Genomic DNA, 70,469 nt, shown 5'->3' with positions numbered 1-70,469 from the left:
AGTATATCACAATAATATAATCGAAATGGCCTTGTCTGAATTCAATATAATTGCAAATAATGATCCAGAGCAAGAATATTTTCGAGCACTTTGTACTTCCTGTGAATAATAATTTGATTATGCTTCATTTGTTAAGTTAAGAATGTGTATTTTTTCAAGTAAAAATCATTATAAAAAGGCTACAGCACAATAATTGAGTCATGATGTAGGTAAGACTCCTCTGTAAAACATTTAAAAGTCAACAAGTTTAGGATTTTCTAAGTATAAATCTGTGTCCTAGACCCACACCAAAATAAACATGATCACCTTCATTGACAATGATCCACACTCAGTGAGAAATATTAGCCATGTATTATGATGTTTGCTAAATAAATGTCCCTGGTTAGGTAGACAATTAATCTCATTTTGGGCAATCATTGAGAAAAAACAACAAACAAAACAAATTTAACATAATAATATTAATATTTGAAAATTTTGGCTATCCATTAAAAAATGTATTATTTCAATAATACAATGATATCTCATTGCAAATGACAGCAATTTCTCCGTAAAAAAATGTATATTTCCTACATATTGCTCTTACATATACATCGTCATTCCTTGTTATTTTACTTTTACCTGAAATATGTCAGGGAATAACATCTGGATGGATGGACTGTCGGACAGACAGGCAAGAGTGTGTAATTGGATTTTTGAATTAGCTTGTAAACCTTCTTTCAGTCATATCGTTACGATGTCTGCAGTATCTCAGTTTACAGTGAAGTCTAGCACTGATGCATCATGCCTGACGTCTTCCGGCCAGTCACATTTACCTGACACCAGGCCGTCTGGTCCTAATAAGAACGTCTTAATGCTGAGCGCCAAGCGAGGCAGGCGCAGGTACCATCTTTATAAGTTTTTGGTATAACTTGGTCGGGTTTCGAACCCGCGACCTCCTGCCTTCAAAGCGGACGCTCTAACCACTTAGGCCACCGGAACAGTCGACAGGCACGAGTGATATTATGTGATAGTACACTGGAAGCATTAAATATTACATACTTTGCGTCGAAGCAAACACGTTCTTGAAAAGAGGAAAATGGAAGAAAGTATATTTTCATATTATCTGCAACGTTTATTACTGAGAATAAAATCAACTCTACAGTCAAAACTAAAACTATTACTGTTGAACTATTTTACACTTGCATTTGTTTTACAAATAATTGGCTAAATTAATTTTTGAACTTAACGTTTCTTTGTTAGTTGTTGTGGGGGCTGGAGGTGTTGGTGGGGTTGATTGACTGATTGCACCTTCTTACACGGTGTCCGCTTTATTTGGTTATCGTTATCTAGAGGGTGATCGACCTCGGTGTTGTTGCCCGAATCGAGTAAATATTAATATAAAGTGTGAAACTTATAGATGGAATAAATAGAGATATGTGCAGATATGTAGAATAGAATGACACGAGCCCCCGTACATGAAATACAACAATTTAATCAAGTACATAAACAACTGTGATAATACGTTACATTAGGAAAATATACTTCTCTTTTGAAATAAATAATTCACCGAATTTCAAACACAAATATACTTATATAAATAAATAGCGGATCTGTTTTAAATGATAGAATCGGTTCATCATATAATCGAGTGAACAAACAAGTCATTCCCTTGTACAAATTCATAATCAGCTTGTTTCCGGTTCACTCCAACTTCACTGTGGCTGTTCTTCTTGGACCTTTCGCTTTTTTCCCCTCCAAATTCTCTATTGTCTCGCCTCTGTCGGCCCTCAAACTTTAAGTGGGGAGGTGGATACGTAAGTACGTAGATACGTAGATACTTGGACAAGTAGGTACGTCAATGAACCTGTTTCCGCTTTCAAAATAAACAGAGACGCAACCTAAATCTTCTATTAGATATCCTACTGGTAATAGATCATTACTCTCATCTCATTATGTCAGATATCGTCCTATTGGAATTCAAACAGATACCAAAGGCTATATGGTCAAGCCAAACATGGCAGACCATAAACAAACCTAGTTTCATAAGATTAATGTACTTCCAAACGGCTAGATCATCACAGACTCACATTAACATCACACGAGACATAGCAGTTCCGTTCTTGTCTCAATTACACAAATGAATGAATGAAATTCATTAAATGACTTAACTACGTTATTTTCAGTGAATACACACATTCAAGTCTTTAGCATACATGAAATCTCACTTCATGTCTTAACAACGTTATTTTCAGTCAATACCAACTCAATTATGTATCATATGTGAAATCAACTAAGATCCGAGAATTCACACGGATTCTCGTAATTCATATCAACTAAAGTAATGCATAAAATTCTTAGAATGCTTGATTCCTATAACCATCAAGACGACAAATTCAAACAATTCGTCAAACTTATATAAAGATCATTGTATGAATTCTGATAAATGAACTCAGACACAGTTATGCTCATATAAAAAATTGATCTTTGGATTTAAACAAATAAATTCAAACAAATATAAGCAAATAAATTCAACAAATCATTATACTGGTATCAACGAATTACATGAGTTTGACGCAAATACCTTGTGTTTTCCAGCTTTGCTCGCTTTTACCGCCAGTATTGTGTCCGTCGACTTTCCAGACATCCGGGTCCCTCAGATAAATGTTTTACGAAAGAGTATCTTCTAAATTCAACCTCAGAGTCTCCTATATTTTTCTTCTTGCAGGAAAAGGTAGACTGACTAAATTTTGCAATGGGGCATATTAAAACGAAGAAATTTCGTGTCGGAAACACGCCACTTAATTAGCGTAACCAATCAGGATTAAATATATCTACCGCCTGTTTATAATAAGGCGCTAAAATTGAGATCAGCCTGACTTCTTGATTTCCAAAGAACAGATTCTGGACAATTTCAACTCTGACTTTTTCGATACAAAGATGGAAGTTAACCTTTTTCTTCCAGTCTGTCTGATGGTTAAATACACGAAAGCTTAATTGAGAATCACTTCCTCTCACGACACCGACATTAAAAATCATTGCAGTATAGCGATTTAACACGCACCTGTCCCCATAAACCTAATTAATTGTTCTCTTGTCCAAATTAATGTGCTTTTTATAGATCGACAGAAATTTGCACCCTTACGGTTGTGTTCAGATATAATTTGAAAGGAATAGTTTATTTAAAAATTATTCTTTGGAATTACAAATGGTCATTAACATTTTGAACTAAATCACTCTGTTGAGATTACTGTGAATTCATTCAAGAACATTCTTGATTATATCATTTTGATACAACAAGACTGTTAGCATATCAGACCATTCAATGCTACTAGCACATCAGCACATTAAATACTGGAATTAGTTCTGAAAGCTCCATACTTTTGGTTATATACTTGTGATAGAACTTTTAGGATTATATGGGATTTAATGATTTAATTCACAATAATTCTTATATGCTGCTCTGTTCAATTTAGATGGTGTCTGACGGGTACAGTATTATTTTACCACATTGCATTTTGTTCTGTATGAGAAAGACAATCCATCAAAGAAATGTCTTTTCTACTTACATAATAAAAACAGTCCCAAAACACATGGATGTTAGAAAACCACATCTAATAAAGAGGAACCACTAACGTATTCTAATAAGTAAAACCACACCATTCATCAATACATCACTTAGGTGATATATACACTTTCTTTCGTATACAGGCTTTTTATAATGATATTTCCCGATATGTACTCAATGACTCTGACAACTGCCTCAAAGTTTGAAATATAAGTAAGCGTACAAATATGATTATGTAGTTAGATGTATACCAAGAAATTGTTTGTGTCACGATTCTCGAGACGAACCAATTGAGGGTTCGTGAGAACATGTTCTTTAGTCACAGTGACTTGAGAGGTGTCAGTCCATCGAAGGAATTCAATAGATTGTTGCATTTTTGTGGGGATGCGGGAGGTGTGCGGATTCGATACTATCTATAACAAAAAGAATAAAACTCACAAGGTTACAAAACAGGTTTGTTTTATTAGAATAAATAAAAATGCTAACTCTAAAATTATATACATCAAACATAAAATTAGCCTGTTAAAGTAAGTAATACAAATTTTATATTTTCTCGAATTCCTGTATTTAACATATCAGGAAAATCTTGAAATAATAAAAAAATCAATTAATAAAAATGGAAAACAATATCTAATTAATACTCAAAACATTGTCCAAGGATTGAAATAAAATATACATAATTATTTAGGTCATAAAATTGGCAATGAAATACTTTTACTTTTATAAGAATATACCGTAATTATAAAAGAATAATGACAAACTTAAAAAGAATTAGTTCCAAGTATTACTGCAATTTAAGTCATTACTAAATATACATTTTACTAATTGCTAGATATACATTTTACTAAATACTATATATGCATTTTAGTGATTACAAGATATACATTTTTACTAATGACTAGATATACATTTTACTAATGGCTAGATACACATTTTACTAAATACTATATATACATTTTACTAATTACTAGATATACATTTTGCTAAATACTAAATATACATTTTACTAATGACTAAATATACATTTTACTAATGACTAGATATACATTTTACTAATGACTAGATATACATTTCACTGATTACTAGATATGCATTTCACTGATTACTAGATATAAATTTTACTAATTACAAGATATCCATTTCACTAAATACTAGATATAAATTTTACAAAATACTAGATATACATTTTACTAAGTAGTAGATATACATTTTACTGATTACTAGATATACATTTTACTAAGTAGTAGATATACATTTTATTGTTTCAGTCTACCATGTGGCATGTGATCATTCCCCACCCCCTAGTTTGCTTGCTGTACGTTGCACCGCGCAGTCGCTTACACTTTTACGGACGGCAGCCTTGCTATTAGTTATAGTTAAGAGATAGTCACTTACACTATACAGCATCTGGTGGCCAGTCTATTGGTTGCTTTTCATAATTTAGTTGTTGCGTAAATGTCTTTTAGTTTATATTTATGTTGATTTAAACTCCTTTGGCAACGTTTCACGTAAACATAGTAAACATGATAATGATAATTTTTTATTGATTTTTTTAAACAGGCATACTGAAATACTCTCGTTGCAGCTGATTGACTAAGCAGCGAACCGACTGATTGACCGACTTGTTTATTCATAATATATGTTAGACTAATCAACAAACCGACTGATTGATTGACTTGTTTATTCATAACTTACGACTGACTAATCAACAAACCGACTGATTGACGGACTTGTTTATTCATTACTTATGGTACTTTATTGCACATGTTCTCTTGACTCGTTTTGTACCTGCCAGTCTGCATAATTGATTGGCTGGTCCATGAAATAGTCAATCGATCGATTCATAATACATGTTATATTTATATCTAGTGTATATGTAGTCCTACATGTAAGACCTTGACGCTGATATTTATGTTTTGGGCGTCAAGGTCTTACAGCCTAACTAACGGCGCTGTATAGCGTGTTTTGATGTCGACTAACATCGTTACGAAAGTCAAATTTTCAGGAATATTTCACACAACTGACAACTAAAATAACGACGCTTTTCTTCAAAGTAAAGCATGTTTTAGTCAGACTTTACTTACTCTGATGTCTTTTCTCTAATAAATTCAAATTCTCACAAAAGAAAATGACCTGTTTTCAAGTTTCGTTGGCCTACATTTCACTTGGCTGGAAAGCGATGTAAGCCGAGAATTCCGAAATCCGGGTAAGTTGAAATATTATTTTGTAACGAAACGAACACAAATATATTATACCTATTGGAATTGTAAGCAACGGTTCGTTTCGTTCAAGAAACATATCCCTAACATGTATCGTCTTAAACTTACTTCGGCATACTAAGACTACAGTCGCATTGCAACAAATTCAAATGTATGTCAACGGAACGTGAAAATGCGTCCATTTGCTAGTATCATATTTTCATTCCGCCAGGATAAAGACAGCACAGTAACTATTTTAATTACACACAAATTATTGGAAGAGTGTCGGTATAGGCTGCCAAGTATGTGATATGTTCCTGAAACTTTGATTACTCATTCCGATGTCGTTGACGTCGGAACACGCAACACAAGGCCGTTATTTGGATAGTAAGACAATAGCACTAAAACAAAAACAACATGTGCTATGCCTTACATTGTAGGACTAGTGTATATGTAAAGTTTTATTCATATCTAATGTTATGTTCATTGTTTGCTTCGTTTCTTACAGCAATTTCACGTGTTTATTTTTTTTTATATCAGAAGTATACAGTTCAATAACCTAATATAATCGTATGACGACTTCTAAATCGGTGATAGTCAGTGAACTTGCACATCTAAATTTAGTATAAAATGCTAGGTGATAGCGCATGCGCTGGCCAATACATTCATGTACCATGTGCCTTCTTTCTTCTCGTGGGATTGACGTTTCATACATATTATTTTTTAAAGCCTATCTAACTCAGCATAGATCAATTTTCATTCCAACCAGTATGGTTGCAGATCTAATGACGTTTTCAATTAAAGCCAGTGATTTAATCTGATTCGTAGCCCTAAATTTTACGGATTAAATTGCAAACTGCATGAGATTACAGTTTGACTGGGAGGTAGAAAATATATTGGTAAAAAACAGCTCGTGTGCATGATAGGAAAACATCGAGGAGCTGTTTGCTTTAAGTTATATAATTAGACAATGGATTTCGCATGCTTCATACATTTATATGCGTAGATCTTACGTAACTGTGTTGTGTCAATTTCATTACTGTTTAATGCGAAACAATTACATTTGATGTATACAGGTGTGGCAAAACTAATATGTAAAGGTTTATACTTTGAATGTAGTGTGGACAACTAAGTTAAGCCACATACACATGAATTCATACATACACATGCACGCACTGGTCAATATTCATTCTGGCAGGAAGATGGAATATCCACGCTTTATCATGGTGGAGGAGGAACTGTTCAATGTTGCGCACACATTTGGGATGAGTGTAGTGGGAAATACACGTGCTGGCGTAGACACATTGTATCACAAATAATTGAGTGTGGTGAGTTTTAAATCGACGAGTCGGGGGGGGGGGATTTTTAACGTAGTATTAACAATTTTAGTCATATAGCTACGATGTCTGCAGTGTGACAGTTTACAGTGATGTCAAGCACTGAGGCATCATGCCGAAGACATGTACCATGATGTCCCATCCAGTCACATTATCCTGACACCAGGCCGACCAGTCTTAACACTGACCTCTTAATGCTGAGGGCCAAGCGAAAGCAGCTCCTAGTACCATTTTTATAAGTCTTTGGTTTGACTCGGCCGGGGTTCAAACCCGCGTTTGAAGCGTATGCTCTAACCACTTAGGGTACCGGAGCGGTTTTTAAATTCAACGAGTAAATGGGCGTAAGGTGTTTGAGTGGTATCGTCGTACGCATAAATCAGCCAATGAGTTCATAACTGTTTGGCTAACATTTGCACCTGATATTTATCTCTGAGGCTTTTAAACAAGACCACGTGATGGGCGTTAAGACTAATGGTACGATGGGTTTTACTTCGTTGAAACAAATTTTGAGTAATGTACATGATAATGACATCACGGTTTTGCCCTTTGCCTGTAAACTAAAGTTTAATTTCTTCTTCGTCTTCTCCTAACTTGTCGTCGAAGATGACCAGATGTGTTTGACTCGTGTCATACACCATCTCGTCGTCTTCGCGAACAATGCCTTTAATATAGACGATCGATTCTCCTTGCCGTTCTTGAGGGAGGCTGTAAGCCGATTGCCACTCTTTGTAACATCGCACGATGCCGCGGGGTGGATGATCGATCAAATGTTTGATAAATTCGGTTTTGCCTGAACCACTCGGTCCAGCAATCAACATGTTAAAGGGATGGCGAAGATACAAGGCCTTCCAGCTTGAATGATCTAACCTTTCGTGTGAAGACTTTGAGCGCAGGGTAGGTAGGAGAAGAAGATGTGGCCATAGCAAAAACGTTTAGAATTTTCAGAATCACATAGACAAGGCAAGATATTTTACAGTTTCGAAAACATTTCCGCGTCCTCCTTGAATATTGCTACAGTGCGGGCAATGAAAAAAAGATAGGTTTATGGATGAACTTCTCGCAAGCTCGATGAGCCATGCAGACATTATTAATGTGAATACCGGTCTCTTTCATACATTCGTAATATAAAAACTGGATGAAGTTATCTTTCTTCTTTTCATCGTCCTGTTTAGATTTGTATTTATGAATGTAGTAACCACAATCTAAGTCCATGATTTGATGGCAAAAATGACATCGTTTCTTCCAGAAACAAACGTGCGCTCTGGGGTTATTGGTGCGTATGAGATCTCCACAAGCAGAGTGCACTCTCAATAGTTGACAAGGACTTTATTGTCAGAGTTTGTGTCATGCGATGTCCTTAATTACACGTTTGCTTGACACAAGGTTGCAGGAAAGCCGAGCAATGGATTCGTTCTTCTCCATGGGGAAGACGGGCTTTAGAGGCTAAACAGCACTGGCATCTCTCTCCGCAATGAATGTGTTGCTACGGATTGGCATACCCATAGTCGCATTTGTCACAATAGGCGAAAAATCCGATGATACTGGTAATGGCATCAAAATGTTCTTTGTGACGATAGATATGACTGTATTTTCCGTCTGGGAAATCGGGGCCTCGAGACACCAAAGGTCCACACACCACTTGAGGTGTCAAAATGTAGCGTGCAGCCAAGACTTCTTGCAGTGGATGCATTTCAGGAATGCCACGGGCAGTATCTTAAGACAGGCTGACTTGCTGAAACAGGAGTTCTGCTTCTCTTCGTTGTCTGGCTCAGTCCGATTGTCGAATGCTCTCCCGAGCTCTTTTCCATTATGCAGGTCGTTCTTATCGGCATACGTTTGACACACGAAGATGGTTCGGGCTAAACATATGTGGTTCTGTAAGTTATTAATTTGAACGATGGTGCGCTTGGTGCTGCGAATGTCGTCCACCAATAGCACTTTTATGCATTCGCTCCGTTTCGGAGGGGATACGTGGGTCATATAAAATTTAGCTTTACCATTGGTAATGTGACGGGTGACTTCAAACTGTCGTGATAAATGGAGTCTCAAACGATCGTCTTCTTTGGCTTAGCATTGTCGTTTCAGTGTCTCTAACAAGGAATCCCACAAATAGGTGATGAAACATTCTGCTTTCTGAAGCGACACTTCGGACTGGAAATCTTTAAACTTCACGGTACAAGTACAAGTGCAATCCATGGTTCCAAATTATTTCGAAGTATGTTTTTGCGTGTCTGCTATGTAGTAATAATTTTCCGGTGATGCTAGCTGACTTTCGTCTGGGATTAGCTCTCTTGGTCTTGGGGTGGCGTAGAAGGCGTTGATTCAGGTTCGCTTATTTGGTCTACGAAATCGCTGGCATGGATTTGAGCCAACTCTTCAGCTCGTGCGCAAGGCGATATCATATCGTAGCCTCTTACTTTCTAGTTCTTTCTCAATGAAATAGCGAGATCGTTTCATCTTGATTACAAAATTTCTTTGACTAGATTTAATACGCAAATGGTTCTTATATATATAGGACAAGTGTTTTTGATTCAGAAAATTCATTAAGTTCTGAAATAGTCCAGACGGAAGAGCCAACACAAAATTGAATCTCTGGTCAGAGCTTTGAGAAGCGTTACAGGAAAGTATACTTCACAGAAACCGACGAATTACTCATTCTCAAGTGATCAAAGTCAAGATACTTGTTATATCTGTCAGGACAAAGGACGCCGACTCCAGAATACATACATCGTCAAAGCAAAGGAAAGACAGGAGAAAAGAGAGACTGATGCCTAGATACCTGTAATCATTGTCAGGTGAAACGCCACTGGTTTTCAGAGTGCCCATAAAAAGAGAACAAACAAAAAAAAAAAAAAAAAAAAGAAACAAGAGGAGGAAGAGGAGAGGTGTTACGTCAATGAAGAAAAAGCCATGCTCATCAAGAAAGGCAAGAAATCTAGACCGCGAGGGAAAGCGACGACAAGAAAGAACCTGCACCAGTGAAGAAATACAAATGTTAAAAGAGAGAGCGAAATAATAAAATGAACTTGTGGTGATCTGTTGAGATATTTTCATTGTGATTTTATGCCCCAAAGAAAAAGTAAGTGACTGTCCTGATTGTAACAAGATAATTAGGTTGAGATCGGATTATAACACTTTCGGTGGTGACAAAAATACAATATTTATTTATGAATGATTTTTAAAAAAAAACTATGATTCGTGCGCAAACGAAATCCAAATATTGGATATTTAATAAAATATGCACGAGCCTGATAATTTATTGCGATTGAAAGGAAGTGTGAACTGATATGCAAGAAAAAAAACCGAAATAGTAAAAAGATACAATGAATAACGATTCAAAATGATTCAACACAAACAATGAAATATGACGAGCTTTCATTCAAATAGTGAAATATGATGAGTTTTCAATCAAATAGTGAAATATTATATGAAACAATGGGACATATATCTTGCGGAGTAGAACACAAATCCGAAAATGTCTTCTCAGCCCGAAAGCTCTGACAAAAACTTGAGGATGCACCACGAACGGTCTGGCTCTCCTGGTCTGCCTAAAACATCAATAGAATCTCTTGTTCTATGTAGACTCGTTGCTCCAGTAGCCTTGGTTCTTCACTACGTGATGACCTTTATCTTTTTCCAGGCCAACGTCAACCCGTGATAGCAGCACACTGGGTATAACACAAAACAAATTAACACCACGGCTAAACATCGCCTACAATACGGTGTATATATGAAGATACAGCATAAATATCACTCTGTTCCTCCTTCACACCTTCACTACACTCAGCATTCACCAGTCACTATTCAATCAATCACCAATCAGTCAGCTGAAAATATAATATCCAAATCCGTGTACTACAAATGACACGGTTATGTATAACATCACGTAATGACGTTATGTACTGTAAACTTGAGTTGAATATTTTATACAAATTATGTAATCTGGACTACTGTACAAGGTGATAATCAGGTTCAGAAGTGAACATGTGTCTGACAAGAATCTTATGGTACTTAACGTAACACCTTCTCTTAATTAATAAATACAACATTATTGTGAATATAATCATTATATTAAGTTACATACAGGTATATGCATTATACGACACAAGTCGGAATTACCTAAAATACAAGATAAATGTGACAGTAAAACAATTAGTCTATAATAAAAAAGGAAAATAATATTTAACTCACATACATCTACAGCTGGAGATGGCGCATCGAAAAGTGGACTGCTCACTGACAAGATTTCTCGTAATGTGATGTTTAGATCTACGATGAGGTAATTTATACACAGGCCATATAGCCATAAACTACCAGTGCGCTCAAGGTATATCGGTTTTCCCATTGTAAGCACTTTGCTCGTGCAGCATGGGATGAACAGAACTCACCATTTCGAAATAATATACGATATGCATAAACTACCCTCGGGTAACGCTGTACACAGACACGAAACCAGAGTACAGGTATTTAATCCAAATAATAAATAAATGATAGATATCTACAATTCCGTGACAGAGATTTGTTATAGGCTATGGACACACACACACACACACACACACACACACACACACAAACCTTTCAATCATGCTGGGAAAAGGTATTTTAGTTCTAACTGATTTGGCATACTTTGAGTAGTATCTGTTTTCAGGAGATTTGGGTGGCTCTGAAAAGGTCCGTTGAGTGTTTTGTGTTTTAACAAACTCATGAACTGGACAAGATGAGCTTTAACTACCTTACACCCTTGCAACGGTCAAGACCAATATTTTTATCCTGCTACTGTGGATGATTTGGTTGCAGTAGGTGACCTCTTAGTGGTAGGCAGCGCAGAGGTAGCGATAGCTGGGTAGGAATGTTTGGCACGAGAAGGTCTCTTTCTCTTGGGTGGAATTAAAAAAAGTATTATACATTTGTCTCAGATACCTTAACTCTGCCAAAATATCTAGTAGCACCGTCAACGTTTGACTTTCACTGTTATTCATCTCTCCTTCGCACTTTCTCTTCTCTTCTCGTTTCCTACTTTCCTCTTTTTTCTGTTGCTGTTGAACAGCAAGGTCGTGCTCAGTATTTTTCTGCTGTTTGAAACATTTCTCTAATTATTCTTTTTGTTTACGTCTGAAATCAGCTACCAAAGGTAACGAGGGAGAATGCCTTGAAGGTACTGGTAATGTTACAAATTCTTGAGAAGAAGGATGAAAATCTGTTAACTTCCAATTAAAATCATCCTCTTCTGGAAGTTTGACCGTGGTGTATGGTATATTCCCACCGGACGACTTAGTTGCAGTACGGAAAAATAACTGCTAACGAGGGCATGTTCCGACACTTCCCTTAAATATAATATCTAATTTTTTTAAAGTACGGAACCGAGGTGTTTTAGGTGCGTGGTTCATTCCCACCTGACAATTAACTAAGTAGTATACTTTGCGTGCATTAATGTGTTGGAGTGGCAGCACAGCTGTGCCCACCACCCAACGAAAAAATGAGTATTCAGCTTAGTTGTATTAATCGTTCGCACATGCCAGAATTGGCGAATGCGAACTGAATTTAAACGATAGACAGACGGACAAACAGTCTTGCCAGGAGTACGACAGCAGCGGTGGTGATCCCGGGGAAGAGCGTCACGTTTTGGTGGGAGGGGTAAAGACTGCCTGATAACTGCTCCAATTACGTAGTATAATTCTGAGTTCCAAACCAATCCATGAGCGGATTCAAATCGCAGATATCAGAGGCAATGATAGTCAGCGACTCCCATAGCGTTGCTGTGCTCCCTAGCATCAGGTGTCTCGCACAGAAAATATGTCGAAAAAAGTAAACAAGAGACTGAAAGTCCTAGAACATAATACATGTACGGTAGAATTTACGTCGGTACCATCGTACATTGACATCCCTGAAACTGAAAGGACAGATAAAGAAGCAAAAAAAAGAGCTTTATGAACCTGAAGCTTTCCTAATTAAATACAGCATCCATGAAATTTATAGCATAATCCGATATGAAATTAATTACAAACACGATTAATAAACCACTTTAACATGATAAAATTATGTTCAAACATTAATTAAAAGAGGCAAATCCCAGGGACCTAGGGGTTAATGTTCCGAAGAGGGGAACGGCGGCAAACTCTTTAGGTGCTAGGCGTCACAAATGCGTACTGGATTACCTTTGGTGGAGATGAATGCCCCCACGCCATATACGATGGACTAAAAGGGTACATCTCCCAACAAAGATACATATCTGAAATTTCCACAGAACAAAATAATACATCAAGGTAAAGAACACCTACTATCAGTAACACGATTAATAACCACTTTTTAAATTATCAGACATCTTTGATCCAAACTCCACTAACCAAACAACCCTAGGCTATAATAACCCACTCTTAACTCTCAACAAATCTGTCTTTCTCACATTAGTATAAGAGAAATGCCAGAATAAGCGACCCAAATAAACTATTGCCCCTGCAAAATATTTACACCATACAAGGTGGTCATAAATCCATACCATCAGGCCCAGCTACACAAGGCGACAAAATATGTTCATGATAACACCCAAACTTAGAACTAACCAAGCTGACCCTTAATACTAACGATATAAGGTGATCATAAGCTCAGACCATCGTGCCACACCGCACAAGGCGGCAATATTAGAGTAACTATAAAGGGACATTACCGTAGGATCCAATAACCTGATCCGATGATCCGATCTTCGCTAGCCAAGGTTCCGAAGTGATGTCCCTATCTACATCTTGGCGGATCGAAGAGATATATTGGTGTTTTGTCTTTGCGACATCTATTGGATATCATAAGATGGTCCCTTAATAATTAATGCAAACTGACCAATAGTGTGGTATATAGTACATCGGCCGAAAATTGTGGAGGTAATTGACACATAAGGATACTTTGTAAGTTGAACATCGAAAGTATGACTACGCACCTGATGGAAGCCATTACAGGTCTATTTGAGTGAAAGGTATTTGTGCAAACACAGACAGGCAGTGGAAATTGCTTATTTATCAGTCCACTCAATTTTTGTGTTCCCCTTGTCTCGATCATGTAAGAGCAGTGTTGAAATTTGAATATTTTAATTTGGCTTTCCGCCGCATCCAGTGAAATTCACAGACCTGAAATAGAGAAGATAACATGGCCCCAAATTAGTAACATTGCAGAGTGGTCAAAATCCCAAACCACCAGATCCAACCGTCCAAAGCGGTAAACTAGCAATTCCGATATAATTAAGCAAGTACAGCAATATTTCACATAACCAAACTTACACAAAAAATTGATGATATGAAGTGGTTATAAACCCTACAGTCAGGCCCAACCACACACGGTGGCAATGACTGGATCAAATGATATTACATTATAAAACAAACATAAAGTGTGCATATGCAAACAAAACTAATTTAGGGGCAAGACCCGATACTGTATGCCAGTACTAGCTCTTTGTCACAGTATAGTAACAGAGGTGCCAAAAGCACAGACCGTGCATATTCAAAATCCAGTGCAAGACAACATCTTTCGGACCATCGATTCCTGGATGAATAGGAATCAACCTGCGGCGAAGAGGCGCGGACCTTAATAACTATCTCTTTTCTGGCGACGTCCAGACATGCAATTGATAAATATTCAGTGCATACATTAAAGTGTCAGTGGGCGCTGAAAAGTTACCCACCGACGAGAATCAAGTAGTCCGCCATTGTATATTAAACAGTCGCGCATGGTCGAATGGCTCCACGGGACTTTACTGGAAGACAGACAGTATTGACAATATTCATTCATTCTATCATTCTTGTGACCCTAGAAAACAGAAACGGAAACGGATGTGTCGCAACTGTGGAGAAGCTGAAATTCGCCGACACTCCAATCCAACTAAACCCGCTGACTACTAAGGACCCGTGGGACTACACTCTAAGCCGGGCACGTAAGCAGTATGTGTTAAGATCACGCAGGCAGGGGCGGACAAAACACTTTTAGCTGTGACATTTAACCACCACCGACACCCGCCAGCCAACCATCTACGCCTGACTCAACATACTTCGGTAACTAAACTATAAACGTTTCAAACAAAAAAGGGTCTATGGAAACAAGAGATCTGCAAAATGATAGGGTAAGTTTGGAACAAATTAGAAATAAATCCTACGGGCATAGATTCCTGTACTTATGGCAAAATTTACATTTATTCCTTTCACCTTCACCCTAACGTACTTGAAAGGATAACACCTGATCGAATACGTAAAAACCTACCATTCTAACAAATATATACACACGTTTTATCCTTTCTGACAGGACTAAACACTACTCTGAACAGTGGGTATCATATTCCATTTTTTAAAAAAAATTTATTTATTGGAATCTAAAATAATTCTTAAAACGTTTCCTTTGTTCCCATAGTTTTGGCACCAAAAGTCCTTTGTCCTATAATTGGTAAGCGTGCCTTGTGGGATTTTCGTTCAAGCTTCTAAACATGTGCTAAGAACGATAATGGCTAATTCTAAACCGCGCATACAATTTATCTAGAGATTTTCTACAACTTTAGCACTTGTGCCTGGACAATACAGGACTTATGTCACGTGTTTAGGCTCCAATAAACAGTAACACAAGAAAGAGCGAAAACAACAAGCTTTGAAAAATACAATAATTTATTTCCCTGGAAAAATTCTGTAAAAACGAAAAGCTATGAACTTACGGTTTTAGGAATCAAATCCAAAAATAATCCAAGAATAATCCACGAATAAAATTTTTGAAGTCCTAATTAAAAAATGTCTACTGATTTCAAGTTCGAATCCCGACGAATAATCCAAGATGGAAGACGATGACGTATGCTGTAACCTGTGGTGTTGAAGTCTACAGGTCCTTGTAGAAACAAGAACATTCACTTCGGTTTTTGCTAAATAAATTTCTTATAAGAACTGTCTTTGATTACGAATCTCACACGAGCACATGTATTTTTCCATAATTTTTAGAAAATCCTTTTGAATCCAAATAATTTGAAATAACTCCAAACAGCCCAACATACAACTTCCAGTGTAACAGCCCAACTTTTACTGAGAATAATTCTGGAAGCTGATAAAAATTAGGTACTTGTTAAAATACATGTACACCCAGTGTGGTTCTGACGAAAACCAATCATTTTACTCTAAGAAATATAAAAACAATTGTTTTCATCTTAAACACGTACTCCCATCATGACCTCGACAACAACCAATCATTTTAAAATAAAAATAGAACTTATTTACGTGGTTGCTACTAATTTTGAATCAAGGTCAGGATTTATATCAACACCTGGTGTTTATAAAACAAACAGTCAAGGTCAAATTATTTTATGAAAAAAAGTATCATCTCTAGAGAATAAATTTACATTCAATAGCATGTAATAAAAATTAATTTAAAAAAATTAAAACTGATAAACAATTAAATTGAAATATATATATTAAATCAGATATAATTAAATGAAATATACATAACACAGGTATACCATGACTTAACCCCCACAATCGTTCTTATTACACTGTTAATTAAATCATTCATTCTAATGTAAACCCTACCTGCATTAGTATTACAGTTTTTCCACTTTTTAAAACAACCATTCTTCAGTTCTTTGGTGAAAACTTAATTATGTAGCAGTATTATTCATATTTGATAATGTTTTATAATGTTAAATCACATACACCGCAATAAAGAGAAAGCTACCCTCAAGCTTTTGTCGTCGTACTATGGACATGGTCAGCAGACTGATTTAATCTCTACTGACTGCTAACATCACCCGAGGGAATGGTGAGCGACGTTAAGAGATTGTCCCAGATATGCGGCAGGTTGTAACGATCCCCGTCCCTGTTGAGCGTCAGAGATGAAACAGGTCTGCTACTGAAGTCCGTACTAAGAGGACGAAAGCTTCAGGTTAGCTTTCTCTATAATGTGTATGTGATTAAACAGTAAAACATTATCAAATATGAACAGTCATTTCTCAGATTCAAATAACTACTAACAGCATAAAAAGTTATTTTAAATTTGCTCCCAATATCTAAAATGAAAATAAATGTATGCAAACAATTAGGATTCGTGGTAAAATTTTATTCACACCTACTCGCTTAAGAACAATTTCGGTAGGACCTAAAGAAAATGGTATGACTACCAACTGTCACGTTGCCAGCCCGCGATTACGTAAGTCAAGAATAAAGGAATTGGTTAAAAGCCATGTACATATGTTAGACCCCGCGGCTATAGTGGTCCTGTTCGTAATTGTTACGAGAGCCAGCTTTGCTGGGTGTAAAAAATCACATGTGGACGTTAAAAGCTTTGTTCAAGAACAAAGGACCCTTCTTAGCGTCGTAAATCTCACCACGTTAACAGACGGCCGGAGCATTGTCTGCTAAGTTGAATAGAACAGGGTAGAATCGATATCCAAACCAATCATCAACACAAGACAGGACTACATCATAGTTACATGCGCTACAACAAAACAGGCAGCTAAATTTGTAGAACTTAAAAAAATAGGCCAGTATCGAGTAACGGTTAAGCGACACAGAGCAGCAAGCACCAACGTCACCAAATAAGAAAAGTATACATGTTTCTAAGACATGGGAGGCTCAGTCCACAATTCAAGATATTTGAAAATATGGCCAAGAAGTAGAAAATGCAGTACGCTTTAAGAACAAAGTGAGGATTTAACCGTGGTCCTATTATTTGAGCAAATACCACCAACTCTAGTCCGATATGGAGCAAAATGTAAGCAACATGAAAGGAAATGTTCTTTTAGCGGGCAGAAATGTGACAACTGTAGGAATGCTCACCTCCCAAATCTAGGGAACGCCCGTATGCAGTTAGAGAGGAACAACTAATCAACTTCATGATAACAAAAAAACAGTCACATATGCAGTAGCCAATACACGTCATGCTGCACGAAGCAATTATCCAAAACACAACTTCATTCCAAACAATCAAACTAGAGACACCAAACATAACTAAACTCTCCACAGCAAGGAAGTGCCTAAAAGTTACACTTCACCACAAATAAACTTCGAGAACGCACAAAAGCCTAATGGAAGAAGTAAAACCACAACACCGACAGAGGAACATCTCAACACAAAATCACAATTAAAACCTAAAAAGGACCAACCAAACCAGCAGTCTCATAATAAACCAGTTACAAATAAAACGTGCTCGATAACATTACGACTCAAACTCAAGATTAAATAAACGGCAGTAAACAAACCAGTCCTTCCACAAGCGTATTACAAGTGCTTGAACTCAACCGGGATAAAATCAGCTATGTGCTCAAAATCAGCAATGACAAACTCACACCGGTCGACGTAGTATGCAACCTGATAGTTGCACTTGGACATAGTACACAATTAATTTTACTATATGTTCTCTACATTTATTTCTCAGTACTGACCTTTCCACTGTGTGACAATTAATGCAAATCATATGTTAATCTAAAATACCTTCAAAGATGACTTCACGGTGAAGTTCTTGTCAAAGGTTGACCTGCTCTTTTTTTAGATGATTGACTGTCAACATAACAACATGTAAACAGAACACATATTTCACTTCCGGATCATCACCAAGGCCTTATTACTCACTGTGTACTGTCGCCAAAATACATACAGACAACAACACCTTCAGCTCATATTATCAAGAATAAACAGTTACATTTAAATCCCTACCAAAAATGCATAAATAAAACTCTTATATCACCACCAAAATGAGAGAGGAAAAAATGTTCTAAACATAGACTAGAACTACATTCGTGGGTACTGAACTGGAAGTATTAATTGTGATGTAATTCCACTTGCCAAACTGCTTTCCAAAAACAGGTCATCTACAACCACAGTTTAACAAACAATGATGACCTAAATAGAATGCAACTTTTATGGATTCTAAGGACTCAGTTAAAATCTGGCAGTGGAATTGCAGGTGCGTGGAGCACAACATCCGGGAACTGGTAGAAAATACACACCAAACTAGACAAACCGGATAATGTGTATCTTCAGGAGACACGCATGAGTGAGCACACTCAAAACCAGCCTGAAAACTTCACCTGCAAATTTAGAAATTGAACACATGGGAAGCGGGAGAAGGCCCGGTATTATATCTAAGTGACGGTATCTCGAGCGGGTCGGTTGAAGGCACATTACAAACACAAAATTTCAACCAGCACCTGAATGCCAAATCACTCAAATAAATACAGGCAACAATCCCCTAACAATAGCCAAATGTATGACCCAGGAGAAGAATTTATCATTAAAGCCGAAACTTATCTAACCATTGTTGGTGAGTTAGAAGATGACATTAATTATCTGTGGCGATTTTAATGCCCGCGGTGAACAACGAGGAAGGTCCCACTTGGATATGCCAGACAAAGATATTGAGATATCGATATCCAACTTTTTAGTTTAAAATAACGATGCACGTACCAGATTTAATGACGATAACGGAGCTATGTCATCAATAGCTCCCCTAAAATGGCGGAAATAACCGACTGGGATGTAGATCAGTATAGCGCCCTGAGTAGCCACCACTACCCCATATTCGCCACCATGAATATTAAAACCCATAAAACCAGCATCGAGCCTACTCAAAGGTGGAGATTCGATAAGGCCGACTGTGTGTTGTTTCGCTCTGTATGAAAGGAATAGCGGAGAATGGCAGCGTAATAAAAATGCTCACATTTTTAATGAAAACATTGTCAGGGCACTGTCCAATGCAGACGATCGAAGGGTTCCCGAAGCCGGATGTCCAGGCAATAGGTAACATGTCCCGAGGTGGAATGAAAGATGTAGACAAGTTATAAAGGACAATAAATGACCATAAACATATATAGGCATACTAAAACTCACTGGACTGCCTTGCCTACAAAGAAAAAGAATGCACTGTGAAAAACACCATAATGACAGCGAACAAAACCCGTGGACGGAATTTTGTACCTCCATTAATTTTAAGTCGTACTCCAAACATGTGTCGGATAAGATCAAAACTACAAACCAAGAAAAAAGCCGAAGTCACGGATATGAACAGAAATTCCAATCATTCACCCAAATTCCAAACCTACTGGACCATGATAGAAAAAGATTTCCCTAAATTGTTCTTGGACATGGGAAACCTCTCATATCCCCTAAATGTGGATTTCTTTTTTTAATAGCGGTGAAAAGCATTGAGCAGGGGAAAATGTGACCTGGTGAGGATAAGCTGGGTTATGAAATCTACAAAATTCTCCCAGAAAATATCAAACTGACGATTTTAGATCCGCTGAATCTGGTCGGGGATAAGTGCCCAGTCGCTGGAAAAAAGATGATTGTCATATTGGTCCCGAAATCCGGAAAGGACCGTAAACTCGTACAGACCAATTTTCCTTACTAGCAACATTTATAAGATCATAGAAAAAAATGAAAAATAATAGACTGAACGGCCACCTGGAGAGCAAGAAGTTCATGTCACAAAACCAAGCAGATTCCGAATCCACCGATCTACCTTGGACCACATAATTAGCATGGAATCGTTCATAAGATTGTCGTTTAACGCAAAAGAAAATGTGACCGCAGTTAACTCTGGTATCCCTTATCTGGAAAAAGCCAATGACTTAATGTGGAGCAAAGGTTTAATTGTTAAATCGAGCCACTACGGAAAATTAGACCGCATGTATTAGTGGAGATCAAACTTTTTAACAGGCCGAACAATCCAAACTAGAGTGGTCAATCAATACTCAGATATATGAGAGCTAGAAAACGGAACCCTGATGGCAGTGTACTAAGTTCTCTTTAAAATCATGTTCAATGACAGAGAAATCAGCCAACCTGAGTAACGTGGACCTGTTTCAATTTGTGGACAACAGTGGAACCTGGAAAGTGGAAAAATCAATCCAGTGAAACGGTGATCTGCCGACTGCAGGTACTGACGGACGGGATTGGCTTATGGGCCGATAGGATGGCTTCAAGCTACCCCTCCCCCCTCGTGCCAAACGGTAGGGGTATTATTCTCACCTAAAACCAAATGGCGTAAGAATCATCCTGAAATATACCTTAATGAGGTAAAAATCAAATTTGGAAAAGTGGTTAAATTCTTGGGGATGCTATTCAATGAGCACTTCATTCTCGGGGATGCTATTCGATGAGCACTTCATTCTTGCTGATGCTATTTGATGAGCACTTCATTCTTGCTGATGCTATTCGATGAGCACCTCACATGGGACAATCACATAGATGAACTAGTAAGAAGGTGTGGACAAGAGCTTAATCCGTTGAGGAACCTGAATGAGACCGATTGGGGAGCAGATCAGGCCACACTTGTTACGCTGTATAGTACACTGATTACGTCCAAAATTGATTATGGATGCCAGAATATGCATCTGCCCGCCCTAACTTATTAAACAATTAAACTCGACAGAATACAGTATAAGGCTTTAGCTATTTGCGCCGGTGCTCTCCCTACCGCATCCTGAGATGAAGTGACAGTCCTAACCAGAGAGTTGACAATAAATCTAAGACTGGAAGAATGACTCCTGAGGTATGCGACCAGGATTACTATACATGATAAGTCGCACCCTAAAAGTATTCCCTGCCTTATACCGAAACCAGTCTTTTAAAGTAAAGAAGGAATGATGGAGGTTGCATGTTATGTTATTTTGAGTTATTTGCTTAGTGGAAGAACTGAGCCGAAGTTATCGAGAGTATTAAGACGAGGAGGTCTTATTGATCTTTGGTTTTTGTGTTTCTAAGTGGTTGAATATAGTAACATTTAGTGTTATTTATTTGTGCGGTTGGTAATGAGTTTGGTTATATTGATTGAAATATGCTGGAGCGTATCCGTGTGGGTATGTTTTGTATGATTATGGGCCGTTACACCACGGTGGATTCAACTGGTCCTTCTTTACTGCGCACCATTCCCTCTGTGGAATTGTCTACCAATCACCTCCCCAGACGACGGGCACCCCGTCATCCTAGACATTATACTTTTACGCTTTTTTGTATGGTAGTAAGGTATATCGGCATATTGCTATATATCGAATCGATACTTTTCGCTCGTGATTGTGGGGATTTTGGGATTGTAAGCGGGGCTTTTAGAGTTTTCTGTTTTCCCTGGAATATGCGTCTTTCTTCGCTATATTTGGGACAGTCGTTGATAATGTGTTGGACCGTATCTTGGACAATGAAATGTGGGCTGTTAATGCCTGCTACTATATTACTCGTTAAGGACCTGCTGCCTAATAAGGGTTTATCCCCCAGCTTTTAATCTTGTAATAACTTTAGTGTCATGTGGGTTTACCAAATCTGTGGCGCTGCCATTTCTGGGTACTGGGTTTTGCAGTTTGTACAAGCTGCGACATCTTGGACTAATGTCCCATTCCACTTACCATTTGTTATAAAAATATTGCATACTGAACTGAATCACTTAACAGCGTCGCCGACAAATGTTGCCAGTCCTCCTTCCTGTATTCCATGGGGTAATGTTTTAAATAGCATGTGGTATACCCTGTTATTTTTGGCGGTTTTGTTATTCGCTCCTTCAAATGGGTCTGATGCAGGCAACCAATACATTGTTTGTTAGATTTGTTTTGTATTCCTAGAACCAGTTCCGGGATGTTTGTACGTAACCTCCTGCAGTTCCATTGCCAAATGCGGAATATTTACTTTGATTCCATTTTGTGTGTATCCGAGCAACTGTTTAGTGTTCGTGTCCTTGACCTAGGTACCCAGTAGTGTTAGATTGACTGACTGATCTTCGATTAAAGTCGTGTATAGGCACTTGGCCATGTGCGAATAGTTTGTGGTCGGACCACGTACATTTTAATCGTCGAACTAGTGTTTGGCACCCACTCGACGTTTTCTTGTGTGAACTTAACACTTCTTGATTGAATATGTCCGGAGGCGGGAACGGGAGAGAGGGAGCTTGATGGCCGCCGCGCATCGACGTAACTGTAAGGTGTCTATTGATCCAAGATTGAAATTGTTTAATATTTTGTCAATTTCAAAAGATGTCATCTTGCACTGAATGTTGATGGTTGTTCTCTGTGCTTATAGCTGGTGTTTAGTATAGTAGAGAGGTTTTTTGTATCGGTTCCTGTCATGGGCCATTGGTTGCAGTATTGAGACGGTTCCAAATTTGCAAGCACTGACGAGTTTGCTTTGAGTTTTAGTCTCGTTCAGTCTGCCACCTTGTGTGAATGGGCCTGTGATTTGGGTTATTTCCCATCTTATACTAATTCATATGGGCTGAGTTTTGTGTTGGAAATTAAGCGGTGCCAATGCTTACTTTTTGTGTGGGTTGGGGGGAAATTTTATAGTTACTGCGTTGTGCGGCGGGCCCCAATGGTCTTGGATTTTGGACCATCTTATATTACTGTTTATTTTGCTGTCTGATTACTGGGTCCTACGGCTAAGTTACGTATAATGAACCAGTGATTGGTGCCTATTGCTGCGGGACATTACAGTCTGGGCTCAGGACCACCTTCTTACTCTTATTTAATTTTGATGTAAGATAGTCGGGTCATTTGGTTAAGTTACTTAAGTTTTTAGTGCGTACCTGATTTTTGCCTTGTTTGTAAGTTATAACTAACTGTTTACTTGGGTGTGAGTTCAACACCTACGTCTTGATTATATTATGTATATTTAATTTTGTATTATGCGTTGATTTTTCTAAATGACTATGTTGTTGTAAATCTGTATCTTCTAACAATGCAACAATGTATGCAATGTGCTCTCGACGGCATTGATGTCAGCTGTATAACCTTATTTTTAATGTCTCGTACATATTGTTCAAGTCTCGTACAATTCTCAACCGGCATCTAATTCAATTCTACCGCGTACCGTAAAGGTATCAAGTGGCAAATATAGTATTCTCGTACAAGGTTCCAGAACTGCTGTGTTAAGCTATCGTTCTACACTTTTACTTTGTCTAACGGTTTTGGTAAGTGTGTATATCTACATGACTGTATTGTGAAACAAAATGTCTTTAATCAGCTAGATTTTTAACCAGGTGACTCTACACCAAATAAGTTGATAGAGAGTTGCAATAAATATCAATGCGAGCTATTCAAAAGCCAGGAGGTTGAGACCGTTTTCGTAAATATTAGCAAGGTTTTTGACTGAGTTTGGCCTAAAGGGTTGCGGTCCATTTTGGGACCATTGACAGTATTGAAAACAATACAGAATCATCAGTTGGACTATTTGCTGACGATACATCATATATAATAGTTGTTAATCAGATCTTAGTTGGTGAAATTTTAAATTCAGAAACTAAAAATATACATGAATGATCCAGGCGTTGGCTGGCTATATTTAATCAGGATATGACTGAAATAAAGCTAATATCAGGAAAACGGAACCGTAACCACCGTCCAATATTATTCATGGCCGAAAAGAAACATACATGATGTCACCTTGAGCAAAAATGTGGGCATTATTTTAGCCAGTGGCGCCATTTTGCACGCGTGTATTAAATATATTTGTCATAAAGCTTTAAGAGAAAATATTCATTTTAAAATTGTGTAAATTCGGACTGGATCGAATATCTTTGAAAGAAAAATTCACAAATGTTATATGGTACCAATTTCTGATTACACTGACCACAACTGGGACAGTGGTACAATTCAAGAATAAGAAAAAATACGTGGAGGCCACGAGGATAATAAAAGGTACAACCAAACTTTTATCCCCAGTACTACTGTCATTTGAAACTGAATGGTAAGGCCATAAGTCTGGCCGTTACAAGCATAAATTGATTGAGTTCTTTAAAAAATCACGAAGTAGCTCCTGTAAATCTTAAAGATACCATTCTATTCCACTCGACCTCCAATGTGTAGATCAAGATTTCTCAGTATACGTTATTATTCTGTACAATTCGAACATGGAATGTGCATATCAAGATTTCTCAGTAATATGTTTTTATTCTGTACTATTCGAATATGGAATATGTAGATCAAGATTTCTCAATATGTTTTTATTTTGTACTATTCGAATATGGAATATGTAGATCAAGACTTCTCAGTAAATTGTTTTTATTCTGTACTATTCGAATATGGAATGTGTAGATCAACATTTCTCAGTAATGTTTTTATTCTGTACTATTCAAATATGGAATGTGTAGATCAAGATTTCTCAGCAATATGTTTTTATTCTGTACTATTCGAATATGGAATGTGTAGATCGAGATTCCTCAATATGCTTTTATTCTGTACTATTCGAATATGGAATGTGTAGATCAAGATTTCTCAGTAATATGTTTTTATTCTGTACTATTCGAATATGGAAAGTGTAGATCATGATTTCTCAGTAATGTTTTTATTCTGTACTATTCAAATATGGAATGTGTAGATCAAGATTTCTCAGTAATGTTTTTATTCTGTACTACTCGAATGTGGAGTGTGTAGATCATCATTTCTCAGTAATTTGTTTTTATTCTGGACTACTCGAATATGAATGTGTAGATCATCATTTCTCAGTAATATGTTTTTATTCTGTACTATTCGAATATGAATGTGTAGATCATGATTTCTCAGTAATATGTTTTTATTCTGTACTATTCGAATTTGGAATGTGTAGATCAAAATTTCTCAATATGTTTTACCCGCTACGGTTCGAACATGTAGTGTAGATGACGATTTCACAGTAATACGTTTTTCACACTGTACGATTGATGTAAATAACTTGTTATTTGTAGAAGTAAGAAACAACCATTCAAAGCCAACTTAAATCGAGAAAATGAAATCACCCCTTTTGTTGGTTTCAAAGGTTATGCATGCTAAGTTCAAAAACAAAGTGTAGCAGTTAAATGAAGACTTGTATTCGATTCTGTATCCAATTATAAGTATTGTTCCTGCGGTGAAACAGACGGCAAAACACCGATTCAGACCAGACAGTTTGAAATGGAGACAGGTAAACAGACTGCAAAACACCGATTCAGACCAGACAGTTTGCAACTCGGGTCAGTAAACACACAGGAATTTTTTTTTCAGACCAGACAGTTTACAATGAAGGCCTGTCTTTACAATGGATCAACACTGGTTGAACTGGCACCCCATATAAAAGAGTTATGTACTCTCAGTCGCCTTAGGGCATGGAAATTTGGACAAGCCCATACAATGAGCAACTAGCAGGTACGTCAAAACCTTTGATCTTGTTTTCGAAAAATCGCATGGTGCTTATAATAGAAAAAATGTTTGGATTTATGTTCTGACCAGAATAATATCGTCGAAATACATTAACAACTTTCAAAGGGCGGAAGAAAATTCTAGCAACTGTATACTAATAATTTTTAAAAGGCAGAAGTAAATCATAACTATATATAGTTACTTTTAAAGGGCGGAAGTAAATCATAATATATAATTGTGACTTTCAAAAGACAGAGTCGATCCTAACATCATATATGTAACTTTCAAAGGGACAAAATAAACCATTGCTTAACTATATACCAGGGTTATCCTTCACCTTCATTTGTGCATCAGACTCCCCAACAACAACAAAATAATTTGACACTCATTTTCTGATACCAAAAATTGTTTTTAACTCAGTCCGACTCCCAGTTTTGACACCAAGGTGATTTTCGACTCGCAATCTTGCGCCACAAGGGAAAAGAGTCATATACTATTGTCTTTCAAGAAGACAAAATAAATTATAACTATATGCCTTCGATGGAACGCGGTAAATCATGACTATATATATACTTGTGACTTGTAAAGGGCGTACATAAATCATTGTAATAGATAGTTCCCGAATGATGTCATCAGCAGCCATATGTGTGGTATGCTGACAGATTTACCGTTAACTTTATATGGTGTTTAAAAGTTGAAATAAATTCACTGAATCTCAAGATACTGTTACAAAAAATACATACAAAAACAGAACGCAAATCAGGTTTTCTGTTAGTATCTGTATTTGTCATTTATAAGCTGATCTTAAATCACTGTGCCTTTGTTCAAAATGGTTAGTTTTGGTGGTCGCATATATGAGAAAATGCCAGGTTGCTCATCGTCCAGATAAAATGGGCAGAATGTCGTCTGCAAGTGACCTTATCGGGAAGCATCTATACTATATTATTGGCTTTCAATGAGCGTATATAAATCATAACAAACACTTTTTAATTTTTTTTACAAATGTTGTAAATTATATCTTGTATATGGAATAGTAAAGCGCATGCAAATGCGAACACAAAAGAAATGGTCCGCGCTTCGGTCCATGAAAGCTTCAGCAGCAGATGACGTCCAAATTAGAGTTCATCGTGATTACTATGGCAGCAACTGCACGTGATGATGACAGAACAAACGAAGGAGATGACAAAAGACATTCCTTGCTGGCATGGTGACACTAACTGCCGTCTCCTACACTCTTTTCTTGTTCGATAGCTGTAAGATACAAAAGATCTCTCTGAAGAACATAATTCATTGATTAATATTAAAATGGGATCACATACCAGACTTAGTGTTAACATAAACTTACTCTCAAAATAAATGATTTCCAGACCTGAATACTTAAACAATTAATATAACTGTTTCCAATGCAAAATTTTATCCATTTCTTTAGATCCTAGCATTTTATGAAGTATTTTCATTTTGGATAATATAAATGATGCATGGTTTAAACTCTTGTGTCAATGTCCAATGCGTGTGGCTCATCGCAATTATGTGTCAAATATCGTCGGTTCGTTTGATTCCTCTCCACTGATTACATGACGAGTATGCCATATACACTGCTATATTAACTTCCTACTTTAGCATATAATACATAATAAATATGCCACATTCACTGCTATATATTAACTAACTACTTTAGCATATAATACATGATGAATATGCCACATTCACTGCTATATATTAACTTCCTACTTTAGCATGTAATACACGAGTATGCCACATACACTGCTATATTAACTTTCTACTTTAGCATGTAATACACGAGTATGCCACATACACTGCTATATTAACTTCCTACTTTAGCATGTAATACATGATGAATATGCCACATACACTGCTATATTAACTTCTTACTTTAGCATATAATACATGATGTATATGCCACATTCACTGCTATATATTAACTTCCTACTTTAGCATGTAATACACGAGTATGCCACATACACTGCTATATTAACTTTCTACTTTAGCATGTAATACACGAGTATGCCACATACACTGCTATATTAACTTCCTACTTTAGCATATAATACATGATGAATATGCCACATACACTGCTATATTAACTTCTTACTTTAGCATGTAATACATAATCGTACCACATTCACCAATGTATTAACTTCCTTCTGTAAAATCTAATACTTAATCGTACCACATACACTACTATGTACTATCACCCATGCACACTGCTATTCAAGATGATGGTACCACATACATACACTTCTATGTAAGGACGCCCATGTACACTGCTATAAAAGAATAATGGTACCATATACAATACCATGTACAGACGCCCATGTACACTGCTTTGCAAGATGATGGTACCATATACATACACTATGTACAGACGCTCATGTACACTGCTATAAAATATGATGGTACCACATGCAAGACCATGTACAGACGCCAATGTACACAGTTATATTAACATCCTAATGTATTATATATACACGATGATTTAAATGCTTTTGCTTCTGCCGCTCCGTTAAGAAGCTCTGTCGTAGTTTTATCCATGCAGTTAAACATGTGAATAAAACTATAATATCATGGTAGTTATTAGTCCTCCAAAGATGTTATGGCCCTTTTAGAAAAGGTGATAATGACGTCAGTAATATTCTGGTGTTACATAGTCCTTTTCTAAAAGGTTATAATGACATCATTAACCTTCTGGCATTACATGGCCCTTTTCGAACAAATTATAATGATGTCAATAATATTTTGGCGTTAACTAACCCTATTCGAAAACGCCAGTAATAGTCTGGTATTACATAGACCTTTTCTAAAAGGTTACAATGACGTCAATAATAGTCCAGTATTAAATGGCCTTTTCTAAAAGGTTATAGTGACGTCAGTAATATTCTGTTATTACATGGTCCTTTTCGGAAAGGTTATAAAGACATCAGTAATATTCTGGTATTGCATGGTCCCTTTTGAAAAGATTATTGTTGTTGTTGTAAGGTTTAACGCCATTTTTCAGCACAAGGAAGGCTATACATAGCGGCCAGTATAAGTGGTATTGGAAAAAACCGGTAAAGAACCACCGACCCACGAGAAGCTACTTGCAAGCTTTTCCACATACCCACATTTGCCGAACCCGAGACTCAAACCCGCGCAGACAGAAGTGAGATGGCAATGATCCGTAATAGTGGGCGCTTTAGACCACTTGGCCACTCGGGGCCCCCGAAAAGGTTATAATGACATCAGTAATATTCTGGTATTATATGGCTCCTTTCGAAAAAGTTATAATGACGTCAGTAATATTCTGGTATTACATGGCTCCTTTCGAAAAGGTTACAATGATATCAGTAATATTCTGTTATTACATGACCCCTTTCGAAAAGGTTATAATAACGTCAGTAATACTCTGGTATTACATGGCCCTTTTCGAAAAGGTTATAATGATGTCAATATTATTCCGGCATTATATGGCCCCTTTGGAAAAAGTAATAATGACGTGAGTAATATGCTGGTATTACATTACCACTTTAGAAAATGTTATGTTTATATATATAAAGTCTATTGATATTTTTTACATGACGGTGTTATACCTGGAACGTAATGGGCTGTAGCCTTCTTCAGCTCAGTCATCTATTTTTATTGTGTCTTTCGCATAACCCAATAAAGGTAAATCAATTAATAACTGCTCGCTAAACAGCCAAAGTCCCCCTATCAACTAACATAAAATTAGATTCACTCTCGATGACAATGCCAAGGAAATTTGCTGCTATTGCAATTTCCGTAGGATGATGAAGTGTAGGATAACCAGGGTAAAACAGCACGATGTGTGCAGGCAATTTATAACTTCTGCTATTGCTTCAGTGATCCGTCCACCCCTGTGCATTGTGTGTACAATTTTAATATTAATCCACATTTAGTACAATACACATTTTCCATGCTGACACCTACGTGCACTCACTGCCTCCTAAAATACCAATTAAAACATAAAGCAATAAGCTCAATGCGCATATGTTCTGCTCAGTTTACTCTAAAAGCATGAAAAATCTTGCATTGAAAATTCGTGTCTATATGACTTCCGTTCAAGAGGAGTAACGATATCAAGGTTTACAAGATGACAGTTGTTCGTGCCGTGTATGTGCAAAGTTACATGAAAATTCTTTTGAAGATTATAACGTTGTGAGGCATCTGGAGTACGGTGCCTGCCCAGCGACAGCAAGGCAACTGACCATAGCTGACCTGGATGCAGGACTAAAATCCGGACTCTTCTGGTCGCGATTTGGCGTGCTAACCACTAAGCTTCAGCAGTTGTTCAAGTTCATCATTCATATTAAAATCGTTTACCTCGATATATTTTTATTGCTCCCATAACAAAGAAGAACCATTCGAACTGATCTCTTTGACCTCAGACTATATTCCTATTCAACCAAACACTAAAGAGGTTTCCATTGTATAGGACGTTTTGAACAATGCCTTCTGGAAGTTGCAGATTTCAATAATCAATACTTCCCATCTAAATGAAGTCTGGGTTCGTCTACTGCTAAGCTGTTCAGTGCTTAAGGTTCTTATAGCGAGCCAAAAGCAGTGATTGGTAAACAAACATTTGCCCGCATGTTTGCAATGGGCAGACAGAGAAATAAAGAATAAAGGAGACAGACTGACAAAAACTAACGAGTTTTTATTTAAAAAAATGATTGAATCATAAATAAAACGTTTAAAGGCCGTTAAAATGTTGACGCTGATTATGAAAGACGTTTGCAACGGACAATTAAAATTATGTTAATGGTAATTATTCGTTGCGATCCAATAAAATAATGTCGCCAGATGTCGGTTGCGTGGATGAAGACGGCTACATTTCGACAAAAATCTGTACAATGAGCATGCGTCATCCTAGGATCTGAAGTGGAATTTAAAATGGAACATTTGGAAGGTATGAAAAGCGCAAAGATTCTCTAATCATAATGCAAGAATCAAATTTCAAGTGTCTTTGAATCGCTTAAAAGAATACCGTCTGGGTGAACAGCGAGTGTATAATGACTTTTGTTGTATTTGGAAAATAATTTGTAAAAAAGCATAGTTTGGTGGTTTCGCGTGGAACAACCTCCCTTGATTAAATCAAGTATTCTATTTCCATTGTTCCACTCTTTTTATAACAAGCTTCTTGAAAGCAGAATAAAAGGACCATATTCAATAAGATAGGGTAGCCGAACCTTTTGTCAATGGTATCCTTAAATAATTCTCATGAAAAATGCGTATTATCTTGCACAGTACGAGCTAAGCAAACGGTGTGAAACGATGAGAGGTTTAGCGCATAAACCCAAGCCCTATCGGACAGTGCACGCAGTTATAGTTGATGTGGTATTTGCCGGGTTGTGGATGGTTGAGTTTTAAGAAAATGGCTCATGATATATATATATATATATATATATATATATATATATATATATATATATATATATATATATATATATATATATATATATATATATATATATATTCCAACCACAGGAAAATTGGTCATTTAAACACAGTGGTGGTATTTCGACTGATTCCGACTCCACCTCCGAAATGCATCAAGACCTTGGATCATACAACTTGACTCAACTCCAAATTTTAATCAAAGGTATTCACAACAATCAAAATTCTGGCTTGGTAAAAAAAAAAAAAAAGAATTCAGAATCCCGAGTAGCATTTCTATCTCGATATGCGGTGTAAAATTTCAAGATGAGGAACCCTGTATGAGCCACTTAAAATTCCAAGACGAAGAATTATGTATGAGCCACTTTAAATTTCAACAAAACTTTCAGAAATCACTGGAAAAAAATTGCTAATCCATATTGTTAGGTCTTCTGTTGCCTGTAACATCTAAATGTCGAAACAACTCAGAACTCGTATAAAGATAAATAATTTGGAACATATTAAGGACATTTTGTCAAACGAAATATGAACAGTCTCCGTTAAATTTTTTTTACCAGTGTCCATCTCAGTACGCGTTTATTGACATAACATTAAGCAATAAAACAACTGTTTACTGGGATTGGTTTATCTAGACCATTTGAGTATCGTAGCTGTGGCTATGTGGTAAGCAAACACAGTTAGCAGTCTTCATTTCGTAGACACTAATAACGATGCCACCATGCCTAGATATGCAACGGAAAAGTGATTCGTTTCGTGGGTCTTATTGGCTCAACGGCATTAATTCATATCACTGAACAGCCAAAGTCAAACTGCATGCAATAAAGACTAACCATAAATTCGGTGTAATTATTGTGGAGAAAAAAGATGGGAAGCAAATATATATATATATATATATATATATATATATATATATATATATATATATATATATATATATATATATATATATATATATATATATATAAACTGTCTAATCGATTCCGAATGTAGATCCTTTTATTTATTTTAACATTGTACAATTTTCAAAACTGATATCGCATTTTAACTCAGTGGATCAGATGTGTATTATGAAGACAAGGAAAAAGAATAGATGCATTCAATTGGTGAACTGATGAATGAGTGGTTGGTTTGGATGGAAACAGTTTCATATTTGCGTAAGCGTACTGCTTTTTGAGAAATCGATGCTACGTTCCATGGCAATTTGTACCAAAAACGTCGGGTTGGGTAAATCAGAAAATCGGTACGCAGTTTTTTTTATGCGAATATTGCTACAACAGAAGTCTAAACTATCGAAGGCCTGCTGATCCCGTGCACGAATTAACGATATCCAAGAGGCCCATGAACCGACGATATCAAAGAGACCTATACGATATACAAGTGACACATTGTCACAGAATAAGGCAAGAAACAACTTGGTTTCGCCTTAGAACGATTTGGTCATTTTCGTCGTCCCTGCGTAAAACGTTACCTAGGGTGGATAATTGTTTTTCTAGGTAAACTAGCATGTATCTCGTCGTAGATCACTTGCGGTGAGATACACTTAAAGCACGGTATGCACGGGGTGTATTTAAGCCTTACCAATACTCACTCTCCTGTAGTTTTAAGGCAAGATTGTTTTCTAACTGACACACTGATCTTTTGGATCTTGGCAAGGAGTGAACGTTCTCCACTTTTGTTCTCCAGCCATATGGCTGTCTGTGGGTGTGGTCAATACAAGTGAGCCAACCCAATTCATGAGAACTGCGTGTTGTCTGTGCGTATGTGTATGCCGGTATATCAGGATGTCTAACTAGCCGTCTGTGGGGCTTACATGGATATGGAAGATGATGTAACTAACCATCAAGGCCATACAAAGACGAAACCGCTAATTTGTAAATTTGTGCGCATGGTGGATCCATGAAAGGTGCGTGCGGCCGATACAAGTGTGGGCCAACCCAAGAATTCGGGTGAACTGTGTGGTTTGTCAGTAGACACAATTGCAAGTTTTTACAAATATTTATGAATCATACGGCTGTACAAATGACCGAGCCATATGTTTGTTTCAATTGAGTACAATTGAGTAATTTTGATTGTGAGAATATGTGAATCTCACTTTCATTACATGAGATTATTTGAATCTCACTTTCATTACATGACATTACATGAGATTATTTGAATCTCACTTTACCTGTGATTATACGAATCTTACCGTCATACATTTGAATCCATGAATAATTTTTTTGTTTTCCTATTTGTGAATGTTGGGATATAGTAACTGAATGTGACTTATGTTTAGAGCGTGAAAGAATCACTGTATTTATAGAATATATATTTTTTATTAATTCGTTTAAAAATTGTTCATGTTTCATCACATTGTGTTGTTTTGTCATTTGATCCAAGCATCCATTCAGGTCTATCCTGTTGCACCCATGAGCTTATGATATCCAAAAGACGCATGAACTTTCGATATCCAAGAGACACAGGAACTCGTGACATCCAAGAAAAGCATTAACTTAACGATATCCAAGAGATACTTGAACTTACGATATCGAGGATCTGCAATATTTACTTTCTTGACATGCAACACAGCGAAATATCATTTTCTGATAAGACTGTACGTCAGATATTGATACGAGAGCGAGTTAACTTTTTAATCACCTTACCATTTTTCTTTATTCTTCCAGTTCTGCTGCTTTACATTCAATATATTCATTATTTTCCAACAAAGATAATTATTATCGTAATCCATTTAAACATTACACAGAATTCCTTAAAGAATTATGCGTGAGAAAATTGGTCAAATACAAAAGGTTATGCCAAGTTTGCAAATTGGTTTGTTTTTGTTTAATACTTGTAGTTCCTGGGGGAGACAAGGACAGAAATAAGAAAAAGAAAACTAAAGATCGATGTCGTTAGATCTTTAAAAATAGGTGCGTGTTCAACTTTCCAAGTTTCAACCTTATACCTTTTTCATAAGACGTAAATTATATGATATATACATTTATTTTTCCTCGAAAGAAGCATTGAAAAGCCGAATGGGGAGTTTCCACAATCGAATTAGTATTGATGGATAGCTTTACTATTAGCATTCATATTTCTGGAATACCTTTAAAAGAGACTTCTCCTATATTTCGTCAACTTTCTCCACAACAAAGACAGTATTTCAGAAAAACCTTAGTTTCGCAACGATTTCTCACTTTTGGGCAATATTTTAATAATCATCAAGGGAAACTTAAACGTAGGACTGGAACGACAATATGACTAAGAAATTACAATAAATACTCTGAATTCGATGTGATACTAATGATAAATGGTATACTCTGAATTCAATGTGATATTACAGGTGAATTTGATATGATATTACAGGTGAATTCAGTGTGATACTAATGATGAATGGTACACTCTGAATTAAATGTGATATTACAGGTGAATTTGATGTGATATTACAGGTGAATTCGATGTGATATTACAGGTGAATTCAATGTGATACTAATGATGAATGGTATACTCTGAATTCAATATGATATTACAGGTGAATTCAATATGATATTACAGGTGAATTCAATGCGATATTACATGTGAATTCGATGTGATATTACATGTGAATTCGATGTGATACTAATGATGAATGATATGCTCTGAATTCTGCATTTAGACATCTAATCCTTAAATCATGCAAATGGTTGATCTGATTTAGAGGCGGGGCAGAGGCGGTCGATACCCCCTCCTCCACCCCCTTCCTGCTTCTCTAATAAATGGTACAATGTTCAATCTAAGAATATATAAATATAACAATTTTAAGAAAATGAAATACCCTTATTAAACTCGGTCACAATGCACATTCGGACAGGGTGTTTAATAGGGACTTTACCAATGCAGATTCGGACAGGGTGTTTTTTAAGGAATTGACCCAATACTTTGAGAATGAGTAAGTAGATAGGAACATGAGTGATACTGAGACAAAACTGAATTCACGCACACCTGCTGTATTGCAAGCGATCTATTGTGGTTAAAAACACAACATAAAGTTCCTTATATGACTGGATTTAACTTTCAAGCCTGCACAATGGACAATTGATTAGAAGAAAACAATAACTTCCTGTACTAAGAAACAGGAAATAACAATATAAATACCTCTTACACAAAAGAAAAGTGGTTGAAAGAGCACCATAATTTAGCATACATTTAACAGGATATCGCAATCTCACTTCAAATACTTATCAAAAAGGAAGTCAGCACAAGTTAAAGCTGAAATGAGGCTAAAGTTCAAAAGACAAGTGCGAGCCTAATTGTCTGGGTTTTTTTGTGCCTACATGGTGATGATGATCAACACACTGAATAAAAAAAGGAAATAGGTCAAGAAATACGTTGAAGTGCTAAAGATTTGTTTTAGACGAATGCCCATTATAGTCATGGGGGACTATTAAAAGAATGAAAATGTATACAACACGTAGCGGAAAAAAAATTTGTTCAGTAACGAGTTAAATCACGTAGAAAGTACCATGTAAATTCCATACATCAGGATGATTGAAGGAAGAAAAAAAAAACGATTGGAAGTTAGACCTAGGGGAGACATTTGAGCACATTTATGGTTAAGAATTTTTCTAAACAGATAACACTTACATCCATATTGTATGTCTAATAAGCCTTATCTCTATCATATGACCAAAACATATCATCCTTGCTTCCTTATTTTATGACCAAAACTGACACCGCCAACGCCATATTTTACTACCAAAACATATCACTTACCTCCATATTTAATGACCAATACCTCTTACCTCCATATCGTATGACCAATACTTCTTACCTCCGAATCGTATGACCAATGCCTGTTACCTTCATACTGTATAACCAATACCTCTTACCTCCATATCGTATGACCAATGCCTTTGACCTTCATACTGTATAACCAATACATCTTACCGCCACATCGGATGACCAATATCTCTTACCTCCATTTTATATGACCAAAGCCTCTTACCTCCATATTTCATTACCAATACCTCTAACCTCCATATCTACATATTGTACGGCCAAATGAGATACCCCTTACCCACTGTCTGTATGACCAAAAAAGATACCTCTTACTTCCCCATTGCATAGCAACAGATGTGTTTATGGTACAAATTTTATGGAAATATACTATTACTTACTTTCTTTTGATGGCAGTGGGTTCTTTACAGTCGTATTAGTTTTTTTCAACTTGGATTTATCAAAAGTTTCCACTTCTGTGAGATCTGGCTTATCACTCATGTCTGCAATAAGAAGTACACAGATTAAAGTCAGAACAAAAAGAGAAAGTGCGCAGAGAGAGAGAGAGAGAGAGAGAGAGAGAGAGAGAGAGAGAGAGAGAGAGTTTCCAGCCACACTGCATTAGTCATTAGATCGTAGCAAACAAGTTAAACTAGAAGAAGACAATTTTGATTCTACATGCCTTCATATGATGACAGGTGCATTTCGTGTTTAATGTGTGAATGAAACGTTCATATATTCACAGGTATATTCAAATCAAATGTATGAGAACAGTTCGCATATTCACAGGTATATTCAAACCAATTTATGAGAACAGTTCACATATTCACAGGTATATTCAAACCAATGCATGAGAATAGTTCACATATTCCCAATTTTATTCACATTAATGTATAAGCAGAAATGAAATGCAACATAAACCCACCTTAGTGTTACAAACGTAGATGATATGTCTCCACACAAAAAAAAAAAAAAAAAACAGGTGCATACTCGCGCAATAAATTGCTAATCTTGACTAGAAATAACATTATTTTTAAACTGGCTAATCCATCATGAAGCTCTAAGAAAAATGAAAGAAAAAAAAGAAAAGAGATATACGAAGATTTTCTGTCAACATGTTGGTTAAATGAGGGAAGACTGACTTTGAAATTTTACCTCTGCGTCGTACGAGAAGGCGCGATGTTTTGATACATCATACGAACAATACGCCAGAAGAATGCGAGACAAGTAATATTTGTTTACACGTACATGCATTACCTTGCACAGTCCCTCAGGACAATATAAATGGAGAATGCTTGCTAACTGTACAATGAGATTGCGAAAAAATATAGCACGCACAGAGGATTATAAATCAAAGACCATACTACGGACCAAAGCATCAGCAGCAAGGTACCACACTAAATTCATCGTAGCGGTATGACTGAATTTTTTTGGAAGCTATGTTAAACGTCGAAATCACACACACTCACTCACACACTTCTTGTGATACTTGCATCATCTATGTAATAATTTTATTATTATACTTTGATAATTGTTAAAAACAGGATTGTATATGCTGCAAATTAATTTCGGCTAATGTAAGTTAAAAAAGTCACAATATAACTATGATTTTTAATTGCAAAATAAAAGAATATTTAAACCCAAACTAGGTCAAAGACCATACTACGGAACAAATTATTAATAATGGTCAAATACCATACTACAAACCAGATTATCAGTTACGTGTTATTTTTAATCAAAGACCAAACTACTGACCTAATTATCAGTATCGGTCAAAGACCATACTACGGACCAAAGTATCAGAAAGGCGTGACTTTTAATCAAGGACCATGCTACGGACCAAAGTATCAGAAAGGATGTGACTTTTAATCAAAGACCATGCTACGGACCAAAGTATCAGTAAGGGTCAAAGACCATACTACAGACAAAAAAATAGTCCTACATGTGAGACCTCTATGCTGATGTTTATGTTTTGAGCTTCAGGGTCTTACTGCCTAACTAAGAGCGCTGTGTAGTGTGTTTTGATGTCGACTAACATCGTAACGAAAGTCAAATTTTCAGGAATATCTCACACAACTAGCAACAAAAATAACAGCGCTTTTCTACAAAGTAACGTAATAATGTTCTATTCAGACTTTACTTACTCTGATGTCTTTTCTCTAATAAATTCAAATTCTCACAAAAGAAATGGATCTGTTTTCAAGTTTCTTTGGCCAACATTTCAGTTGACCGGAAAGCGATGAAAGCCGGGAATGCCGAAATCGGGTTAAGTTGAAATATTATTCTTTAACAAAACGAATAAACATATATTATGCCTATTGGAACTATAAAGCAACGTTTCGTTCAAGAAACATATCCGCAACATGAACATACTTCGGCATACCTCGACTAACGTCGCATTGCAACACATTCAAATGTATGTCAACGGAACATGAAAATGCGTCCATTTGCTAGTTTCATACTTTCATTCCGACAGGATAAAGACAGCACAGTAAGTATATGCACATAAATTAGTGGAAGAGAGTCGATATATGCTGCCAAATGTGTGAGATATTGCTGAAACTTTGAGTACTCGTTCCTATGTCAACGACATCGGAACAGGCTATACAAGGCCGTTATTTGGATAGTAAGACATAGCACTAAAACAAAACCAACACGTGCTATGTCTTAAATTGTAGGACTAGACAAAACCATGACTTCACTGACTGGACTGTTACACTCGTTGAAACTGACGCAAGAGACGACGAGGAGAGTGTGTACGTGTGCTTGGGGTGGGATGCACGTTTTATTTGTTCCTATGCCAAACTGCTTTTAAACATCTTGAGATGTAATATATTTACTTACATATCAACATTGTAAGATACGTACTCTTTCTCATATTCAACCACCTTTCTTTTCGACACTCATCTATTTTTCTTTTCGACACTCATCTATCTTTCTTATCGACACTCATCTACCTTTCTTTTCGACAGTCATCTACCTTTCATGTCGACACTCATCTACCTTTCTTTTCGACAGTCATCTACCTTTCATGTCGACACTCATCTACTTTTCTTTTCTACACTCATCTACCTTGTCGACATTAATCTACCAATCTTCTCGACACTCATCTACCTTTCTTGTCGCCATTCATCTACCATTCTTGTCGACAATCATCTACCTTTCTTGTCGATATTAATCTACCTTTTTTTGACACTCGTCTACCATTCTTGTTGACACTCATCTGCCTTTCTTTTCAACATTCATCTACCTTTCTTTTCGACACTCATCTACCTTTCTTCTCGACATTCATCTAGCTTTCTTTTCGACACTCATCTACCTTTCTTCTCGACATTCATCTAGCTTTCTTTTCGACACTCATCTACCTTTCTTTTCGACACTCGTCTACCATTCTTGTCGACACTCATTTACCTTTTTTGTCGACATTCATTTACCTTTCTTTTAGACATTTTAATGGGTGCTTCATAGCTTGATGGTTAAGTACCAACAATATCCAGGATTTAATTTTTTAAAAAGTCCGGCAAATAGAGACTTTTCAATGTGGCAAAATTCCTAAAGGTTCTATTAAAAACCTAGTCTGCAGCAACGAATCATTAAGAAAAGATTAAACGTTAATCTGGATGTCTCTGAAAACTAAATTTATACGCTGTATATGCAATGTATATAATTATAAGTAGTACTACTTGGAGCTGGTTTGTAAATGCATCTCTTTCATTGACTAGATTACATTCCAAGTTCAATGGGTACAGACGTTATTCTCGTCTTGAACAATCCGTGCAGCTGGCGTCTGGCCTGTAGAATGACATTCGTCTGCTTTTTTTTTTTCGTACTTCCGCTCATTATATGGTAATGACAGTAGTAGTATCAAATGGCTGATTCAAACGTCTGGCCTCCCAATGATAACATTTTAAGGTAATCCCCCGAAGTAATCCATAGGATACTAAAAATGCTTTCTATCGTCATCACAAACTCTCGCACAGTTACCAGTTCAAGTATATCGACTCTATATACTGGGGTTGGGGTTCTTTAAACACACCTTTTATTCATTGAATACATTAAATAGACCAGTCAACCATATCTTAAAACACACTTTTCACTGATTCATAAGATGAAATAAACCAGTCCAACATTATCCTTCGGCAACGTAACTGGAGCATTTGATGCAATGAATACATTCTCCCATTCAAAGCACATTGTCTTTTATGTTTCTACCAGGTATACAGTTGCTCATGTCGGTTTTTCCGGGAGATAGGATACAAGATGAGCATTGATTATAAAGCTGCAATATATTATAAACTACAGTATCCAATTTAACTAAGTATGACAACTCAAATGTATTAAAATTACTTGACGTAGCTTCAGGAGACTTAAGTGTTATGTACAGAGAGCATGAAATCTTTTGACGACTTTATGACGGGAATAATTTATTTCTCCTTAACAAGCTCCATAAAGGCATTCATGGTACAAATTTGTAATATCCTTACACCATAACGACTCTCTCTCTCTCTCTCTACACGCGTTTCTACAAATATGAATTCATGATTTGGTTTGTCACCTCTCTCTACTACTATTAATACCGTTGCTGTTGTTTCTTTTTAGTGAGCCATTTACATTTTTTTGTAATGATGTTTTAAACAGATACTTTGTATGACTTTTCTCATATACCGACTATTTACGACTGGAATTCAAGATGTTTCAGTATTATTCTGCCGATTGTTTTGCATATTATACATATTTATTAATACTATATTACTTAAATATATATTTGATTTGGCGTCACACATTATGTTAACAGGTACGAATCTGCATAGGTGATCCCTTTAAAAATAGTAAATAATTTGATTAATAGATGCGGCCAAATCGATACGTGTGACCCCTTCCCCCTCACACTGGAACTTCTTAATTACAAGCCATTTCGATCTTTTTTACGTTGCAAAAAATGAAAAATTATCCAAGTTATCCACTAGAATCAGACTACCTTTCAATTCAGACTACCTTCCACTTCCAATTCAGACTACCTTCCAGTTCAGACTAATTTTCCAGAGTGAAATTAGTTGGTCCCAATTTGTAAAGTCCCTTTATCGATACCTTGGCATGATCTGTTTAGGGTCTATAGTAAATTAACGGGAGGCGTATTCCTAGTAACCCACTGTTATGCCTGTTGAAAAATGTACGATTCACAAACAATACATTAAAACTTTAAGCGTACCTAGATGGTCATATGATAATTATTTTTTTCCATAAAAATAGTCTTCATTCAATAATAATAATAATAACAATAATAACAATAATAATAATATCAACAATAATCAAATAAATAAAAAGCATATATATATATATATATATATATATATATATATATATATATATATATATATATATATATATATATATATACACAGAACATTTAAATGAACTTGCTCCAACTTGGTACAATGTGTATAAACAGCATAAAATTAGTAAGATGACAAAATTGAAGGTTAGCGAATTTATACTTTAAAGTTGTAATGTATTTGTCAAATTAAACAGGTTCCACTTTTCATTGATTGAATTATATTATAATCAGTTGCGTTTATATTTGTCCTTTCTCTAATTTCCTTTTGGAATTCCGGTCCAAATTAGTATATTGAAAACTTTTCATTCATTCATTCTGATGCAGAAAATCTCTTGCGAAAGAAATCTGATATCCCCCTTAATATATTACATTTAGCTTTGTTAGGAGAACTTGCTAAATAAAAGGGAAACAACAAATGATATCAATTAGCTTCAATACCTACAAACTATTAGCTCCAAACTAATTAATCTAATGACTTTTGCCCGTTCCCCCCCCCCAAAAAAAAGAAATTCCATTTCCTGCTTACCCATTTCATTCTGATTTATTTATTTAGCAAGATACTTTTAATTCTGTGCTAAACTAAGCATGCAATTCGCATGCAATGTCTTTTCTTGAAAGAAGTCGATAAGATGAACATGTGCTTTAATTTAAAACAATTCCCGACTTTAACTCTGATACTGACAGTCCCCCACCGCCACCATCGTTCATACTACATTAACTAACTTCCTTGTTAAAAGCAAGCCTTGTTTCCTACACCAGTAGGACTCCGCTTTATGCGCTTAATTGATTAATCAACTTCTGTCCAGAATATTTTCATACGATGGACTTGTCAATAGTTTTAAAATTATCTGATCAACTTCCTGCAGGGAAATTTTCTTTTTACAATCAGGAAGATAAAGACTGTGTTAGAATTATGTATGAATGCATTCCAAAGATCCTCCTCAGTTTAGCTCCATAGTTTATATTATATTTTCCTTTCCTGTACTAGTTATAAAATTATCTGATCAAGTTCCAGTAGGGAAATTTATTTATTACAATCAGGAAGATAAAGACTGTGCTAGAATATCGATTATATTTGAATGCATTCCAAAAGATCCTTCACAGTTTAGCTCGATAGTTTATATATTTCTTCCGTGTACAAGATAGATTTTCTTGTCTTGAACAGACACATAACAAAACAATAAATACATACATAATCATTGAACAATATGGAAACATTTGGCATCAGGTCTTTTCTGAAAACAACTTTTATGCATCAGTATGGCGTCTAGAAGAAATGAAAACAATGGAAAAGCATAATCAATAACCGTAGAAGCCAAAAGAAATATTTAGGAAATTTTTGTACGCAGCTAATCGTATAATATTATAGATTTGGACAACACCGATCTTGAATTTCTGAGAATCTATTGGCTGAAAATGGAGGTCTGTCAAAATTGAGAATATATTGGCTGAAAATGGAGGTCTGTCAAAATTGAAGGTCTGTCAAAATTGAGAATATATTGGCTGAAAATGGAGGTCTGTCAAAATTCAGAATATATTGGCTGAGAGTGGAGGTCCGTCAAAATTGGGCATTCATTCTCGAACGTCAGTTTAATGCATCCTCAAACCTGGTAAAAGTATTCCCTTGGAATAATCTATAACCGGTAAAACAGTTTGGAGTTAGAATAAACTATATTCGTTCTCTTGCCCGAGTGTAAATGTTACAGTAGCTACGGTATGATTAGTCACTGAAGCAGCCAGTCTATGTGGGATGCTGCAGTAAGGAAATCCGAGAACCGGCTACAGCTCCGACTCGGTGTGCCGTCATTAAGGCAGTCGGTTTCGAAACAAAGAAAATAATGGTCCCGAGGAAATTTGAACTGGTCTAGAGTGAAAGATAACCCCAGGGAATATTGCGCATGTAGTTTCCTTTTATAAATGTACTGTACATGTGTTTCGCGTGATTATAAAAAAGATTAAGAACTCTGTCATAATACCTTGGCGACCTATAATTGTAAAACTCCACATTCCACGCATAGTTCTCGTTCGGTGGTTAAGTGCACTAGAGCAAATCGTCTGCATTTTTACCCACATAAAGAAAGGGAGTTTTATTGGATGAAAGCTTGTAGCGGGCACTGTGAGGGTTTGAAATTGAAATGAAATTGCCTTGTTATTCTTACAAAATATGAATAATGGAAAACACGTGCGATGACGCCTTCTGTGCCCTTAGCTGACATATAGAGAGAATAAGAAAATCGATTTATGTGCCTGGATAACCTGTTTTTTTCTTCTGGAGTGTGGGAATAGATACTTATGCAAAAATGTAACAATCTTGTATTTCATAACTATTGTTTCATTTTACATGCGTAATCACGCATTTCCAATTAACTCAGAAATATCCAGAGATAAAAAAGAAAAGTATAAAATATTGCAATCGCGTTGTGTTAATAAGCCGGCCCGAAATATGGTATGTACTGCGACAATGACTATGCATATTCCCAAGAAAAGGAACGTCAAGCTATTATTTCCGCATTAGAGAATCCTCGTACACATCAATAATTAAACACAATTTCGATGAAACAAAATCGTTTTTATACCACATGTGGCATGAACGAACAACTGCAACATTTAGTAGAGAATATATTAAATAATAAACATTAAAAAATTACTTACTTGAGTATTAAAATGGAATGAACAAGTTGTGCGTTGAGGTGTCGTCTGTTACACGCTCATCCAGCTAACTGCCTCTGATTCACTGCGGAAGGAATTTTCACTATGTATTAATCAGACCCCATCACATTATAACCCTCCGCCTTGAACAGTGCAAAAGTGTTTCTATTTAGGGGAGAAAGTATTCCTCCATATACAAAATATACAAACCTCTATACTTATTGAGTGGAAAAAGATTTTGTTTGCTACAATCTAAACCAAACGCGTTTAATTTCAGTCGCAGTTTTCAGAGAATGGATGGGGACTATTTTTTGCACATCACTATTATTACTCATAGAGTGAATCATTTTGTTAAAAAGGGGCTACACTTATTGAATGATGAGCGATGTGATAGATCATATACAATTAATATGTTAAATTATCAAATTTTTTATTTGGAGCATATTTCATATTAAGTGTCCATGATATCATTATCTCTATCAACTATTCAATAGTTTATACATGGGTTTGTTCGTCCAGTTCAACTGCATATCTGTCCTATGTGCCCAATTTTTCAAAGTAGGATCGCTTGCTCACTGGATTATAAGTGGCGGTTAATATCCTGTGTGTCAACGCAATGCATTGGAAAAGCATTGCGTTACCGATTCGATACGAAATTTTCCTTTTTTGTATACAAGTAAGGCGTATGTATGTATGTCTGCATGTATGTATGTATGTATGTATGTATGTATGTATGTATAATAATAATAATAATAATAATAATAATAATAATGAGGACTTTGTATAGCGCCTAATCTTTAGAAGCTCTAAGCGCTTTACAACTTTAGACAACACCTATAAGACAAGAAACATAATAATATTATTACAAAACAAACAACATGAAATTAGAAAAACATTAAAATAAAAAAATTTTAAAAAATATGTATGTATATATGTATGTATGTATGTATGTATGTATCCCCTAGGGGTGAAAGAATGAGAGTCAAATATCCCTTTCGTGTCAGTATTGGGGGTCAGATTGTTCAAAAACACAAACTTTGCTATGAAAACTAGGGTCAAATTAAAATTTGGAGGGTCCATTAAGCACAAATGAAGGTAAAGGGAAACTGTATGTATGTATGTATGTATGTATGTATGTATGTATGTATGTATGTATGTATGTAATTTGTTCCAAGAATAATACTCTACTTCATACAAAAACGAACGGAAAAGGACAGCATTTTATTCTTTTCCAATGATTTGCACTGTTAACCAATGCTAAATATTTTCTAGACAACATTTTTCTTTAATATATATTTTTTTAGCCTTCCAGTTTCCTAATTGTTTCCTTAGTTAAACATTTATTACATTAAAATGTGTGCAATGTAATTTTTGGTATGTCTGTTAAATTTAAGGATTCCATCAAACTTTATCATTATAAAAACAGTGCAATGTATTTTTAGTTATCTTTTAATTTGAACGTAACCATTAACCTTTTTAATCACCTTAAAATATGTTTAGTGTAATTTTTACATATCTGTTAAATTTTATGTTTCCAAATTAGAATGACTCATGCTTGACATCCAAAATATTTGTTATTGTTTGAAAAGATGACGAACAATACACTTGATCATGATGATGTATTCACACACCAATATTCAGCTTGAAGCATTATAAAATTACTAGCTCAACATTAAAATAAGTATGAGCGTGGACTTTACAATTTCAAAATGCAGAGGAAATCTACCTAGCTCTGGCATAGAGGCAGAGTTCACCCTCTTTTTTATGAGCTCCAGGTGCACGTTTACAAAATTTGTGTAATTTTTCACATAGCTTCTCTTCATATAATCAATATATTTGCTAGACGTATTTAACTTAGAAGAGGGGTGGATGGAAAATACTCCACATTTCTGAACCGTATAGTAATATGTATTTAAATGTCCAATCAAAAATGTTCACGCCGAAGTTTAGATGTCCATGCATACGTTTACGGTGTTCATAAAATTTTGATTCATTTGCAGATCATTTTACTATAACTGCTTGTTCGATTGACTGCAGATGATATTCACACTCTTTTTACATCTGTAACTAGTTTACGAAAGAAACCAAGTGCTTTTGAAACAAACTTGTTGGGTTCGTGTCTCCAAATTAACACAAATTAAACTAAAATTAGAATCTTTAACAAAGACAGACCTTAAGTTAATTTTTGTCATTTATGTTAAATAAATGTGTCTGATTTTCAGGTATTCAACTCATTGTATCTGGAACTTTTCAGTGGCGAAGTCAGTTAGCAGTATAAGGGGTGAGATTAGCGTCAATGGGAATTAGCATTAAAAACACCCCCTGGGCGAGATTAGCGTCAATGGAAATTTAACATTAACCACCCTGGGCGAGATTAGCGTCAATGGAAATTTAACATGGGCAAAAAAACCTGGGTAACATTAGCGTCAATGGAATTTAACATTGGAGAAAGGAAAAAAAAGGAAATATTGAGATTAGCGTCAAAGGCATTCGAACAATGGAAAAAAAAATATCGATTCTAGGGACAAAGGCAATTGAACATGGGGAATAGAGTTTGGGTCTGTCTAGGGACAAGGGGAATTGAACATGGGAATAGAGTTTGGGTTTGTCTAGGGACAAAGGGGAATTGAACATGTTAGAAAAAAAAAAACTACTTTAGGGACAAGGGGAATTGAACATGGGATTTTTTTTTTTTTTTAATTTTTATAAAGGGGTAGGCAATCGAAAGGCTATCTCTTTTCGAGAAATGTGGGTGGCCCTGAAAAGGGCCTTTGGGTTTATGTTAATATTAATATTAACATAGACGGCATCTGTCACATCTTCTTCTTCTTCTTAAACTCCTTCTAACTGCAGGTCCATACACAAGTACCCTCTTGAGGCATCCTTGTCTTTCTATGTAAACTCTTCCGATCCATAGACTAGTATCTGTCCTATCAACAACAGTCCACTTGGACCGGACATACATGAGCATGTCCGTCCTAAACATCATGGAAGACACAAGGGTGGATGATTCAACTGTGGTCCACATCGTGAGGCGACGAGAACAGGTGAATCAATGCAGTGAACTGCGCTTATTTATAGGTAGAGGAAGGATTGAAACGGATTGAGTTCATTCACCAATCCAAACACGCGTTACAAAATTCAGTCAGTCCGCATCCAATCCGAAGAGAACAGTCTGTGACGTCATGTGGTCTATAAAGATTCGCTAGCGCCTGTGTGCTGTCAATCTATGCGACAGTGATTCAACATGACGGAAACTCAGAAAACGATCCATTGGGGTGCACCAGCAGTGGAGACCGCCCAAGGGAACCCGGACTTACTTTCAGAAGAGGTACATTGGGATTTTGTGGATTTTCTTACCTCGCAAGAATTTGTTCCGGAACCTTCGTCTCATTCTTCATTACCGCAAGTGGAGAATTTTAGACAGAGACAGAAAGAAGAATTGGAGAAATTTATGCAACGACAAAAGGAAGCGGAACAAGCTTTTCTCCCACAGCAACAGCAACAAGAAGAGGTAAGAAAAAAACAACAACAAGAAGAAGTAGCAGCAAACAAACAAGAGGGTGAAAATCAAACGGCTACGGTACTGTTGGACATTTTAGCGGAGTTAAGAAGTCTGAAACAAATGTATCAGACTTCTTTATCACGACCGAAAAGAATACGACCTTCCCGAGCTAAACACGCCAACCCTGTGACTAAGCCTGTCGTACCACCCTTAGTGATTTCAACCCAATCATCAGAAGTAGGCCTCGGCCGTGGCAAAGGCTTAAGGCAGTTAAAGTTGATTGCTTAATCTCACCCCTACACCAAAAAAGGCCCTTTTCAGGGCCACCCACTTCTCTCGAAAAGAGATAGCCTTTCAATTTGCCAATAACTCAAAAATCAACAACAAAAAAAACCCATTTTACCCTTATAGTACATGTCTGTGTATGAGTGCGTGAGTGTAGCTTCTTATTTTAAAATCAAAACTCAAAGACACTTACCTTATATAATTAATGTATTCTTTTCTCCATAGTTACAATCCAATTCACAATTCACAACAGAACACTTTATAAATTACATTCACTTCTTCTGTTTCTTTTTTTACTCTCTCTCTTTTTTTTCAATTTCTTCACCGTCACAGTCTTTTCCTCCTCTTCCTCCTCACTTTCTTCCCTTCTTCTTTTCTTCTCCTGTTTCTTTTTCTTCACCTGGCTGCTTTCTTCCTCTGAAGAATCTCTCTCTTCTTCTGAAGAATCCCTCTTTTCTTCCGACTCCTCTTGTTTCTTTTTTGGGCAATCTGGAGACCAATGTCCTTTTTCTTGACAATAATAACAGGTATTTTGACTTTTGTCTTTTCTAGCCCCGGTTTTTGTTCTTTTTTGACGGTCTGGACACTCTGAAGACCAATGCCCTTTCTTCTGACAGATATAGCAAGTATCTTGACTTTTATCTCGAAAGGAAGGAGAGTAGTCCGTCGGCTGGTCTGAAGAGAATTTTCTAATGACCCCTCGCAAAGCTCTGATGAAACGTTCCATCTGGGTAGTCTCTTCCATCGTTGTGCTCGGTTTGAGAGTGAAATGAATAGTGAAAGGACAAGACACACACCCTATTTATATACGCTGGTTTGTCATGACTATAAATTAGTCTATGGTGTTTAAACTTGAGTCATTTGACGTTTTGCACTCAAGATGAAACGATCCTATTCATTCGAGAAGAAAGAAGAAGAAGAAAGTAAGAGGCAGAAACGTGATCTATCGCCTCGTACCAGAGCTGAAGTCTTGGCACAAATTCATGCCAGTGATTTTGAAGAGGACATGAGTGAACCAGAATCCGAACCCTCTAAACAAAGTTCACCACCCTTAGTTAACCCTGAAAAGTACTATTCCATTCGAGAGACGGAAAAGCGCTCCTCTAGAAAATTTAGAACCACGGCTTACACCTACACAGTGAAGTTTAAAGATTTCAAGTCCGACGTACCATTGGAGAAAGCAGAAGGGTTTATCACCGAGATGTGGGATTCTTTGCTCACCGCACTCAAGCGACAATGTCAACCCAAAGAAGACGATCGCTTGACACTATCCATAGATCACGACAGCTTGAAATCCCCTGTTTGGATCGAGTTTAGCAGACCCGCAGAACTAACCCCTTCCAAAGTCATGGACAAGATTCAACACGTACAACAATCTAATGACCAGTTTGACATCACCGATGGTAAAGCCACACTGAAAATGGCCCACGTCTCTCCTCCTCAAGGGACCGGACAACGCAATAAGGTGTTATTGGTGAACGACCTTCGCAACACCAAAAAGAGTCTCGTCCAAATTCACAATTCTCAAGACCAGATGTGCTTAGCCCGAGCCATCGTGGTGGGACGAACCTATGCCAACAAGAACGACACGGCAGAATGGAAAAGAACCTGGAAAACTATTCAACAATCGGACCGAGCCAAACAACGAATCGAAGCAGAACTCCTGTTACAACAAGCCGGCCTGTCCAAAGACACACCCTGTGGCATTCCTGAAATGCAAAAATTGCAAGATGTTCTAGCTCCACGCTACACCTTGAAAGTGCACCCTCAAGAAGTGCGTGGGCCTCTGTTGTTTCGAGGGAAAGACTTTAAGGACGGAAAATACATTCATGTCTATTATCACGATGACCATTTCGATACCATTACCACTATCACTGGATTCCTGGGATACAGTTATTACTGTGAGAAATGTGACTATGGCTATAACAATCGAGAGCAACACAAACATTGCGGATGGAAATGCCCAGGATGTTTGGCCTCTCCACCCTGTCTGAGCGAAGGACAAGAAAGAGTACATTGTCCTGCTTGTCTGCGCACGTTTGTCAGCCCTGCCTGTTACCAACAACATCTGAAGACGCAAGGTTCACAGCAGAAATGTGCTTGTCAACTGCTGGGACTGTGCCCTACGTGTCGACAAGGCCTACGTACCAATAATGCCAAGGCACACGTATGTTCAGGAAAGAAAAAATGTCACATTTGTCACCACATCGTGGACTTGAAACACGAATGCTACGTGCAAAAATACCAACCCCCACCAGAGAAAGAGGACGGTCACAAGAAGAAAGGCAATTTCATCTTTTTCGATTTCGAATGCATGCAAGAGACTGGCATTCACATTCCTAATTTCTGCGTGGCTCATCGAGCGTGCGAGAAGTGCATTCAAGAACCTATCTTCAGTCATTGCCCTCACTGCAGCAAGATTCCCGGAGGGCGTGAAAAAATCTTTCGAGGACCGAACACGTTAGCCGATTTTGCCCAATGGGTCTTAGATCCCATCGACAAGACGTGGAGCCAAGAGGACATCGAACGTTACGGAGATTGTCATCGTCATGCCACAGTGATGGCTCACAACTTCTCCGGATACGATGGACAGTTTCTTCTCAGATACTATACGGAACAAGGCACCGAACGTCCTAAAGTCACTTTGAACGGAGCCAAAATCATTTTCATGCAAGTGGGACAAGTGCAGTTTAAAGATTCGATGAGCTATTTGGCCATGCCTTTGAGTCGAATGCCTAAAACGTTTGGAATGACAGAAATGGCTAAAGGGTACTTTCCACACTTTTTCAATACGGAAGCCAATCAACACGCCGTTCTACCCCATTTACCTGAGGCTCACTATTACGACCCCGACAACATGCGTACCGAACAACGAGAAGCTTTCTACGCTTGGTACCAGACTCACGCCTCCGACCCTTTCGACTTTCAGGAAGAAATGCTAAAGTATTGTCGTTCTGACGTGGACATTTTACGGCGTTGCTGTGGAAAATTTCGAGAACTGTTCATGGAACACGGAGGGGTCGATCCTTTGAAAGAAGCTTGCACCATTGCCAAAGCGTGTTCTTTAGTGTATCGACAACGATTCATGCCTGAAAACACCGTGGCTGTCATCAGTCCTCAAACGACCCACTATGTCAAACGTCAATACTCGGTCAAAGCCCTACGTTGGTTACATTACTTGTGCGACAAGGAAGACAAATGGATTCAGCATGCCCGCAACGGAGGAGGCGAAAAGACCATCGGAACGTATTCGATCGATGGCTGGGACTTAGAAAACCCCATGATCGTGTACGAGTTTAACGGTTGCTTATTTCACGGATGTCCCGTCTCTTACCCTGATCGTAGCACTAAAAATCAGTTTTTACAACGAACCATGGAAGACTTGTACCAGGACACTTGTCAGCGACGCCTAAAGTTAGAACAGCAAGGATACCAAGTGGTGGAAATGTGGGAACACGAGTACGATCACCGTATGAAAACCGATCCCGAGTTTAAACGTGCCGTGGAAAGTTACAAGCTGATGGACCCCCTAAACCCGAGGGATAGTTTGTACGGAGGAAGGACCAATGCCACCTGTTTGCTGTACCAAGCCGACGAAGAGAAAGGAGAAGAAATCAAATACTTGGACGTGTGTTCGTTGTATCCTTACGTGTGCAAATATTGTCCCTTTCCTGCAGGGCACCCACAATTGTTCACGGAACACATGGACCTGAAAAACATTCGACAATACGAAGGCTTGATCAAGTGTAAAGTTTTGCCTCCCACGAACCTATACCATCCCGTCTTACCTCACCACTGTCAAGGCAAACTGATGTTTCCATTGTGCCGTACTTGTGCCGAAACGTGCAACCAAGACCAACCTTGTCAGCACACCCAGGAAGAACGGGCCTTGACGGGAACCTGGGTCAGCGTAGAATTGTTCAAAGCTCTGGACATGGGATACCAACTGTTAGAAGTGTACGAAATTTGCCACTTTCCCAAGACACAACAATACCACAAGGGTGACCCCAGTCAGAAAGGCATTTTCGCCGACTACGTGGATGCCTTTTTGAAACTGAAGCAAGAAGCCAGTGGCTATCCTTCCTGGTGTCACACTTCCGAAGACGAAAAGACATTCAAAGAGAAATACTATGAACAAGAAGGCATCTCTTTAGACCACATCGAGAAAAACGAAGGCAGGCGGTCGTTTGCCAAAGTGATGTTAAATTGCTTGTGGGGTAAAATGGCACAACGACCGTGTTTACCCAAGACGGAATATTTGACAGAACCTTCCCGCTACTTTCAGATGATTCACGACAAAACCAAATACATGAAACACGTGGACGTCGTTCGCGAGGATTTGATCTTGGTCAATTACGAAGAAGATCTGGACTTTGTACAAGACGACCCCTTTGGAAATGTCATCATTGCGGCTTACGTGACAGCTCATGCTCGCTTAAAATTGTACGAAGCTTTAGAACTGTTAGGGGAACGTGTCCTGTACTTTGACACGGACAGTTGCATTTACATCCATCACCCGAGTCAACAGCACCCTGACATCGAAGGAGACCGTTTAGGAGCCTGGACAGACGAACATCCCGACGACAAGATTCTAAGTTTCGTCAGTGGTGGTCCCAAAAATTACGGCTACGAATACCGGGACCCACAAGGAGAATTGCACACGACGTGTAAAGTGAAAGGATTGACTCTGAATTATCGTACCAGTCGTGTGGTGAACTTTGGGGTATTGAAAGAAGCCTTGCAATCAGGAGAGGATGGAAACTTTAAAGTGACCACTTATCAACCGAACAAAATTGTACGTTTACCCACTCACCACATCGTCAGTCGACCCTTGGAAAAAGTCTATCAAATCGTGTATCAGAAGCGAGTGCGACTTCCCAATCATTTCACCTTACCGTATGGACACATCGGTATTGGTCTGTATATAAAAAGGAACCCTAGGCAAGATCGATAGTTCATTGTGACTACCAAGACCGAGCGAACAAGATGAATACTTTCAGAGAGACACAAACCAAGTTTAGACAGGCACAATTCAAGTGTGGGGCTTCTGAAGTGGAATGCGATTGTGAGCCTTGCGACTTTTCAACCTGTGTTAGTGACGGTGCCAGAAGAACCCGTCACCCAGGACGGGACTGTCGTGGACAGGCCTGAAAGACCCTTTCGGGAGGACACTTGTGTGACCTTACCCCCTACTATAGAACTGGTTAGAACATTACCCAAAACATGTTGTACAGACACTTGTGTTTATTCCACGTTAATGGTTATCATGTGCCTTTTATACTTATACTTAAGCCTTTGGCTTTTATGTATTTTTGTAATCGTATTCGTGTTTGAAACATTCAATAAACGTGTTCTGAAAAAAAGTATATAAACTCTTGTCTTGTTTGTTTTCGTGTCACAAGTGACATTTCTCACACTATGGCTACCTCTGCTGTCTCTACTCCCTCTTCCTCCACTGTCAAAGTCATCGACGAACACTTAGATCGTGCCAGTTGGGAGGCTTTGTATCTTCGCCATCCCTTTAACATGCTCATTGCTGGACCTAGCGGTTCAGGCAAAACCGAATTCGTCAAACGTTTGATCGAACATAAACATCATTTTATCGATCGACCACCTCAGCGGATCGTGTGGTGTTACAAAGAGTGGCAATCGGCGTTAATAGATGCATCATATTTGCAAAGGTGGTACAGGTGTTAATACATGTATCATATTTACAAAGATGGTAGAGGGGTTAATACATGCATCATATTTGCAAAGATGGTACAGGTGTTAATACATGTATCATATTTACAAAGATGGTACAGGGGTTAATACATGCATCATATTTGCAAAGATGGTACAGGGGTTAATAAATGCATCATATTTACAAAGATGGTACAGGTGTTAATACATGCATCATATTTACAAAGATGGTACAGGGGTTAATACATGTATCATATTTACAATGATGGTACAGGGGTTAATAGATGCATCATATTTGCAAAGATGGTACAGGGGTTAATAAATGCATCATATTTACAAAGATGGTACAGGTGTTAATACATGCATCATATTTGCAAAGATGGTACAGGTGTTAATACATGCATCATATTTACAAAGATGGTACAGGGGTTAATACATGGATCATATTTACAATGATGGTACAGGGGTTAATAGATGCATCATATTTGCAAAGATGGTACAGGGGTTAATAAATGCATCATATTTACAAAGATGGTACAGGTGTTAATACATGCATCATATTTGCAAAGATGGTACAGGTGTTAATACATGCATCATATTTACAAAGATGGTACAGGGGTTAATAGATGCATCATATTTGCAAAGATGGTACAGGGGTTAATAAATGCATCATATTTGCAAAGATGGTACAGGGGTTAATAAATGCATCATATTTGCAAAGATGGTACAGGGGTTAATAAATGCATCATATTTGCAAAGATGGTACAGGGGTTAATAAATGCATCATATTTGCAAAGATGGTACAGGGGTTAATAAATGCATCATATTTACAAAGATGGTACAGGGGTTAATACGTGCATCATATTTACAAAGATGGTACAGGGGTTAATAGATGCATCATATTTGCAAAGATGGTACAGGGGTTAATAGATGCATCATATTTACAAAGATGGTACAGGGGTTAATAGATGCATCATATTTGCAAAGATGGTACAGGGGTTAATAGATGCATCATATTTGCAAAGATGGTACAGGGGTTAATAGATGCATCATATTTGCAAAGATGGTACAGGGGTTAATAGATGCATCATATTTGCAAAGGTGGTACAGGGGTTAATACATGCATCATATTTGCAAAGGTGGTACAGGGGTTAATACATGCATCATATTTGCAAAGATTGTACAGGGGTTAATAGATGCATCATATTTGCAAAGATGGTACAGGTGTTGATAAATGCATCATATTTACAAAGATGGTACAGGTGTTAATACATGCATCATATTTACAAAGATGGTACAGGGGTTAATAGATGCATCATATTTACAAAGATGGTACAGGGGTTAATAGATGCATCATATTTGCAAAGATGGTACAGGGGTTAATAGATGCATCATATTTACAAAGATGGTACAGGGGTTGATACATGCATCATATTTGTAAATATGGTACAGGGGTTAATATATGCATCATATTTGCAAAGATGGTACAGGGGTTAATACATGTATCATATTTACAAAGATGGTACAGGGGTTAATACATAGCTGCCTAAGTGTATAGATCATTTTCAAATTTGAAAAATATATTATCTCATTTAAGTCAATGTATGTTCTTGTAGGTATTATGAGGTATCTGATCATGCGCTCTGCCAATTTTCACAAAAAGCGCCATGAGTTTCGCCGATCAGCAGATCATATTGAATTAGGGGAGAACCCATATGGCGATCTTTGGAATTGGAACCCGGCGTCAAGAGTCCCGATTATTATCATGGAAGTGGTGTATAAAATGAATGGATTGTGCAGGAAATCTGTTTTATGTCCTGATTAATCGTTGTATAATTATAAACTTCCACGTCATTTAGACAAACTTATAACTAACTTTAAATTTTATAAAATTATCCAACCATCCACTCCTCGGCCGCGCGCGCGGTGAACGCTCATTTTTTCTAGGTTGTTAATATTGAGTATTTTGCAATGTGATCCTTTTATCATGCTATTGTCTGTTCGATATCAATGTGGTGACAATATAACTACCAAAATATAACATCAAATAATATGTAAGCCTAATTTTCACTACGATCGTAAACTAAGGAACAGATCTAGGAAAGAGCAAAAACCAAAACGTTTTGTAAAATTAAGCAAATAAGTCATTTCCCTAAAATACAGTGTGAAAAAATAGCTTACAGTGTCATGAATGCAATCCTATATAGTCCTAACAGTTCTATCACAAGTCCAAAAGTATAGAGTATTCAAAATGAGTTCCAGTGCTATTCTGAATGAAGTGCAATATATTGTGCTAATGTACCAATTTAGCCTGAATAACTTGGTGTGCTAACAAAACAATCTTGATCTATGACAATGATATGATCCAAAATGTCTTTAAATGAATTCACAGGAATCCACAATAGATACTTAATCTAAAGCTTACGAGCAGCTTGCAATTCCAGTGAAAAATTAAAACAGATTCTCACAAATAATAACTGAACACAAAAAGCTTGGTTCTACTTCCGATGTCAGGCTAGGAGTAACTAATTCCCATCCTATTAAAAACTAAGACGTAGTTTCAGAACCAGAACGAGGGATGAATAATCGTCTCCGGAAGATTCTGGTTCTTAACAAGGTCAGATCCTTTAGCAACTAACCAATCATAAACTAGGTCACCTGGTTTTCGTCAACAAGATTGTTTTTCTATAGCTTCCACGGTAAAACCGGCACAATAACGTGATTAGCAAACGAGATGACCTCATCTTAAAGTACAAACTCCCATCTTCAAGCAACGTTATGTGCTCTGAAATGACTCGTACAATCTATATGATCATGAAAGTAGATACACATAATATAGATATACATAATACCGATCAAAAAGAAACATATTCATATATACGAATAACGCGTTACTTTTATTACAGTATATCCTTGCAACAAATACAACTTTATAAGGCTTAATATTTGTGTCAAAATTATTGAAACGCATTACTTATCTCCCAATATGTTTTACCACACGTGTGACGTGAAGGGCCACTCATACAGCACCAGCGTTTCAAACAATAGCACGTAGTTAAACTTGCGTTTATATTACGTTTTTTTTTTTATAAAAAAACCCAAATAATTTTGTAAACAATCGACACGGGCGGGCATCAGTACCGTAATATTTCATTATCATTTCTAAGAGGTATTCTTAAAAGGGATGAGCTGGAGAAGATACATAAATTAAATGATGTCACACATACATGTACAGAGAGAGAGAGAGAGAGAGAGAGAGAGAGAGAGATTTCGGTCCACAACGCGTACGTGCAAAGTTTTGAAGATTATCATAAAACATACTCAGGTCTCCTTGAGTAAACAACGTATATATGTAAATAGGTTGATCGTCTGTCATAAATAAAATTGGTAATAAAATTTGAAGGCGTGATATCAAAATAGGATCTTAACCATTAAGATCAAAAGAGCTTATTATGTGTATGATTGCACATGTTAAAAAGGGACACTATGCATTTGTAAATTGTTTGTGCATCTTTGTGTACTTAATTATTGGCATTCCCTCTGAATTTCATTAAATCAACATCTCTATCAGCTAGGTGGTTACATTACATTAGTATGTTTCGAATATAGGTGGTTACATTACATTAGTATGTTTAGAATATAGGTGGTTACATTACATTGGTATGTTTAGAATATAGGTGGTTATATTACATTGGTATGTTTCGAATATAGGTGGTTACATTGCATTGGTATGTTTCGAATAAAGGTGGTTATATTAAATAATCTTGTCTCTTATCTACGTGGTTGCATTAGATCATTTTATCTCTAATATGGGTGGATGTATTAGAGCAGCATGTCTCTCATCTAGGCGGTTACGTTAGATCAGCCTTTCTATAATTTATGTGGTTACGTTAGATCATCAGTCTGTCTCTTCTAGATAGTTGCATTAGATCAGCCTTCTTTCATTTAGGTGGTTACATTATGTCAACCTGTCTCTAATCTCTGTGGCTACATTCGATTAGTCTGTCTCTAATATAGGTGGTTACATTAAATCTGCCGATCTCTAATTTAGTTGGTTACATTATACCAGCCTGTCTCAAATATAAGTGAATACGTTAGATCAGGCTGTCTCTAAATATAGGTGGTTATATTATATCAGCCGGTCTCTAATATAGGTGGCTACATTAAGTCAGCTTTCTGTGTTTAGTCTAGATGGCCACATTAGATCAGCCCGTCTCTAATTAAGGTGGGTATATTAAATCAGCTGTCTGTCTCTCATCTAGATGGTTACATTCGATCAGCCTGTCTCTAATTAAGGTGGGTATATTAAATCAGCTGTCTGTCTCTCATCGAGATGGTTACATTCGATCAGCCTGTCTCTAATTAAGGTGGATATATTAGATCAGCTGTCTCTCATCGAGATGGTTACATTCGATCAGCCTGTCTCTAACTGAGGTGGGTATGTTAGATCAGCTGTCTGTCTCTCATCTAGATGGATATATTAGATCAGCATACATCGTATCTACAATAACATTCTTGTGCATTCAGTTAATTACACGGAGTTTAGAATGTAGCTGTCGAAAAGGAGCAAATTTAATTTCCTTCGAAACCAAGGGGAAACGATCATCTGAAAGATAAAATTACTACACAACACCGTATCTGTTTATCTGTCTGGCTGTTGTGTTCACGGTGAATTCTATGTATGTAGACCTTTCATTTTCACCTTGACATTAAAGGCGGGGGGGGGGGGACCTGATGTCTGTGTGGTCTAAGGCGCTCGTCTGTACAGTTCACTGAAATTTCACCTATGTCTGGGTAGGTTCTAGTCTCGGACTCGGCCAAAGCGGGGATGTGAGAAAGCTTGTTAGTAACACTCTGTGAGGCGGTGGTTGTTCACGTGTTTTTTTTTTTTTGGTTGTTTTTTTTTTTGGGGTGGGTGGGTTCGGTTCTGCTTCCATCAGATAAACTGACCGCGATGTATCTCGTTCTTTCAGTCTACTGTTCTACGTGGATATTATCGCTGTTTACTTTTTTAAGATGTTACTCGGCCGCAAACCCGCACTCTTAGCTACATGTACAGACGTTGTTGTCATGCAAAATCGATAAGATATTATCGTTTGCAAACACGATCATGTATTTATATTCATGTATTCATATACGTATCATGTAATTGGCAGCCCATGTATTCAAAGCATCAAATGTTCCTAATTAGACCCAAGATAAAATCAATTATCGATAACAAGATATTCAAACCACAATGCTCGCTCCTTGAATCCCAGTTGGGGTTAGAATTCATAGATCCTACATTTACCTCTACACCATCCATGCTGACGGTTTTTTTTTCCCTCTCGTTACCATGGTGATTGGAACCATTTTAATATCCCGATAATCATTTTGGTAATGTCAAGTATGTATTCAAATGTTCATTATTCATTCCTCTGCAGTGCAGAAAAAACTTTGTTTTGTTCCTATAATTTTCGAACATTTTGTCAAGGTCTATTATTGAGTATTCACCCATACTTAACAGGAGAAACGTTTTATTTTATATTTATAATTTCACCTGATTGCACATAAAAATATAAATCAATCAATTAATCTTCTTCTTTCTGTTCTTTCTGTCTTCATTTTCTTACTGTCTGTCTTTCTTTCCTTCCTTTCGCCGTTCTCTCTCTTTCATGAAAAACATAATATGGTCAATGTTATTGAATAATTCTAACTTTAAATCGCTATTTTTCAAATTACAGGCCTATTTGCCAACTTACATGGCTATCTGTCAAAGATTCTAACGACTACTTGATAAAGATACTAGTAATTACTAATTTACATCTATAGTATATATGCATAGATATCCCCAGCGACACAGTACTAGAAACTGGCAGAGTGGTCATGTTAACATCCTGGTGTGTTTATATCACAATATACAAAAGGAAGCAACAACTTAAGCAGGAAGAAATGTAAACGATGAAGTCCGATTACTCCGAAACAAGAATGTGCCCTGGCATACCGTTGTTAGGGACTAGCACGATTCTAGCTACTATTGACATGCCATTGTTTTGAGACCAGTAAGAATCAAGTTACAACTGCGTCTAATGTAAATACATTGGTACATTCTGCTGACATGGAGAAATAAATTGGATCATGTGAAATAATGTGGGTCTACATGAGGTTGGGATAAAATCAACATATTCTACTAGTAGTACTGCTGTTACTTATATTACTGCTATTACTATTATTATTGCTACATCTGCCGTTACTACAACTAACACCGCGTCTAATGCTTCTTCTGCTACTTCTTCTTCATCAAGGAGGTCCTATTGTTCAATTATGGGATTCCCTGTAGTATAACATCAAGGAGGTCCTATTGTTCAATTAAGAGATTCCCTGTAGTATAACATCAAGGAGGTCCTATTGTTCAATGATGGGATTCCCTGTAGTATAACATCAAGGAGGTCCTATTGTTCAGTTATGGGATTCCCTGTAATATAACATAAGGGAGGTCCTATTGTTCAATGACGAGATTCCCTGTAGTATAACATCAAGGAGGTCCTATTGTTCAATGATGGGATTCCTTGTAGTATAACATCAAGGAGGTCCTATTGTTCAATGATGGAATTCCCTGTAGTATAACATCAAGGAGGTCCTATTGTTCAATTATGAGATCCCTGTAGTATAACATCAAGGACGTCCTATTGTTCAATGATGGGATTCCCTGTAGTATAACATCAAGGAGGTCTATTGTTCAATTAAGAGATTCCCTGTAGTATAACATCAAGGAGGTCCTATTGTTCAATGATGAGATTCCCTGTAGTATAAAATCAAGGAGGTCCTATTGTTCAATTATGGGATTCCCTGTAATATAACATCAGGGAGGTCCTATTGTTCAATGACGAAATTCCCTGTAGTATAACATCAAGGAGGTCCTATTGTTCAATGATGGGATTCCTTGTAGTATAACATCAAGGAGGTCCTATTGTTCAATGATGGAATTCCCTGTAGTATAACATCAAGGAGGTCCTATTGTTCAATGATGAGATTCCCTGTAGCATAACATCAAGGAGGTCCTATTGTTCAATTATGGGATTCCCTGTAGTATAACATCAGGGAGGTACTATTGTTCAATGATGGGATTCCCTGTAGTATAACATCAAGGAGGTCCTATTGTTCAATGATGGGATTCCCTGTAGTATAACATCAAGGAGGTCCTATTTCTCAATTATGGGATTCTCTGTAGTATAACATCAAGGAGGTCCAATTGTTCAATTATGAGATCCCTGTAGTATAACATCAAGGATGTCCTATTGTTCAATTATGGGACTCCCTGTAGTATAACATCAAGGAGGTCTATTGTTCAATTATGAGATTCCCTGTAGTATAACATCAAGGAGGTCCTATTGTTCAGTGATGGGATTCCCTGTAGTATAACATCAAGGAGGTCATATTTTTCAATTATGGGATTCCCTGTAGTATAACATCAAGGAGGTCCAATTGTTCAATTATGAGATCCCTGTAGTATAACATCAAGGAGGTCCTATTGTTCAATTATGAGATTCCCTGTAGTATAACATCAAGGAGGTCCTATTGTTCAATGATGGGATTCCCTGTAGTATAACATCAAGGAGGTCATATTTTTAAATTATGGGATTCCTTGTAGTATAACATCAAGGAGGTCCAATTGTTCAGTTATGAGATCCCTGTAGTATAACATCAAGGAGGTCCTATTGTTCAAATATGGGATTCCCTGCAGTATAACATCAAGGAGGTCTTATTGTTCAGTTATGGGATTCCCTATAGTATAACATCAAGGAGGTCCAATTGTTCAATTATGAGATTCCCTGTAGTATAACATCAAGGAGGTCCAATTGTTCAATATGAGATTCCCTGTAGTATAACATCAAGGAGGTCCTATTGTTCAATTATGAGATTCCCTGTAGTATAACATCAAGGAGGTCCAATTGTTCAATTATGAAATTCCCTGTAGTATAACATCAAGGAGGTCCAATTGTTCAATTATGAGATTCCCTGTAGTATAACATCAAGGAGGTCCTATTGTTTAATTATGGGATTCCCTGTAATATAACATCAAGGAGGTCCAATTGTTCAATTATGAGATTCCCTGTAGTATAACATCAAGGAGGTCCTATTGTTCAATTAAGAGATTCCCTGTTGTATAACATCAAGGAGGTCCAATTGTTTAATAATGGGATTCCCTGTAGTATAAGTAACTCAACAAGGATCATGATATTATTCCTGTAATTTTATATTACACAGCTATGTATCTAACAGTCAAGGAATGCGCTCCTAATTTCTACATCTAAACTGGTCGTAGACTCTGATCTTCTCTAACTCTACTGTCCCCAGTTTAAGCGGCCTTCTCCTATTAGATCATACCTCCATTAGCGTTATTATTAGCGTGGGTCTGGGGCACCATGGAAACTTTCACCAATATTTCAGATATTAATATTGTTCCTGCTAATAATATTACTACTATTGCTGCTATTGATACTGTGTATGTGTGATTTAGGTTTTTAACATAGCTTTTTTTAAAAATCACTCAATCGCTACGATGTCTGCAGTGTAGCAGTTTATAGTGATGTCCATGACTGAGGCATCGTGCCGCAGACATGTATCACGATGTCCTATCCAGTCACATTATCCTGACACCAGGCCGACCAGTCCTAACACTAACCCCTTAATGTTGAGCGCCTAGCGAGGCAGCTGTTAGTACCATATTCGTAAGCCTTTGGTATGACTCGGCCGGAGTTCAAACTCGATACCTCTCGTATCCGAGGCGGCCGCTCTAATCACAAGGCCACCAGAGCGGTTCTGCTGTTGATACTACTACCACTACTACTACTAAACACAATTAACATTACTACGTCTTATGACTCTATTGTTACTACTGCTGTTAATAATACCTCAAAATACTACTAATATTACCACGTCTACTGACACTATTTATATTTACTGCTAATACTAGTCACATTACTACTTTTGCTGCACTTCTATTGCCACGACCTTTACTGCTATAGCTACTACTTCTACTGCTATTGTTAATATTTCTATTGCTATTGTTAATACTTCTATTGCTATTGGTACTACTTCTACTGTTTTTGCTACGACGTCTGCTGCTATTGTTACTAATTATACTGTTATTGTTATTACTTATACTGCTATTGTTACCACTTCTGCTGCTTTTGCTACGTCTGCTGCTATTTTTACTAATTATAATGTTATTGTTATTACTTATACTGCTATTGTTATTAATTATACTGTTATTGTTATTACTTATACTGCTATTGTTACCACTTCTGCTGCTTTTGCTACGTCTGCTGCTATTTTTACTAATTATAATGTTATTGTTATTACTTATACTGCTATTGATACTACTTCTACTGTTATTGATATTACTTCTACTGCTACTGCTACTTATGCTGTTATCTCTGTTGCTGCTGATTTTACTATTACTAATACCACTGCTGTTACTACTGCTGCTGCCGCAGCAACCGCATCTACCACTCTATACTTCGACGAGGTGTTTCTCGTAAATTCAGATTTTATTCAGAACACCTTTAAAGGAGATTTCATATATATTTCGCCATGCATTCAATATTACACTGGATGAAATAAACGTGTAATTGTAGAGTTCGCAATGCATTCAATATTGCAATGTAACGTAATGAAATAAACTTGTTATGGCAGAGTTCGCCATGCATTCAATATTGCAATGTAACGGTATGAAATAAACTTGCAATTGTAGAGTTCGCAATGCATTCAATACTACATTATAAAGGGGTGGAATTAACTTGTATTAATGGAGGTACGTGCAGTTGAGTCGCAAATGCGACAGTTCTGTTGCAGCTGCATCCTTTGTTATTACTGATGCAGCTGTTGTACTGCTTCTACATCCTCTACCGCCACTTTTGTAATTACGACTACACTACATTTACCGTACTCAACCGCTATTATTATTATTATTATAACAGCAACAACATCTACTACATCTACTATTGAAATGGCAACAATAGCTATCATTGTAATTTTATGAAAAGTATAATGGATAACACTAGACGATATTCCTGCCTGGCAATCAATTTACATTGGTGTAGTGAATGTAGCCATATTGGACATGCAGACGTCTATAGTGTTGTAGCCAGTGTAGCAATATTGGCCATGCAGACGTCTATAATGGTGTAACCAGTGTAGCAATATTGGCCATGCAGACGTCTATAGTGTTGTAGCCAGTGTAGCAATATTGGCCATGCAGACGTCTATAATGGTGTAACCATCGTGCAAACATACACAAAATACAGCTGAGACATAACGTCTGTAAATTTTCTGTGTTTAAGATTCTCTTGGCCAAATACCAGTATTATCTTTAACCCGCTCCTCTGAGTTTATGAATTTGATACTATTCGTGACTATGCCTCATTTCCCTCCACGTACTTAACTTCCCGCTGTGAACGGTATGATACGTATATACATAAATAAATGTGTTCGAAAGCGCTGTACATAAATGTAATGGTAAATATAAAAGTGTGTAATAAACTGATTACTCAAGCTCGATTTCCCTTTAACTAATCTACTGTGATGGGAATTCATCTCCCTTTTAAGAGCGGATAATAAATATTCAGCCAAACAATACTGTATCTTGTTGAGCCCGTTGAAATGCTTGACAATGAATTCAAATGTATTGCGGTGTACTATGGTATCGCGGGTCTTAAAGATAGCGATCACCTAATAAGGAAATTAAAAACACTGACCTTCAAGATATACAGTATTTATTTCATGTTCTTTGCTCTACATTAAAGTGCATTTAATTTCCAGTTTAAATACGTTAATTGTGGGAAATGATCGATCAACAGACGCCACAGAGATTCCAGGTTATGCAAGGGATGTTAATCTGATACATGTCGTAATGTTAGGATCTTGATGTAGATGTTGTACAAATTGTAAATCAACTTGAAAATCGAAGGCTACTTCAATGGCTCCCATTCTGTCCCCCCACCCTCCATCAACAGATTCTCATCTGAGCGAATTAAACAATATGTAGGCAAGCACTTGTGACGGAGGGTGGGGGTGGCGCCAGGGTTTCGGTGAGAACGGGCACTCCAACATGGACATGAAAGTACACGTCGACCACAGACTGCTTAAAAAAAAAAAACAGGTTTTACAACAAAAAGTAATAAATCGTGTACAACAATGATTTTAAGCCAACACCTGTCAATTTGCGAAAGCTACCAGAAACCAACAACATAAACTTCCTTCATATTTTGACTCTTATTTGCTACCACAGAATCGATTTCTTGACAAATATTCTAGTACATTATCAGAATGGTTAACCGATTCGTTACAGTGATATCGATGCTATTTCATAGATTTTATTTGAGAACATGGGGTACGGCAGTTTTGAAAAAGTGACATTATTTTTTAAAATAGTGTATTAGCCAGCGGTTGAGATATTTACTGAAATAGATAGGTGGCGCTGTGCAGAAAATTACCCATAACCTCGAATACCGCGATACGAAAGAACCCGCGATATCGTAGGAAGCTACAACAGACAAATAAACGACACTTGACTAATCGTAAGAGACCTTTATAGATGAGAATTGATGGCGCAAAGAAAATAATTGGTTTTTGTGTTTTTTGTTTAAAATTGCAAAACGTCTACCAGTAAAAAGGAAATTTTAGGACAGATAACAATACTAGTTGAACGAATAGTAAGTTTCAAAGAATGCGCGCGCACGCACACACACACACACACACACACACACACACACACACGGGTCAGTAGGTCGCATCCTCGACTTAATTATGGCTTATATAAGACATATACAGATTGTACACAATAGTAAAGATAAGCTATCCACAGGAGTAAATACACCATGAACAGTGGCTAGAGTTCATTACATCTCTCTCTCTCTCTCTCTCTCTCTCTCTCTCTCTCTCTCTCTCTCTCTCGGGGGCCCCAAGTGGCCGAGTGGTTTAAAGCGCTCACCGTTCCGGATCGCTGCCATCTCACCACTGTCTACGTGGGTTGGATTCTCAGGCTCGGCTTACTTGGGTACTTGAGAAAGATTGCCAGTAGCTTCTCGTGGATCGGTGGTTCTTCCGGGGTTTTCCAGGGTTCTTCCTCCACCAGTTATACTGGCCGCCATATATAGCCTATCATGTGCTGAAAAATGGCGTTAAACCCTATAACAACAACTCTGTGTGTGTGTGCTTTCGAAGATATTTGTTTTGTGGTTCTTTTTCCCCGTCTATTTGCCACCGCTGATGATACAGACATCCACCATTGATAAGTGTTACATTTAAAAGTAAAATGTAACTTTTATCTGATTCAACTAAACAATTGTTTTTGGTGTTTTATTAGCATTATTGTTTTTCTCAGTCAAGATCACAGTCCATCAAATGCGTGTTTATAGTTGCAATGCGTCTTGATTTGTGTTGTCTTTATTGGGGTGTGGGAACGGTTGATATTATAGTATCATATTCTTTGGCTTGTCCAGACATTCGCCCAAAGTATGAGACACGATAGGTAATATAAATATATGAAGAGTTCCCCATTCTTCTGTAATATTTAATCCCTAATACTGAGTACGCGCGTGAAAAGCGTTGGTCTTGAGATCTAAGACTTTGTTTTCAGGCATCAGTGAAAATGCAATTTAACTGAAACGTTACAAATGCAAGTATGTTATTCCTTTCTTCCTTGATACGCATTATCGCTTGACCTAAAACATAATAGAATGTGAAGATTTCCAACGGAAACACCCAGTCTAACTGTGAACATGACCAACATTGTACTCTTGCTAAGTAGACAAGTTGTTTACAATCATGGACAAAAGTTAACATTGTTTATTCTCTCACGTGCCTCTAGGTAAGCGTAACAGCATTCCACTAAAAGAAGGTCAGTTTGACCTATATTTCGTGCTTCTGTTACTTTATTTTAATTTTGCTTATAAGTAAGTATCTGGAGTACTTTTGACAGCGGGTTTAAATAACCTCGTGTGTCTTGGTTGAGGTGTATTACTGGACAAAAAATGTCTTAGAACGGAACGTACAATGTTTTACTTGAAGACAAAAGGGGAGAAGTCACACATTTGGTATCGTGCAGTTGACATGCACAACCGAGTGTGATATTATATTATATCCTTGCGCACAACATGAGACATGCCTTCATAATTATGTGGGATGCACAATATTGGTAGGTGCTGACTTGCGTGGCTAGAAAATAAAAATGGCGGATATGGAAGTACAACGTTTTGTGACGCCACGTGAAAACAACGGATAGGCCAGGTTGTTCTATGAAGACAAATTTTTGTCCATCAAAACAGGTTTACATCTTAATAAATCAGGACTGTTTCATAAAAACACAAATTATGTCTAAATAAAACTAATTTTTTTCTATTCTGCATTCTATGATCAGATTTTAATACAGTATCATATATTTATTTCTATTACTATATTTTATTACAGTATACGTATGCTACAAGTTGATATCGTATAACCGTCATCTAAAATCTATTGTACATGAGTCGAATGCATAATACATTTTAAATGGATAGGGATTGAAATCCATTAGTTTCTACGTTGATTTATCGCATTGCACAAATGCATTACGTCCATAATTGATATTCTTGTTGGATGTAACTCCAATATATGTCTGTGGAAAAATGTTTACATGTCCAAAACTGACACAAAGTCAATACCCTGTACGCCTGTAACTGACGCAAAAGCCAATACCTTGTACACACATATATATATATATATATATATATATATATATATATATATATATATATATATATATATATATATATATATATATATATATATATATATATATATTTTAGTTTTTTCACCAATTTTATATATATATATATATATATATATATATATATATATATATATATATATATATATATATATATATATATATATATACATACATACATACATATATATACATATACATATATATATACATATATACATATATATATACATATAGCAGCAGAGGGGGCGAATCGGACATTTTGTCCAATCGTTATTTTGCTTAATTATTACTTCTGCACTCAGCGGATCCGGTGTAATCAGCGCTGGTAAAAAAAAAACGACGTCGGTCCATCTTACACGATGGTGACGTCATTTGGTTTAATTAACACCTTCTGCGCGCCTATCCCCAGCGTCGTCAGCGTCCGGTAAGCACATCGACGACCGCGTCGATGTCATCGCCCCCTCTGCTGCTAAGTGGTTATTTACAATGAAAGTCTTTATGATCTTACAAACAGAGTGATCACTAACTCCTCCTCTTGCAGATCAATTAGGTTATTTGACTGATCGGTAATTCTAAAATTAATTCTCGTTAAAAACCGATCATGGCATCGCATATAGACCGGATTAATCGGACTCTCAACGATTAAAAATCCCGGAGGGGCTGTTGGTGAAAACGAATAAAGGATATATCCCTGCTGAGCCTGATTTGATTGCTTGGTATCTACCTGGTAACTTCCTTCGATAGCATCACACACTAGATTAATCGCTATCACCGATGCAATATTTACGTTGTATGGAGCAATATGCCTACCACCATCTCCGTTATCGTGTCTGAGGATAGTTGATGGGGGGGGGGGGTGTCCGCGGGTGGATTCTCAGGCCATCCTAGTATGGTTCTTATTGAACTGTTATAAATATCAACCATATACCCCGGTGTGCTTATTTCAATCGTCGACGATAACGTCGGTTCATGAACCGTAATAGCGATTTTTGATTCCTTTCCTGTGATCGATTTTATCCTGCGTTGAAATTCTTTATTGATTTGTTCTATTTGGTATGACCCAGTTGGTATTGTAACCTCCTCCCAGTCTGGGGTCCCATCGGGTTTATTTGTCCGTGCAAAAACCAGCGAGTTATTAGGTTGTTGTCCGTTAAATGCGTCCGCTCGGATATTAGGCCAACTGTGATATACTCGCAATTTTGCCAGTGCTATTTCCTTTACTGGAACCGGTGATGGAAAGTTTACACTGAATTCGGGTTTCGTTGACGTTATTGATATCATATTTGTTTGTACCGGAGTGGTGTTCTCCGCGATCCGCTGAAGTAATTGAAACCCTTCGGGGTTCAGCGACATTATTATTATTCGTTGTCTTTAGTGTCTAATTTCAACAACCAGGTGGTTTCGGCTTCCAGTTGAAAATCCTCGATTTTTGACATCGCGGAGCTATACAACTGGACCATCGTGGAGAATTCAACATCGGATACGAACAAATTATCAATCGATAACGAGATCAACCCGGATAATTTCGAGTATGCGTCGGATACTATTTGATGTTTTACTGTATACTCGTTGAGTTTTTTCTGAAAACACGATGATATCTTCCTAGTGATTGCGTTGGCAATTCCAGCAACTGTTGTCATCGCGGAGACAGCGATTGGAACAGCGATCGGGGTTATCGTGGTCACCGTGGATAAAATAACACCGGCGCCAGCTACTATACCCGACACCGAGTACACGACCGCGTCGATGGCGGTTATTTTACGACGGTATTTTTTTATTTTTACACGGTATTGTTCGGAAAGCGTTTTCAAGTTCGCGGAAAATTCTTTTGCGGTATCGAATCGATATTGATGTGACGTCGGTGATACCTCTGATTCAACTTCCTTGGTGGTCATTTTTATTTTAAAAGGGCTAGTGTTTTTAATTACTTAGATTCGCTGCAAATTCCACATACCATGTAATGTTTGCCCGGGCTAGATTTCTATCAACGGCATAAATTGTAAACTGTTCAGTTGCGTTCCTGTCTATAATTGTTGATATTGTATTGTTAAACCCGGATGAACTCGACGATAATATATTAAACTGCATCATTGAAACCAGTGTCAATCGATAAATACCCTTAACAGTTGCGGTAATATTTACTGTATTCTGTGTAGGAGTCCAATCGAATGATCCATGCCGAATTGTGTATACTGTGTTGATGATGTTCTCATGAGGGATTTTTATTTTTTCGAATTGCTCTGCTACTCTCGGTAGTCCGTCTTTAATCGCTTCAACATCAGTTTTAATCGTTCCTATTTCCTGTATATGCGTGTCCACATCTTTTTTGTTCGCTGCAACCCTAGTAATGAGTGTATTTATTTCCTGTATATGCGTGTCTATACTTTTTTTGTTCGCTATAACATTAATTTTGAGTACTTCTATTTCCCCTTCATGCACGTCTATACTTTTTTTGCTCGCTATAGCATTAGTGTTAATTGTTTCTATTCTCTGTCTATGCGCGTCTACATTATTTATGATCGTTACAACATTAGTTTTGATTGTTTCTATTTCCCGTGTATTCTCGGTCATACTTTTTTTGTTCGCCGCAACATCAAGTTTGATTGTTTCTATTTCATATGTATGCACGTCTACATTTTTTTTGTTCGCTTCAACATCAGTTTTGATTGTTCCTATTTCCTGTGTATGCGCGTCCACACCCTTTTTGTTCGCTTCAATATCAGTTTTGATTATTCCTATTTCCTGTGTATGCACGTCTATACCTTTTTTGTTCGTTGTAACATCAGTTTTGATTGTTTCTATTTCCTGTCCATACGCAGTGATATCATTTATAGTTATTGTGATTTCATCCGGCTTGGTATTTTTTTTACCAAGGAATTTATCAAAGTTGTCATCGATCCTGTTAACATTTTTTCGTAACGTGTAAAATTGGCCCGACAGCGTCGTAAACTCCAAAA

The 70,469-nt window shown here is 37.0% G+C and overlaps 1 long non-coding RNA gene across 1 annotated transcript; it reads right to left on the bottom strand.

Annotated features, from left to right (window-relative positions):
• Positions 1 to 26,916: 26,916 nt before the first annotated feature.
• LOC149796266 (uncharacterized) lies at positions 26,917 to 44,428 on the bottom strand. Its single transcript, XR_016421647.1, has 3 exons — positions 44,291 to 44,428; positions 36,705 to 36,806; positions 26,917 to 27,408 (listed from the first exon to the last, which is right to left on the bottom strand). It is a non-coding gene; the product is annotated as an uncharacterized LOC149796266 (long non-coding RNA).
• Positions 44,429 to 70,469: the final 26,041 nt, after the last annotated feature.

Source organism: Sinohyriopsis cumingii, chromosome 6, assembly GCF_028554795.1.
Source record: "Sinohyriopsis cumingii isolate HCF-2022 chromosome 6, ASM2855479v2, whole genome shotgun sequence".
NCBI lineage: Eukaryota > Metazoa > Mollusca > Bivalvia > Unionida > Unionidae > Sinohyriopsis > Sinohyriopsis cumingii.
Note: the sequence above shows the minus strand (reverse complement) of the source record. Positions and strands in the feature narration are given on the sequence as shown.